Source organism: Protopterus annectens, chromosome 2.part1 (genome assembly GCF_019279795.1).
Source record: "Protopterus annectens isolate FY-2018-M chromosome 2.part1, PAN1.0, whole genome shotgun sequence".
NCBI lineage: Eukaryota > Metazoa > Chordata > Ceratodontiformes > Protopteridae > Protopterus > Protopterus annectens.
The window spans coordinates 1,359,014,375-1,359,076,820 of NC_056729.1; the positions used below are offsets into that span (position 1 = coordinate 1,359,014,375).

Here is a 62,446-nt window from a genome sequence, read left to right on the forward strand (position 1 = left end):
TTCTAATGTCTCTCAGAGACCACCTAATTAGTGTGCTATGGAGAGTGCGATTATGCTCTACCTGTTGCACAGTCAATTTAGGGAGTGGCTACTGGGCTCCTATGATGATCCATTTCAGACACACTGCTGAGTGAGGCTACTGGCATCCCCTGGATTGATGACCAGTGCAGGCGTAGGCATGATGACCTGTGATGTAATCACCCTGAAGTTTTCCAGCAGTGGAAAGTCAAGGCTAGGCAGGAAAGGCCATAATGCTATAGTAAATATTTACAATTACAACTATTTTTCAAAGTTCAATTTTAATGTTTTTTTCTGTCATTCAGAGGTGTATTCCTAATAAAGACTGCTATGACATATACCAGGTCCTGACATTAAGTCTACTGTGGGGGACTGTGTGCTGTGCCTGATGCTTGTCTAGCTGTTATGACACTGTGCATATTGTGGGGTTCTGCATAACTATTTACTTGTGAAATTTGGCTATATTTCTATGCGTCTGCTATCTTGTATGCACATGTTGGGCTGCACTTTACTTGTGAAGCTGTGGGCACATTTCCATAGTTTGGTTATTTTACACATACAGGTAGAGCTGAAGCCTGTATATCTCATCAAATATTGAACTTTCACAGGAGTGAATGTTCAAAGAGCGATCAATTTAATATGAATCTAAAGTGATTGAAAATGCAAAAAAATAAAACTCCACATACGACCTGCTAGTTATGTGTACTAACTCCAAGATGGCAGAAGAGCAGAGTAAAGGCAAATTCCCTTACTATGCTGGAACACAATACCATACAAAAGGCTGCTGACAGAAACTGTTTGAATGACTATTGCTCATACGAGAGTTTGCTTTTTTCACACCAGGAAAAAGTACTAGCTCATGACTGTCTGCTCCTTCAAATGGATTTACTATATATAAGGAGCAGGGGTGTGGGGGGCACAGCCTCCCACATGGGGCTGCAGGGGAACTTCCCCCTTGCAAAATTGTGTTTGCAGTGGTTTTTTTTTTTTTAATGTCTGGTTCGGTGTTCGCAAAAATGCACTTTCTGTTAAGTGATCTTTCGCTGAAATGGGTTCATACTTCTGTTTTTTGAAAAAAAAAAAACATGTTGACCCTGTTAAAATGCCAGGTTTTTGTGATATAAAAAATGAGACCACAATAAATAATTTCAAAACTTTTCCCACCTTTAATGTGACCTATAACCTGTACAATGCAATTGAAAAACAAAAATCTGTTAGGGGAAAAAAATATAAAAAATTAAAAACGTACAATAAGCTGGATGCATACGTCTGCACACCCTTAAACTAATACTTTGTTGAAGCACCTTTTGATTTAATTAAAGCATTCAGTCTCCTTGGGTAGGAGTCTATCAGTATGGCACATCTTGACTTGGGAATATTTGCCCACTCTTCCTTGCAAAAGCACACCAAATCTGTCATATTGTGAGGGCATCTCTTGTGCACTGCTCTCTTCAGGTCACCCCACAGATTTTCTATTGGATTTAGGTCTGGGCTCTGGCTTGACCATTCCAAAAGTTTAATTTTCTTCTGGTGAAGCCATTCTTTTGTTGATTTCGATGTATGCTTGGGGACATTGTTGTGTTGAAAGGTGAAATTCCTCTTCATCTTCAGCTTTCTAGCAGATGCCTGAAGGTTTGGGGCCAAAAGTGACTGGTATTTGGAACTGTTCCTAATTCCCTCCACCTTGACTAAAGCCCTGGTTCCAGCTGAAGAAAAGCACCCCCAAAGCATGATACTGCCACCACCATGCTTCACCATGGGGATGGTGTTCTTTTGGTGATGCAAGTTGTTGTTTTTGCGCCAAACGTACCTTTTGGAATTGTGGCCAAAAAGTTCAACCTTGGTCTCATCAGACCATAACACATTTTCCCACATGCATTTGGGAGACTTGATGTATTGTTTTGAAAATTTTAGCCAGGCCTGGATGTTTTTTTGTGTAAGAAAAGGCTTCCATCTTGCAACCCTACCCCATAGCCCAGACATATGGATAATACGGAAGATTGTTCTCACATGTAATACACAACCAGTACTTGCTAGAAATTCCTGCAGCTCCTTCCATATTGCTGTAGGTTTCTTGGAAGCCTCCCTGACCAGTTTTTATCTTGTCTTTTCATCAATTTTGGAGGGAAGTCCAGTTCTTTGCAACGTCACTGTTGTCCCATATTTTCTCCACTTTTTTGATGATTGTCTTCACTGTGTTTCATGGTATAACCAATGCTGTGGAAACTTTTTTGTACCCTTCTCCTGACTGATACCTTTCAACAATGAGATCCTTTTGATGCTTTGTAAGCTCTCTGCGAACCATGGCTTTTGCTGTAGCAGGCAACTGAGTAAATGTCAGCAAAATCCTACTTGGACAGCTGAACTTTATTTGGGGTTAATCAGAGTGTCTTTAATTGATGGTAGGTGTGTACCCAAGAAGACTGAATGTTGTAATTAAATCAAAAGGTGCTTCAACAAAGTATTAGTTTAAGGGTGTGCACACTTATGCAACCAGCTTATTTTACATTTTTTATTTTTTATCCACTGTGTGTGTGTGTCTGTGTGTGTGTGTGTGTGTGTGTGTGTGTGTGAGAAACACAAACACACACACACGCACACGCACACGCACACGCACACACACGCACACACACACACACACACACACACACACACACACACACACACACACACACACACACACACACACACACACACACACACACACACCTCTTTCTTAACCAGGCGAGAGGATTTATTCAGTTGACCCTTTCAGTCAAAATCCTAGTCCCAAAGTGGCACAGAAAAATAAAAAATATACAACTGACAGAAAATGTATAAGAAGAGAAAGTAAAGGCTCAAGGAGACTTGGACCCAGTGTTCCAACTTGGTCATCTGCTGAGGAAACAGGAAGCATAATTTTCCAGGCATGTGGCTGAATGGAGAGAAGCTTATGAGAGGGAATAGATCACTGAAGACCGAACTTAGATGTTAACATTCTTAACTGTCAGAAACTGATCTTGTTCACTCCCTGTAACCACCCTTTCTAAACACCACTACAAGTATATGTTCCTACATCCAAAGAAAATAGTCCATAAAGTAAATCCTCATCCAAGAAACATTTGCAGTGACCTCTACCAAGAAGGAGTATTTCTATATTATTAATTACTATTTATACAGCTGTATCCACAGTATTTATCATAAGGACAGCAAACTGCAACAGCAGTATCCATGAAAGATGTGCACGACTGACTTGGGACACAGTCAATACCTGGATACTCCATCCAGTTATATTAGTAAAGTAGGTAACTACTGTTTAACCTTACCAGTAAACTAATCAGACAAAGTATAGTTAAACAAAAGAAATCCTGAGGAAACAATACAATTTTCTTTCTCAGACAAATCTATGTACAACAAATTTCCAACTACTAGGGTAACTTTGTAATATAAACCTACTAAATTCCTAAGCAATAGCTAAATAGAATTATACAGCTGCCATCCAGATAATTGGGATTGATAGAAATAAACTTTCCTGCAGAAGTGTTCTGCTCCCTTTACCTACCTGTCATAGAAAATAGATTGTCTGTCATACAAATGACTTCTTAGGCAGGTGGAACAGGTTTCGTTTGCCCTTGCTGTGCTTGGGCTTACTCCTCTTCCTTACCCCTCCCCCCCATTTCCTGCCCACCTTCACTACATCCAAACTTATTCTCTCATAGCTGCACTCTAAACCACCATTTAACAACACAGTTAGACCATCTAACACTCCCCAAGCAGAATGACCTAATTACTCAATATTAATTCACCCAACAGACTTTCCCTATTCCAAGCCAAATGTCTTATGTAGCTTACCTTAAAGTCTCACCCAGACAGCCTAAATCCATCTCATTTGTGGTTTCTACAATAACAAAACATAACGACAAGCTGTACCTCACATCCTCCCAAACATAAATTATTTTCTTCTTACCCTTTAAACCATTCTATAAGAATATCCTGTAAGCTAGGATTTCTTATTTTAATCAGCATAGTAGTCCATCTAACAGCCTATCACATACAACTGCCCACACCTCTGAAATTACCCACTAAACCAACAACCTCCCCCAACCAACATAACAATAGCACACCATCTATCCCTGGAACTTTACCCAACAGCCTATATACACCAAGCAAACAAACAAGACCCCAAACCACAAGACTAAATAATACCATAAAACTCAAACTAAGAAACAAATGCCTGTACTCACTACAACTCCTACTGACAAAAGTAAAACTTAGTGGAGATATACTTCCCAGTCCAGGTCCCACAAACCCAGGACAAGATATAGTGTTAAAATTCTCCATCCCAACCATAACTGACACCCACTATTTCCAACCCCAGTCACTAGAGGGTCTAACTTGCTCTTTACAAACATAAACATGAGAAGCATTTCAAATAAAATACAGAAATTCCATACCTTTCTTACTCAATACTTTCCTGATATAGCTGTTATTACAGAAACCTGGCTCAAACCAGAAGTAAAAGATACAGATATTCTACCTCATGGATTTAACAGCCACAACATAGACAGAAAACTAAATGAGGAAGAGAAGTAACAATCTTATATACAAACAATATTAAAAATCTATCTTCCTACCCATACATTCCCAACTTTCAATAACACCAAAATAATACTTGTACTACTTAAAATCAACCCCCACAAAACATTACCTTTATTGGAATCTGTATTCCTCCTGGCAATAACACTACAACAGGAGAAGAATATTCAGCTGGTTATCCTGGACCATGCAACAAGAAACCATCATACTTGGAGACACCCTAACATAGCTTAGCATACCTGTAAATCTGACACACACACCTCAACTCCCTAAACCTATATGGCTTCACCTAGCTAATCCAACTGACCATAAGACAAGATAGAAAAACAAACAAGCACTCAGTCCAAAAATGGATTTTGGCCAACAAAACCTCAGTCATAAACCTGATGGCTGTCTTCCAGATAGCCTTGGTGAGCATCTCCCAACATACGTACATACCGAGACAATGTCTCAACATTAATAGGATAATAGCAATCACTCAAACACATACGTTTTAATAAAGATTCCTCCATTGTTTCCCTGCAGCAATGCAACTGGAATGGACTTAAAACTCTACCACTTGAAGATACTGTCATTGACTTTTATAAATCATTCCTCAATATGTTAAATGAAATAATACCAATCAGAACTAAGATAATTAAATCATCACCTACATGCTGGCTTCCAAAAGAACCTAAACACCTACTAAATTATAAGGAAAAGCATGGAAGCACTGGTACAAAAGCAGAACTCAAGATACTCTCCAAAACCTCAGGTGGCTGAGGAACCTCTCCAAAAAAAAAAGACAAACAGGTTTATTACACTAAGCTTCAACAGAAGCAGCAAAATAACCCCAAGTGATTTAGGTCCTCCAAAAAAAACAAAAAAACAAAAAAACTTCTTAACCTTGGTCAGTTCACCATCCCTAATCATAAATACCTCAAACAGTAATGACAACATAGCCATGCAGTTTAACTCTTATTTTGTCAACACAGTCCTAGCACTTCTCAACCAAAATACACTTTCTCTACAACATACCTTACCCTCCCCCCATAATAACACAAACAGGTTTACTCTCAAAACAGTATAGACTTCAATAATTAAAAAAAAATGTTATGCAAAGTAAAACCCTCTTCAGTATCTAAAACTTGCTGCAGATGCCACGGTATTACCCATCTCCATTCTCACAAACTGGTCTATAACAGAAAACCATGTCCCTGCTGTATGTCAAATGTCATATATCACTCCTCTACACAGGGATGAAAACTCACCTAAATGTCAAACTACAGACCAATAACTATTCTATCTCTGCTGTCAAAAATAGTTAAAAAATGTGTCCAAAAGCAACTCATCAACCACATTACAAACTATCTAAAACACAACATGGTTTCTGACCCAGGCACAACACAACTACCCTCCTTGGTTTCACAAACACTATTAACTAGCTCATTTATTTAGAGCTTCCCTCTACCTGGAAACAAATGGCTGATTTAACCCATCCGAGTTGGGGAATGTTGGTGGAAGACTTATTGTGTGTTTCTCTGATTGGCCTGAAGGCTTAACTGTGTAAAGGTCTTTCATCCTACTAGCATAAAAGCCTTACATTTTTTGTGAAACTGTCCTCATTTATTTAGGGTTTCCCTGTGCCAGGCTTGGACACCTGTGACTACAAGACTTGGATTACTGCTAAAACAATCTTGACCTAAAAAGCTGACATAAGTATTTTTTTGCACTTTTTTTTTTTTTTTAACATTTGTTAACCGGGAAAGTCTGACTTGGAATGAAGCCAATTTTCAGCAGAGGCCCGGGGAGAAACACTCCAGATGCATTTCTTTGCATTTGCTCTATCTCATAGCTGTTTAACACATCTGTGCTAAATTTATTGATTTTGCTGAATTTATCACTGCTTTGTAGCCTGCACTTGTTAAAGAAATGCCATCTGTTTGTTACTGTACTGCTCTTAGGTTATTTGAACAGTATTCTGATATTTCCTAACCTCCTCTGATATTGCAAAAGCTGTTTTAAGTTTGCCACCTATCTTAATTAACACTCTTCAAGAAAAATCTTGATGAGTGGATGGGAAATAGGAAATATACCCCAGGGATCATTTCTGTGTCTCTGCTCAACAGTGGCACAGGAAAATAACTTTCTTGGGTGGTATAAGCCAGGGAACCTTGTTGGCTAGGCTTACATAGGCCCTTGGGTCGATAGCCTAGTACCTACCTATGAACCTATGAACCAAAGTTCTCCTGAGTTTGCCAAAATATTTCTACATTTTGCAAAGTTTTTCAATGTTTGTCTATTTGTGAAATTTTCTCAGGATTTGTAAACTTATTTCCAAGGATTCCTGACACTGCAGGTGTTTTGCCTTTTGTTGTAAAGCATCTGTTACTGTACTTGAGCTCAAAATCAGTTTGTTTTCTATTAAGAGGTTCCTTTTCACTCGGGTGGTAGCAGAGAGTTGATTCAACTCATCCAACTTGGAAACTGCTGGTGGAAGGCTTATTCTGTGTTTATCTGATTGACCTGAGGGCTTAACAGTGTAAATGTTTTTCATCTTGCTGGTATAAAAGCCTTACATTTTTGTGAGACTGTGCTCATTTATTCAGAGCTTCCTTGTACCTGACTTGGGTACTTGTGACTACAACACTTGGATTGCTTCTAAAACCATCAGGACCTACAAAGCTGATTTAAGTATTTTTTTTGCACTTGATCTAACTGTCTCAGTGCTGTTTAACACTTCTATGCTGCATTTACACTGTTACCCAAGCCATGCATAAAAGCAAACCTCTCCAGTTAAAAATCCTCTATAGGAAACTCTGTCCATAGTCTGCCACTGTTCACAGCTGTTTCGAAGAACTGCCAGTTTGGGAAGAAGGCAGCACCACTGCAGGTCATCTAATAGTATACTTCTAAACACCCTCACTTAGACCTTACATGACTCACCCCTACTCCTTCCCATATACTAAGGATCTGATATAATGGATAGGCACTTCCCTGTCATCTCTGTTTCTTTTCTGATGGATATGGACATCCTGAGGCAGTTTAGTAACTGCCTTATGTTCACTGACAACCATTTAATTTTAGAACAGACAAACACAGTGTGTGAGAGATGTAGATATACAATGTCATCGGAAGCAAAGCTCTAACACACACACACACACACACACACACACACACACACACACACACACACACACACACACACACACACACACACACACACATACACACACATACACACACACACACAAAATGCAAACCAAGTTGTTGTTAGCATTACACCAAAAATACTCACTACCAACACTAAAGAACAAACACACAGACGAACATATGTGGAGGTACTCACTTGTAATCTACCCAAACCTCCAAGATCTCCTAAGAGTGTCTCTCAGTGGCCCTGGACACTCTCAATGAAGACAGCACCTCACACAACACATAACTCTGAAAATCATAGTAGCCCCACTTCTAAGCCCACAAGGAAACACGGCAACACACCACACAGCCAAACATTCAAATTATTGGAGACTCCACTGTAAGACTTACTGATGTCCCCTTACCAGGCTAAACAAGCAGAAGATTACAGTGAGCTGTCTGTCTGGAACCAGGGTCCTTCAAATCATGCATGCATGCATTTCGGTCTTTAAATAACAAGTACTTGATATGACATGGTCATAGTCCATATGGGCGTAAATGACCTAAGACATAATCCACTGGACTATACGAAGAGAAACATGGTGGAGCTCTCTAAATATGTGCCCCAGGTGGGTATGAATCTAGCCTTGAGTAGCATCCTACCTTCACCAATGATGATGCCACAATACCCGCAAAAAATTACTGACTTCAACAATTGGCTTAGTTTCTGGTGTGACAATAAGGGGATCCGATATCTGTCAGCCTAAGGAAACATGATTGACAAACCATGATACTTTGCCAGAGATGATTTGCACTTGTCACCAGTTGGCATCTGGATACTGGCAAAAACCTTATCTATCCCCATAGTGCCTTTTTAGGCTATGCCAAGATGTTAAACTCTCCAACATAACAAAAATCACTCACGACTACCTAAAGGTACTATTGCTTAACACTAGGAGTTTAAATAAAAAAACTGCACTCCCTAGAAGTACTCCTCACCCTGGAGAATGCAGATATATGTGCAGTCACAGAAACATGGTTCAGAGCCATGGAAAGCACCCCAGCTATCAAAGGCTACAATGCCTTTCATACATTTTGATCCCCTCAGCTCAGGATAAAACGAAGGGATGAGGTGTATCAGTGTTCATAAAGAACAAGTGCACTGCTAGACTGGTCCAACAATGTGACTCGCTTGAGCTGCTTCATGCCCGACTAACCTTAGGTGTGACCCCCGTCATATCTTTGCTAGCTACAGATCAACTAACCTAAGTATGGGAAACCACACCTCCTACCTAAACGTACTGGAATCTCTTAACATTCAGCCTAACACAATACTTATGGGTGACTTCAATTACCACTTCATAAATTGGGAGACTTATTCAACCAATAATTCACTTGTTCAGAGGTTTTTGGACTTTGTCAATGCAATCACCCTAGAGCAACTAGTTAGCTCCCCAACTAGAGGTACAAATATCCTAGACCTCATACTCACAAACTTGGGGGAATGCTGCTCCCTCCCATGCATTAACTCCTCCCTGATAAGATCTGACAACAACATGATCTCTTTAAGTATTAAAACCAATCTAGAACCCACATCAAACTCCAAACCTGTTAATAAAATTGCTAAGGGCAATTACCTCAAACTAAGTGACAGATTATTAAACTTCCAAGCTCCTCTGAACCCAGATGACACAGACCTACTTTGAGCCATACACAAAAGCATTGTACAATCACATTCATAGCTGCATAGAGGAGGAAGTATCTGTTTGAGTCAAACCTATGATTACTGGCAAATATAAATCACCCTGGTAGACCCCTAGCATAAATAGGTTATTCAAAAAAAGGAAAAGAATATCTCCAAAGCCAAGAAGGAACATATAAAACAGTGTAAAAAGACACTTGCCAGTCTAAACAAACAAATTAAGACAGCCGGTCAAATCTGCCAAAGCAAACTATGAGACTAAGATAGCCTCTCAGATGAAAAATAACCATAAGGCTTTTTTTAATTATGTTCGTAACTTCAGGGGAAATGCTCAGCAATGTGCCAAGTTCATGAATGGCAACACTTATACCCAGCCTGAAACTATAGCAAACCTGCTGGCCAACAAGTTCAGTTCAAACTTCTTTCCTCTCATCACCCACTACCACACCCAAAGAAATACCAGCAACCTCCCCCCCTACTGGTTATTACAAGGGAACAGATCCTTATTGCACTTACTAAAGCCAAAAACACTGCCTCCAATAGTCCTGACAACATTCCAGGATGCTTCTTAAATGGCTTAAAACTGAATCTATCAGGGCTACTAGAAACCCCTCTTTAACCACAGGCTTCATACGGGCTTTGACCCAGGGGAGTTGAGCACTGCAACAGTCATCCCTCTGCACAATGGGGACTCATGAACTGACCCAGGGAACTACAGACCCATAAGCATGACCATTCCTATCTGCAAGGCCATGGAGAGAATTATCATGGACCTGATCAATAAATGACATAGGAACTCTCCATAATTGGACCAGACCCAATTTTCTTTATCAATGGGAGGTCTTACCTGCTCAATCTGGTGGACATCTTCGAGAAAGTCATCAGGGCCATGGATGCGGGTAAAATGGTACACACCACTTATCTAGCCCTGGCTAAAGCTTTCAACATAATCCCCCATTCAGGGATCATAGATAAACATACTGAGTTAGCTACAACTACATCTACATCGTGAGATAGATGGCCAACTTGCTCACTGACAGGACACTTTGTCCAGATAGGTGAATCCACTTCTGTGGTGCCCCACAGGGCTCAGTGGTGGGACCCCCTCCTGTTAGGTATATACTTTTCTGACATGAAGGCCAATATTGTGGGTCTCTGGCTCACCATGTTCACTGACGACTGCAAGCTGAGAACAATCACTGAATCCCCAAACAATGTTTACATCCTACAAACAGGCCTAAAAATGCCAAATGACTGGTTCCAAAACCACGGTCTGAGAATAATGCTAAAAAATGCATAAACATACCCTTTGGTAAATCAGATATCCATGCAAATTATAGTATTGATATCATACCCCTAAAAGTAGACCTAGTGGTGAGGGGCCTAGGAACAGAGATATATAGTAACCTAAACTTTGACCACCAGGTAACTACGGTGGTGAGGAAATATTTCTTTGTGGCTGAACTTATAAGTGAAGGTATGGCACCAAGATCAAAGAAAGTCATAGTGCCACTATACTCAGCCCTCAACATCTCCATAATTGAGTACAATACTCCCTTCTGCATGTACCTAACCAGGCACTTACACCAACTGGAGTGGCCTCAGAGGTTTCTCACTAAAAAAATACAAAGTGTAAGGCACATGTCTTATGTAGACTGACTAAAGATCCTATCCCTTTACTATGTCTAATATTGTTTATTGAGAGGGGACTTATGCCTGACCTACAAGGCATTCTCTGATTCAGCCCTGATAAAAATGTTACATATTCGCAAGAAAAATTATAAAAGGGTTGCACATTCCATGAACCTGAACCTTATTTGTGACTCTAACAGAGCTTCCTGGAGAGACAGATTTGTATCCCAAAGACTACCTTGTCTATGGAATAAACTTCCCATCTTCATAAAACAAAGCCCATCCCTGACTCTCTTCAAAAATAATTTGTATTAATGGATGGGGATCCATACATTCACTCCCCTGGTACTGCCCGTGTCCCTTATGGACACAGGCAGTCTGTAAAATGACTCAGGGCTCCAACACCCAAAGACCCACTACCCTGATACTACCCCATCCAAAATCTGGGGGAATTAAGATATAATACTGTCATATCCTGGGTATTATTGGCTAGGCTTGTAAAGACTTTTGTACCTAGTAATCACACATGAAGCTATGACCTATGAACTTAGGAATTAAGTCAACCTCATTTCTTCCCTTTTTATAACCTCTCAAAAGCCTTTGTTACATTCTCCCATGAAAAACTTTTCTCCGAACTTTCCATTCTCAACTTCAGCCAGTAACTCCCAAACTGGTTCCATAGCTACCTATCTGACAGAAAACAAGCCATGAAAAGGCAGCAGTCATTTTCCTGTTCCTTACCTGTTATTGTAAGTATCCCACAAGGTTCGATCCTAGGGCCCCTACTTTTCAACATTGCACAAATAAACTAAGTTATGCTACTGACCTTGCCACCATTGTACAATATGCTGAAGATTTAACCCTCATCTGTTATGCCCCACCTTCAGTAAACTCCAAGAAATCACCCAGCTTTCATTCACTGCTATAGAATCCTGGCTATTCAACTCTCAACTACTTCTAAACCCAAATAAAACAAATTTAATACTTTTTACCACCAGAAATTAAACAGAACAAAATTCCTCCTTTCACATCCACAGTCCACTCAATCAACAAAACAAGAATAGAAACAGTGTCACAAACTAAATTAACAAGTATTTACTAAAAGTCAGTAAAAACCCACATGAAACTAGATTCCCTCTACAGAGCTAAATACTACCTTTCAGATTCCAGTAGACAATCTGTAGGTAGAACCTACCATTTGCCAGCTCTCCTGTATGCCTCACCAATATTTACAAACCGAAATAAAACAAACAAGATGAAACTCAAGACTTGCTACAATAAAATAGCCAAATTCACTGCAAACACCCAGCACAGAACCCCGCATTGCATTGCTTCACAAAAACTTAACTGGCTAGAGCTAGCTAATTAACTTATACACAATTAGCCACTGCAATAAGCTTATTTATACACCTGAACATAATCCCGTTCTTAAAAACTTACTACACCATTACTCCTATAATAGAGAACTTAGATCTAGTAACACATCCCTCTTATTCATAACTAAATACAGTAATAATTTATGTTTTCCCCCAACAATGTTAGCCTGCAGCTGTATGCAATAATAAGCTCTGCTCAAGTGTCTGTTTCTGCTATGAAAATGCAAAATATAATTTTACTGCAACTTTAATTTTTATTTCTAGATGTGTAAAACAAAATGTAACTTTTTTTTTTGGTGTTTTTCTTCCTGGGCCTCCATTGTGGGCTGTTGCCCAGTCAGACTTCCTAGGTAAACAAAAGTTAAATAAAACAAAATTAAATAAAATCAATCAGGCAGATGCATCTTACAGTAAATGCTTAAGTTCTACCAATGACAGCATTAAATACATCCAAGTGTATATTTACAAAATATGATAAGAGTCAAATTGTCTGTAGTCCATTAAACTCCAAATAGTACAACCTCTCTAAGTGAGGCAGCTGCAGGGTCCCAAAGAGCAAAGTATTCAAACAAAAAGAAAACAGGACCAGCATACAAGGTGCCTTGTTTGCTGGTCCTGTTTTCTTTTTGTCTGTAGTCCATTAACCCAGAAGTAACGAGAGGTGGCTTTTTCATGTAGGTCTTCTCTTAGTTTACTTTTGACAGCAGTATGTGTTTGCTGATTCTTTACTAAATTGGATGGGACGTTCCATGTGGCTGGTCCCAGCATAATAAATGCTCTCTCACTCATAATTGTCTAACTTTCAATTTTGATGTTAGTGGAAGAATTGTTTTAGTATGATTAGTCTGAATAACAACAGGCTAAGTAGTAGCATAGATCTACTTTGAAATGAGAGACAGATGAAACCTTCTAGTAGGTCACAATGATGAGTGTTTGAGGGTGGCACATGGCAAATCTGCTTATTTTATTTCCAGCCGTTTGGAACCTGTGTGTACTAGGAACTAGAGTGCGGAGTTATCAGTGGCAAACCACACTCAAGTTTAACGGTGAGAACATTTCTTGCTATAGTACAAGAAGCCACTGAGGAGAGGAGATGCATGATTTTGCAGCAGAGTTTTAGCTGGCCAAAGGTTTTAGTAACCACTTTATCAGTATGTTGGGCATACTGCGTCCTAATGTGCCCCTTGTGTGTGTGAACCATCCCTTATCATCATCATTGCTCAGGTTCTGTTTGTCTCTGACCAGCATGTCTCCTCATAGTGTGTGCAGATCTACCACATAATGTGGTCCACATTTGTCTGCACTGTTGTGGGTTTATTTGTGGGCTCTTGCTGGCTGCCCTTCTCCACCTTTCCTCCTGTTTCCCTAGCACCCTTCTCATCATCCCTTCTCTCTACAAGTATATAAAAAGGGATAACTATCTCCTTTTTTATATACCCTGTATTAGGACCACTTCCTGTTTTCTTTGTACATCAGTGACTTCCCTTGAGAATCTTCCTAATTTGAATTGCATCCTTTACACTGATGACATTGCAAGAGTATCATCTCCCCAAAGAGACGCTGAAATCTTTTTATTACATGAGTTCAGACTACTTTGGAATTGTCTTCTTTGCAAAAGACTTACATTAAACATATAAGCATCCATTATGATACTATTCAGAACTTCAAGGAACCTGGAACAAGGTCACCTTATCCTCATCTGTGACCCAGAAAACCAGTTTCTCCATAGTCAGACAGCAGAAATATTTTGTCCTAACTCCTGAACAAACTCTTTCCTTATTGCCATACTTTGAATTACAGATCTAGAAAGTTCTTGCTCAATGTAAGGTCTCATACAGAATATCTTAGCTGTGTAAAAAAGAAGATAGACAAGCCATATCTACTGGGGTGTTTCTAAGCCGACACAGTGAACATCACTGTCTCACTATCGACAACTATAAATGACTTCTTGTGCAAAGCAAGGACACTTTTATGCATGGGCAGAACAGAAGGGCAGCCATGTTGGCTGCTGTGGTTGGCAGCTTAGACTCATGGCACTGCATGGACAGTCTACAACTGACCTACTAATTGAGCAGGTTCCATCACTTTACAGACCCTATGTATTCTCTGATAAATATTGTCGACAGTCTATTGGTTCTTCCACCATATACCCCCGCTACTGATTAAAAAAGCATTTACTAAATTCACCCCAACATGTGGGAATAAAATCCTACAAAACTTCAGAAACATAGCAACACTGGATGATTTTTGGTAAAATCTCAAGAAACATATTGGGGAATGTGCAGAATGCAGTTGCTTTAACAATAAACAGTTACGCATTTGAACTGTGATGCTATTTCCACACAAATCAGTCACTCACTAGACTATATTACTGTAAATTTCCTAATCTCTATAATTGTACATCATGTTTACTTATTTTTCATATTGTCCCCCCTAAACTGTTGCTTCAATTTTTATCACAAATAATTTGCACTTAGGGATTTAGGAATTATATCTCTGTATAGAAACACCATTTAGATTTGCTTACAGCACCAAGTCATTCTTTTTTGAGATGAAAGGGTTATCTCTCATTATAGAATAAAGTACTTGTGTTCATTTCAGCATTCACCATGCTTGCATTCTTTGGCTCACAGGGTTATAAATATCAATGAGCTCTAAGAAATGCATACTCTATCATATTTTGTTTATTTAATGTATAGACTTGTTTGCATGCATATTTTAGCTATCATTGCTATACAGTGTGATTGTATGCATGAGTCTACTGTTGTTACTATGTGTTGTTACAATACAATACTCATTATGTATTTGCTGCCATTATGATCTGGGTCATATCTAAAAAGGGTCCATGGACCTTTGTACTTACCCAGTTACCAAATGTGAAATAAATACACATTTATAAAAATATATTAAAAAGTTCCTAACCTTCCCCATCTGCTTTTGCTTTATGATTTTTTTTCTGTGTGCATCTCTGCTTGATATATTCTCCCATTTTGTTTACTGTCTAGTACTGCCCTTTCCTCTTCTTTCATGGAACCAGTAAGTGCTAAGATGACTAGATACCTGACAGACCAAGAGTTTGCAATTTACTGCAAGTCAATACTATGCAGAAGTATAGCATAGCTAGGGTGGGGCAAAAAGGCACCTACCTCAGGTGCAAAGTTTTAGGTGGTAAGAGCAGCAGAAGCAGATCTTGTTCAATGCATTACAAGCATTTGAATGTTGGCATTTGTATTCAGAACTGAAGCATTTAGCACACTGTGTGTGGCAAGGGATTAATGTAGAACCTGTAGCAGTTGCTTGCTACAAGTTAAGCAAGCAGTTTGCTACAGTTTAAAAACACAAAATAGATTTTTTTTCAGTGCTCAATATGCGCCAGGGCATTCAGCAGAGCAGAAACTGTAGCAGCTCCTTTGAAGCAGTTTGCTACAGTTGAAAAAGACAGAAGATTTTTTATTTATTTATTTATTATTTTTCAAGTGAAAGTTTAGAGGTGGCTCCAGCATCATTTAATGCTACCTGTTGCTTTTAAGTCTCAGGAGCAGAGGTATAGCTAGCTATTCTTGTGCCCAGTGTCATTTCCCAATTGGACAGTCTCCATCAACTTTTCTCTGCTTTTAAACTGTAGAAACTATTTGTCACAATTGTAGCAATTAAATGCTACAATTTATGCCACACACTAGACACCATAGTGCTTCAGTTCTCTGACAACAAATGCAGCCCTGGCTGGTAATGCATTGAAAACTGATTAGGATCTGTGCTCTGTGCCTCCCTATAACTTTGCACCTGTGGCCGCTCTACCTATGCCTCTACTTATGGGATCTATGATATCTGGCTCCTTGCTGCTCCCTTGCACCAGAGCTTGATTCCTGCTCTGCTTTGATTAGCTTGCATCTTTTTAGCCTTGCTCTAATTTCAACATCAGATTATAGTTAGCTGCTTAGCTGTACATGTTGTCATACAGATTAAATGCTGCAGTCTTTTGCTGCTATGTGTTATAAGCCTTATGCATGCAGCATACCTCTGTGAATTCCAGTTCATGTGACCATGGTCAGGTCAGCTACTGAATTCTACATGTGTAAACATGTTTATGCAAGTATTTCACATTTAGAGTTGATGTGTTTTGATAGTGCATTTTATTGGAAATAAAACTAGATGTAAGAATGAGAGAAAGGGAATGGAAATTACTTTGTAAGGAGTAACTTGATTTAGTCAAATACAGTTTACTGAACAATAATTGCGGAAAGTACATTTAAGATGATAATCCTCCTTCTAGAGTTTACTGCAAATTAGGAGTAAAAAACTCTGCACCCACACACATGTATGTTACTGCTTTTTTTCCCTCAAAATCTGTTTTCAGTGAATTGTTTTCACCAAATTGTCATCTAGAAAATGCCATTTAATCATGCTTAGTTTACTATACTTTCTTCATTCACCAAATGGTCATAGTTTGACTGATATCTTTTGGGGCTGGCAAATTTTGCATGCTTATGATATCATAGAGATGATTTGCAAAAAAGTCATTTTACTGATCTTTGATTATTCGAGGGTCATGTATGATTTTTGAATTGAATATTTAAGACAAAATATTTACTGGGCTGCAAAGGGCTCTGTTCCCCCAAATTAAGAAAATGGAACATTTTCCCTCACATGGGTTTTGAGTGAGTTGATTCAGTCATATAAGACTCAATCAGAATAAATTCTATAAACTTAAATTATATTCATTCTGAAGATTATATTGGACTGTAGGCCTACAGAGGCGGTACTGATTTTCCTACTATCATAGTTACCTTGCAAGCATAACACAGATGTTAGAGGGTAATTATGTAATGACATAAGAAGAATCAGATGCTGTTTTGAGTCTGACCAGATGACACCAAGAAATAAATACATATTTCTAGAACTCCATTAATAGATTTTATTCTGAATGCTTATTTTTTAATTAAAAACAGTGTGTGTGCATGTGTGTGTGTGTGTGTGTGTGTGTGTGTGTGTGTGTGTGTGTGTGTGTGTGTTTGTGTGTGCGTGTGTACATTTGTGTGTGTGTGTGTGTGTGTATGTGAGTGTGTGTATGAGCGCGTGTGTGTGCGTGTGCGCGCGTGTGTGTGTGTATGAGTGTGTGTGTGTGTGTGTGTGTGTGTGTGCACATGTTTGAGTACATGTAGTTATCGATAACTAAAGTTTCAAATAAAGTAACCTTAGTCACGCAACAGAACTGACCATGAAATAATAATTGACAGTTTACACAGCTGGAGTGCAATATATTTCAAAAATATTAAGGATATATTACAGGTTGTGGGTTTATATATTTTCTACTGGAAAAGGCACATGTATGTGTAGAAAATTAAATTAAGATCATTTAACATTAGAAAATTCTACCAAAGTTGTTACACAAACAGAGCATTTCTAGACAATAATGTTCTTTTAGATAGATTTCTAAGAATTTTTTTTCTGAAATAATATGATCCATATACAGCAGAGTTTACTTATCACTGCTCTGTTCTTTTTTATAAAATAGTCTTTTTGAGAGACTAAGTTTATGCATGCTATGCAGACTTAGATATTTTCTTAAAAAATGTTAAAATAATACATATGTTTCCAGAATAATTCCTGAAAAGAACATAAATGTGCACACAATTAAATAAAGTATAATTAAACCTGAACAAAAGACATTCCATACATATAACTAGTTATAAAGCTGTACCACTGTTATTGAATAGAGCAAATTCCATGAAAATTCTGTGTTTGTCCAATACTCAGAAAGTCCAAATTTGGGATTTATAGATATTTTCCCTGGAGAGTGGAAAGTCAGGGTCCCTGATAATAATGTACTTCCAAACAGATTTTTTTGCTAAGATTTTTTGAAATAAAATGATCTATGTATTATAGATTTTATCAGTGATTTTCCTTTCTTACATGCTAGTACTCCTTTGAAAATTCATATTTGTGTATTTGTTTTAACTGTGGAATCTGTGTTGAAGTATGTGTGGCATTTTTTTTTTAAAATATTAAAATATTGCAAATAATTCCTAAAAGAATTCCAAGCAACACTACTCCTGGATGTAGACCTTACTTTACAAAGTTAAAACACTAGAGACTGTTTATGTACCCATAAACTGTCCGTGATCTCTGTAAAGGTTATGAATGCCTAGATTTTATTTCAGACTATTTGATTGCTCCTTATAAACCTGTGCTATTATAAAAGTTCAGTAAGGATTTTCAAGCTTAGAATAGTCTTCTCTCAGAAGTTGCATTTCAGATTAAAATTACTTGTGTCTGCTTTTCAGAATGATAGCTCTAGATCCAAAGGCACTTTTCTATTCTTTTTCTTGATTTTCAAAAACAAAATGTATTATTTTTAAAACTTGCTGGAAATATAACAAGACTGTAGAAACCAAGACAAACAAATGCAGAAGCCTAAAGTAAAGTAAAACTGGTTTAATATGAAGTGCTTTTCATCACTGCCCATACAGCAACTTCTTCAGATAAAAAATGAGAACTTACAAGTGCAACGCAGGCAGCTAAGACTCAATGCTTTCTCTAGCCCAGGTCTTAATGAAGCTTGTAATATCATCTGTTTATTGAAGTTAAAAAGTTTAAAAAGGTGATATTGTATAAGTTGTTTTTACATTTTTCTTAAGTACAATTTACTTTGAAGTTGATTTGTATGTGTGTTGCACTGCTTTGGTTTGATACGTTGTATCTTAACATGTGATACATTTTAACATGTGTTGTCTTTAGTACTTAAGTATAACTTGTAAGTTCTCATTTTTTATTATTTTTAAGACAAGATTCCCTGAACTGACCTGTATTTTTTTTTGCACACAAAAGAGTATGAAAACTATTAGCAATGCAATTTCTACAGGAAATGTTAACTAAATGCATTTTTTAAAATGTAATGTTTTTCTGCCATGTATATTATTCTGACTGTCAAAAACACATATAGATTAATGATTAGAGGAGTTAAGGTGCAGACATATGACAAATGGCTGGGGAATGTTACACCAGTTTTAGCATAACCCCTTAAACTGACAACCAGGCCATCTGCCTTTAAAGTTTTGTACACTGCCTGGTGCAGAATAAAATTGCTGGTCATTTTCTGGTGAACCTTAAACTAATCAAAGAATTTTGAGTTCTAAGAAATATAAATGACCTTACAGAATTTTACAGCTACATTTTTATTTTCATTTTGAAAAATAAAAAGAGGCCACATGGTTTACACTTTAGGACACATCCAGCACTGTCAGAAAAGCCTGCAGCTCAGTGGTCTTTTTCAGCTGGTTCAAAGCAGGGAGTAGCAAACTACGCATATAGAAGAGGATGGATGCATGGAGGAGCCTGCCAAACATGCTAAGTAAAATAAAACAAATCATCAAAGACAGCCTAGTCAAACAGTCAGTCAGAGTTTACTGTAAGCCATTAAGGTTCAATAAATTTTCATACTGCACAGTATCACCACCTTTAGCATAGATTTGTTAATGTTGTATTGCAGTAGCCAGGCACTAATATAGATTTATTGATGTTGTATTGCAGCGGTCAGACATTGGTGTCTTTAAACTATGAAACAGAGCAATGGCTAGCAAATGCATGCCTTCATCTGCCTTCATCTGCACAAAGGTCCTTCAAAATATTCTTTAATATGTAGCATTGACTCCGTCTCAGTAGATTGCTGTTTAAGATAAGATGACATGCTTTACAAATAAAAATGATCTATAAGTACACACTAATCCTCCTTCACAGTATGTGTGTATTCTATCTATCTATCTATCTATCTATCTATCTATCTATCTATCTATCTATCTATCTATCTATATGCATGTAGGTGTGTATGTGTGATATACAATACACACACACACACACACACACATATATATATATATATATATATGAACATATTTAGCAAATCACGTTTTCTTAAAAAAGATAATAGCAAAATCAAGTGGACTGTAGCCTACTCTTTTCAAAAAGCACTTCTAATACTGTGATGCCCTTCTGAGAATGTTATATTGTCTGTATGATGACAACATTACTGAAAACAGAAGTGCTACTATACTATGCAGCTTTAAACATGACATTCAAAAAGTTGTATGTAACATAAGAAGATATATAAGAAAATCTCTAAGTGTACCAAGCTTGAAACACTGTTAAAGTAAAACCTTTTAAACAAAACAAGTAGAAACAATTCTTAGAGCTCAGTATTGCAAAAGCTTCACCCCACCTGCAGTTAAAAAAGTAATGACCAGATGGCTTAGTTATCAAGCCGCAGTGAAAGGACACTTTGAATGCTATTGTTAAAAAGCATGGCAAACAACCAAATGTTATAGGTACAATTAAATGTGGCACTAGAGTTAAAAGTTTTAAGCCAATGCTCCACTGGTTTTGTGAAAACAAATGAACTATATACAGATTATATTTTTTCTATAAATAAGTACATTGAGGAGCAAGAATGGTCATTAAGATGTTTAGTGAGCTTTTTATCAGTGACTTTAGCATGCAGTTGTACTCCTTTACCTCCTCTCAGGTTGTAATGAGGCTGCCTGTTTCTGTTCTTAGTTATACCCCCCACCTTGATACTGTTCTTTGTGGAGTTCTTGGATTGTAAAGGACTTCTTCAATATGTGTGTACTAGAACAAAAATACACTGCATGTTTGCATTTTGTGTGTGTGTGTGTGTGTGTGTGTGTGTGTGTGTGTGTGTGTGTGTGTGTGTGTGTGTGTGTGTGTGTATGTGTGTGTGTCTCCGTTCATACAGATGTGTTCCTGAGAGAGAATCAAAACCACAGACTAGGGATATAAGTGTAAGATGGGCTGTGAGCGAGAGTATGTGATGCATGTGAGAAATGGGGCATATTTGATATATGTGAATATATATTTGTGAGTGTGTGTGTGTGTGTGTGTGTGTGTGTGTGTGTGTGTGTGTGTGTGTGTCTGTGTGTGAGTGTGTGTGTGTGTGTGTGTGTGTGTGTGTGTGTGTGTGTGTGTGTGTGTGTGAGTGTGTGTGTGTGTGTGTGTGCGTGTGAAACTGAGAGACAGAGAATGTGTATGTGAGAGAGAGAGAGAGAGAGAGAGAGAGAAAACAGAGCATGAGCTTGCTAGGTAATAGGTATATGTGTGAGTTATTGAGATACAGCCTGTGGTTTGCAGTCATTCAGAAAGCAGGAAGCTGATGACATATACCATGCACAGGAGCTGCAAAAGAGATGCTAACCACCATTTGAGACAGTACGAACATAACAGAACCATCTGTGGCTCTACGTTGAAGAGAAGGATCTTAAGTTTATCAAATCCCATTAACATTATTACCACCAAAGGGCACTGGGAATAAATAGAAACGAGTGTTTTTTGATCAAGACCCCCAGAGATAACCTGTGTTCAATACCTACAAAGGGTTCTCATCTGTGATGAACTTAAAAGGATTTTGAATCATGAACACAAATGCCGCCAGTGCAATGTTCTCATCAAATACTTTTTAACATCAATAGAGTCTATCAATAGCTTTCTAAGGAGAGAAAAAAAAGGTAAGGTAAGTTATATTCTTTTGTCTTCATAATTAACTGAAACTGAAACAAGTGTTTCTGAGTTTGAAAATTAAGTTATTTTATTTTAGTGAAGCTGAATTTTTTTGTATGCTTAAAATGATAATATGATTTTCCCATAATCACTAATCTGAGATTTTATATATTCCTTTGAACAATAAGTCTTCTTTAAAGCTGAAATGATTTTAGAAAGCTTTTAAATCAACATTTAGAGTGTTAAGGATCCTGCTGTATAAACATGGATGAATTATACAGTAACTTTTAATTGCAGCTTCCACTTTGTCTTTTCTTCTAAAATCGCTGTTATCATTATTGGAAAAAAATGGACAAAATCTGGGGAATGTGCACATATTTAGGCCATGTTTGGGATGCTTGTCACTATATAGCTCAAGCAACCTTTATTGTATACTAAAATTAAACAATGTAACTAATGAAAGCCAGGCTGTAGCAGTAATCTTGGGTGTTGTTTTATTTTTGGAATCCCTACATTTTAATGGAAGTTGAGCTATGTTTTACAGACTGAAGGCATTTCAAATGAAAATACACTGTCATGCTTCAAAAATCAGAGGTCCTTCAGATGAATATCTGAAATTGGCAGATGACTGCTATTTTGTGACATTCAGGCTGCAAAGTTTTACAGCCAGGCTTCACAGAAAATATCCCTCAGTGAATTTTCTCTTAACCCTGCACACGTTCTCATTTTAATCTCATTGATGTAATTTATTTCATGGTTCAAATCTGTAGGTGAGAGTGAGCACTATTTGCCAGACATGTGCTGCTGCACTCGACATGTTTCATAAAAGAAAGAGAAATCTGCTCTGTATCCATGACTTCTTCATTTTCTTGACCATATTAAAACTGTCGACTGTGTCTAACAGCCGAAACACACAATGTGTATTGTGTTTTAAGTCAAGAAGCATAATAAGCTAATAAAACCTTATTGAAATGGTCAGATAGGGAAAACTACAAAAGTGCATCCCTATTTCTAAGGCTATTTAATATAAAAGATGAAACAATCATGAACAGTTTCCATTAAACATAGCTAGGATATGGAGTATGCGTGATTGTGCCAGAAGGTTACAGGAGCACAAAACACCTACCAGGAGCACCTTAAACACTGAAATATTTTGGCAATAATTACCAGCTACTAATGCTATAATTTCCTAGCCTTCTGAAGAACTGCTATTAAAAACAGTTTTTTCCTACTTTGGACCTGCACTGTGGAATTCATTTCCACTGAAAATCAGATTTAAGCCCATGGTGAATCAGTTTAGTGCCTGTTTACACAGTTACCTTACTGTACTTTTAATATGCAGTAGTTGCAAATAATAACTGCACCCTGACTTATGCAGAAATGCAGCTGTTTGTAAGAGTTCTGTAACACAGAACTATGCACTCTTTTTGCATTGTAGAGGTATTATACAGTTGTATTAACCTATTCCCTTACTTTTAGAATTTTAATAAAGCATTGAAAATGGACCCTTGAGTTTAGTCGACCTGCCTTGAATAAAATAAATAGATAAAAACTTACATGAAAGCAAGGCTATGCTGAAGGTAAACTTCGGTCATGTACACAAGTTCTAACTTTGTTTAATCTCAGGCTTACAGTGGTTACTAAGTGCATAAAGGATAGTGCAGATGTTGAATGGCATGTAGAAGTGAAAGCCATGGATTTTGTTGAGGCATCTAGTTGCTACTTTGAGAGAAGAGATCAACCCTTGCATTATGTTACTGCTTTATTGGCAGAAATACAAAAGTAATATGATTTTAATTTTTTTTGTTAGCTTGGGTGGCTTTAATGACCATTTGGCACTAATGATAAGTTTCCCTGTTTAGTCTTTTAATTCTCATTATAACTATCGTACTGCAATTTTCTTATTGCAAGGCAACATGAAAAGCAGACTAGACCCTAAATCTGAGGCCTACTTATGCTTGCTAAAGAAGAGCTGATTTTTATTCTGTGACCTAGCATGCACGTACCTGACAGTGATAACGATAGCACAGTCCACTACAGGTGACCTTGACTGTGTTAAAAACTACTTTCAGTGCAGGTGTAACTACTGTATAGCTAAACAGTGGAGCTGCTTAAGCATAAGTTAATATCATTTTCATGGATTTAATGTTGCCTATCTGTATTATCTGGAGTGTATCCTTCCTGTTTAGAAACTCAACTGGTCTAGTAAACTTAGGGAAAATGTAAAATTCTGCATAAAAAAATGGTGATATGTTTCTGAGTGAAGCCAATGTTTACAATATTCTGATAAGCATTTAGTTTTAGTAGGTTGTTTTTATGCAGCTACTCAGACATAATAAACTGACCCTGACTCTTCTATTTTGAAGCTACTCCAAGCCAATGTGATTGTCATTAGACACTTTTGGCATTTTGTACTACATCATGGTGGGATCAGACAAATAAAGACCACTATCCTTTTGTGACTCTGTCCACCTCGTATTATGTCTGGTAGTTCAGATAGCGATGTGCAAAAAAAGCTTGGAAGATAGGCCTACATTAGCATGATATCTTTATTTTTTTATATTTCTTCCTTCTACCTTAATTCCTAACCATGGTAAAACTCTGAGCACAAGTGCATGGAAATGCACACATGGACATTAGCTATGAAATCATATGCATTAGTATACATTGCTCTGGAATTAAGTATCAAAACAAATATGCATTGCCTCAGCAAAAGCTAAGTCAGTATACGTCACTGCTTTATGACAGACCAAAAATAAGTAACAAGCCATGGCTCTTAGTGCTTGCTGTTCCCTATCTGACTCCTGACAACCTAAAGCTTAGATTGTGACTACAATCTACTCATGAACAGAGGGCGATTTCTGACTTATTCATCTCTACAATATTATGCAGAAAAACAAAAATTATGAATCTGTTCTTGAATCTTTGTTTGCATCCTAATGATCTTGCAAAAGAAAGCTAGATTTACATGGTCAGTAAAATCTATGGTTATCATTTAAGTCAACAGCTGATACCACTGTATAGCCATAATATAAAAAAGGCCTAAAGAAGACCAGTTAAGAGGTTTAGGGCAAGAAACCCATCTAGTGTTGCATATATCAGCTGGGTTGTAAACTGCTATTGGCAGTGGTACTGTCTGGTTTGTTGCTGGATTCTGGTGATTGAGGTGAGGTGTATTGGTTTTGTTGCATAGCAACATCTGTCACATGCTAAAACAGAGGAAGTTCTACCTACTTACTTCATCATGATGATTGAACAAGTTGTTGTGAGAGGACGCATAACTTTGCTGTGACATAAATCATGCAGTAAAGTAAATCTGTATTTGCAACAGAATACTTGGCAGCAAATGAAACTTCAAGCTATTTATGTAATTAACTGATATTTATTAAATTCCAAGAACAAAAAGATTAAGAGTTCAGAATTATAGTACTGATCATTAACATATGTAGGTGGATGGTAAAAACCAGGAAGGGCAAGTAGGTGAGCAAAATGAATACATAAAAGGGAGGGCATTCAGAAAGATATGTAATCTGGAAGTTAAGGTGGCCGAAAGTGGAGGAAGGTGTATGTAAAGGGGGAAGGATGAGGGAGTGGTGGTGTATGAGTTGCCAAATCTCCATGTAGTGACTTGGGACTATATGGCAAAAATATTTTCACAGTGTAAGTGACTTAATTCAGTGTAAGGCTGCCTTCATTCCAAATGATTTGCTCTTGGTATAAGGCCTATCTGTAAAGTAGGGTTACACCAGAGGCTAGATTCGAAAAGTCTTGTTCTCAGTAAACACAACTTACTCCAGGGTATTATGCTGGATTAAGTCACTTACACTGACAGCAAGTCCTTTGCAATCTGGTCCTTGGGGTTTAATCTCTGCTGTGGTAAAGGGTGTCTAATATGGACTACACATGAATATTATATTTTCATATTGCAAAGTCAATAAACTGTACGAAAAAGAATTCCAGTATAGAAAAATTAAGGTATTGACACTATGGAGCAGGTTGGACTTAAAAATGAAATTTAAATTAAAAAAATAATTTTATGGGTCATCTAACTCACAAAATAATGACTGCCTATTCAATTTTATTTTATTAAACATTAATACAGAAGTCCTAAATTCAAGTAAAAGTATGGCATTTGTAAAGGTAGTATAACTGATTATTTTACTGAAATACCAAGACTTAATAATGAGATAATTAGTTTGTCCTTCCTTATTTTTCATGTTAAAAAAATTTAAACTGTTGAGTAAGTCTTAACATACCGTTAATCTGGTGTTTTTAGAGATATGAAAAGTAGAAGTAATGCATTTATAGATGGAAGTACTTTCTCCAAGAATGTAGATTGAAATATCTTGCTGAAAACATTTAGGGTTGAATAAAATATACAGTTAAATTTATTGAATTACTATAATATTATAGTATTTTAACTTAATTTTATAGGACTGACATTATACACTTCAAATGTATAAAGCATAAAGGGCAATACATTGTAAATACACATTTCTCATACATTGTCTTGGCTTATTTGGAGTTCTCTAAGTCTGTATATAGAAAAACATGTTCAAGGGGTTAGTTAATTAGTTAATGACTTAATCACCATAGCTATCACTGCTGTAGCATTACTATCCTAATTTGGTCACATAGCGCTTATAACACATGGACACTGCTCTAAAAAGAAAACAAAGATTATAAGTCACTGGTCGAATGTGAACATTTCTGTACAGACATTATTTTCACAGTACATGTATGTGTTTCTGAGAACTCTTGGGATGTTATAAATACCAGGAATTTTGTGGTATGATTGATAGAGCTCTCAGCTCAATAATATGATAGAAAAACAATGAATTAAACATATGTAATTTGCAGCATTTTGTTTCAGTAAGCAGCATGTTTCAATGAAAAGCCAGGATCCAGTGGTTATCCTAGAATGTTAATATGCTACAATAATACTGCCAAGCAGAGACATTATGACTTCCCATTAGTGCATTTTAAACTCAGAATTTCATGAATGGAATTTTATATACAGAAGCAACGTTAAATGGTTTTAATGACAGTGTTTGCTCACCATCAGAAAACATAGGACATTTTGCTGCAGAGTAGGTTATCTATATTATTAATTTATATTATATTTTTATGTTATTTTTTATTTATGTTATTTATTATATTATTAATATCATCATATTACATTATTAGTAGTATGCTGATCTAATAAAAAAGGAAAAGCAGAAGACAACAACAACAACAAAAATAAGTCCAAGAACATCCCAAATATGTCTAAAATCTGCACAATGAAATAAAGATATCCAGGGTGTTTTTGTCTTGTTTCTGTTGATGTGTTGCCTGTAATGATAGATGGAATAATTCACTTGAACATCCAGTAGCATACTGTAAGCCTAATGGCTTGTTCAGTTTTGGACTAGTAAAACATCATTTGAAACAAATTTTCATACTAAGACACAAACAAAGACAAAACCAAAACCAGACACTGAATGCACCTTCCTTCCCATCATCATTATGGATTTCTATGAATGATTGCTGTAAAGAAGGGTCTACTTTAGAAAGACGAAAACACAAACCCTCAAACGTTCACGAGCGAATAATGAGAAACTTGAAAGTGGTATTTTGGGATCGCAGTACAGTAAAGATGGGAATATTTGCCCTTTCCTCACTGTAGTGTGATCTCGAAGTAGGAATATATATTTAGCGGGGGGTGTGGGGGGCACAGCCCCCCCACAATACCAATTTCGAGTTTTTGATTATTCACTCATGTTCAAGAGCGTTTGAGAGTTTGCATTTTCGGTTTTATGACATAGACCCATAAAGAATACCATGTTTTCTGTGATTTAATAAGATACCTTTAGTGCATTGCAAAACCCAGTATCTCTACTTCATGTTTACTGTAATTTAAAAAAAATGGTTGGAATATGTATGCTGCCAACAAGACTCTTAGCATTTGATTTAATCAATTGTGCAAAGAATCAGGTCTGTCTTTATCTACTTGACATGATTCAAACATTTGCTTACATATGTGGGAAAATATCTATGGCTTCATCCATGAAAACTTATTTGGTTGCCATCAGTCCCAGTATGCCTGTAACTTATTTTCCAGGGGCACGTGAGATAGATTAGGTGGATTAAGAGTAATTTTGTCAGCAATCTTCCATCTTTCCTTGGTAAGTATCAACAGATCTTTTACATCTGCATGAATTATTAAAGTCTGGCAGGTGGCTGCTCAGTTTAATGTCTCACCATTGAATCTGAAACACAAGTAGGATGTTCTGAATTCCTTAAGTGCTCATCACTCCCACCTTGAGAAGGGACGGGCACTGTACTATTACTGAACAGCAAGTCTGTCTGCTGACCACTGATGCCAAAACAGATGAATATGGAACCTAGCTAACTGTATAGTTTTAATATTAGATCTTAAAATCAGGAGTAGGTAGGCTAACATAGTGGATCGAACATTTGTAGAATTTGATCAGACCAAAAGGAGAGCTACCAGCTTGTACAGCGATTTGTGATAAGGTGTAGCTGGTTGAAACTTACATTGGCCATTGACCACTGATGGGAGGGGAATCTTATCAAGGTTAAAAAAGCACAGCTTTTATATCTGTTTCTATCATTTTTTTTCTCTACATTTTCCACTCCAATCACAACACCATCAGTCATATATCTGTCCTGCTGGTTCCCTGCTTCCCACCCAGAGAACCCTAATAACACGTTTCCATTGATCTCAGCTATAGCTTTTCTGTATGGTAGGCCACTCTCAGCTTCCCAGGAAAGGACATCTAGCACTAACCTGTATGGAAAGTAAGGACTCTCATTCAGAGAGGTAGATAGCGCTAGGAGCTATCATGCCTCAGCTTCCCAGGAGGGGACATCGAGCACTAATCTGTATGGGAAGTAAGGACTCTCACTCAGAGTAGCTATCATGCCTCAATGGCTGATTGCAGTCCCTAAGCTCTGGAGGAGTGACATGAAATGAGACTCAGCATGACTACATAAGATGTCACTTTCACCTTTCCCTCATCTGCAGAGAACCCTGGACACCAACAAAGATCAATACTGAAAGCAGAATCCACATCTTTCCTTGGGACAGGAGGGCTACCAAATGGTTCCCTCACTGCCAACCTTTCTGGTGACTCCTGCTTGTGTCAGAACATGGGTCACCAGCAGCATGGCTGGATGTCCTGCCTCTGCGTCAGTGAGACAGCTACATGGAATGCATGCTGATTATTTTAAGTAGTGAGCTACAGGTGGTACAGCTACTTGCATGGGGGTAAGGCAGGCTGTCCAGACAGGAAACACGTTCTAATGCTATTCAGAATATTATATTTTATCTGAAATAACATTAAATGACCTTTGCAATGAATCATTCTATATCAGTTTTGAAGGCTGAAGTGTCTATATTGTGCTTCAGATCACAAACAAAAATACCATTTGTTTATGCTAAGTCATATTGAAGCTGGCTATAACTACTGCGTTTTCATTTCTTAATTTTCATACCATTTCATATGTACTTTTTTATCACTTGTATATATGAGTCAGAAATGGTTCCTTTCATTCATGGAAGAATGCCGAGGTATATCAGCAGTCTTCAGGGTTACAAAAACTTCTGTTTTTAAGCCTTTTTTCTCCCACATAGCTGACCACTAGCTGAGTCCAGTGCCTCTCCTTGTCATGCCTATTCCTCCTGATTCTCCCAGACTAACTCCAAATTAGAGTTGGGGCCTGGAAGGAGAATGAGGCATCCTGGGACAGCATTATGCTGTCACTGTGGGTTGTGGGAGTATTTTCCCATTTAGTTCCTCCTCTCTGCTTGCATTCTGTAATACCCCAATGGTGGGACCTGCAAAAGGCATCAGCACTGAACTGCCCCTCACTTCTGTAAGGGGATGATGTCAATAGGATGCCCACCTACCCACAGGCAGTACTATGTGGTTCTTTCCCCTGATATCCAAAAGGGAAACCAAACTGCAATATGTGCCATGTGCCTGTGCACCTCCACCCAGGATAGGCACACCCACCTTCCCCTGCCAGCATCTACGATGTTTCAGCTGCTAATCTAAAACACCGGTCATTTGGGCCACAGTCAGGTCTTTATCGCTCTATGCCATGACACTGGCAAAACTTCCTTTTCTACTTAAACCTGTTCTTTGTTTATAATATCACCAGCACTTTAAAGAACAGAAATGGGAGTACTGTTACACTGTGTTTATGTATCCACAGTAAAGAGTACAATATGAAATACTTTGTAATCTTTGAATATTTAACATATAGCTACTGTCCAGAAGGCATAGTTTTGTGTTCAGTGTTTTACTGTCTAAAGCTTTACACATGTAACATTTTTCTCATAACTGTTTTTGTAAACATTACATTTGCTATTTTGTTTATAACATACTCAGCTATATAACACATTGTCATATGTTTTGCACATTCTGTTTCTTTTAAATATGCATACATTTTCACAAATATTTTCAAAACATTTTTCTGAGCCTTGGCTGTTACACCTCATTACAGCATGGTCTCTAAAATGTGGGCATAGCTGACACACACACACACACACACACACACACACACACACACACACACACACACACACACACAGATCTATTTTTGCCACTCTTTATCTCTAATTTTCTATTCTCACATTCTCATATTGCCACAGATGATAATTCATCACTTTTTTATATTAAATATTTTATCCTGTTTTGGCTCATCTGATTTTCTCCGTCCTGGTAGATGATTATTTTTTTCTCATATTTTATACAGACTTTCTCAGATCTTTCTTGCCAACAACTGTATGGTATGCATTAGAAAGTCCTAAAACTTTTGTTTTATATCTCGGAGTCGAAGCCATTCCTTTTTCTGCTTATTGAGTTAAGACTTTCTATACCTCATGAATGAGGAGTACTTTCAAGTGTCATAATATAGTTAGCTGAATGGTAGAGGCCAAAATTCCCAAATCAGGGACATCTCTATTAGGCTCAAAAGAATTAAGTGTAATTATGATATGGTCTTTATTCGTGCTGGAGTTAACAATCTAAGATCTTCTTCTCTTGCATGTGCAACATGATGTGGTAGGATTATCAAAAGTCATAGCCAGCGTACCTCTCAACTTTCCTCAATTTCACAGAATTTTTTTCTGATTTTGCCTTAGATTTTTGCCCTGCCACTCATACAATTTTTGATTTTATGATAAATTATTCTGCACTGTAGTCAGTCAATAATTCCAGATATTAGCCTTGCATAGTTCTTATTGTTAAGAAAATGCATGCTGATACAAGACCTGGTACTGTATTAATGTTTTAAGCGAATTAGAGTAATATTTAGAAATGTTACTGATTTTGGCCCATTATGTTTGGCTTTATCTAGAATTTTTGAGCAAAGAAGTTAAGAGGTATGCTAGCCAGTATGGTGCAAAACACACTGGCTTCACAAAATTCTCTCATCTGTTCATATATCAGAATAACATTTTGGCATAGTATCACAGACAGCAGCTTCAGTGCTTGTTAGTTTGGAGTGAGATGTGCGACCAGACAGAATGATTTTTACTTGATGGGATTCACATTCCTTATGGGTGAGTGCAAGTACTGAAAAGCTTATGGTCCATCCCCACAGTGTTTATTTTCAACTTTTTCAAATTCTAAAACAAAAAGAAATGAAAAAAAATAGCAAAATGAAAAAAAAAATCTGATGTGAAGGCTTGTTAAACAGTAAAATGGATGATTTAAGAGCTTTCTTCTGTTTGGATGATGAAGATATCTGTGCAATTACTGAAAAATGATTTATATGCAAAATCAGAAATTTTGAGTATACCTTGCTTAACTGTTGCAGGCCCTATGCAATATATGTCGGTGTCTCAATATCTGCACACACCTATAATCCAGAAGCCACAAAAAGAACTCAAGACTGCACAATACTTAATGCTAGGGATATCAAATACATTATTATGGGGATCTAATTACACCACGTACATCCACCCAGAACACGAGAATTTTCTGAGTAAACTCCAGAATATAAAAGTAAATGAAATTATAGTACACATGGGAAATTGTAACTACCTAAATGCTGACCTGACAAACTATTCAAAAGGCAAATATATGTGCATAAATATTAAGTGACTATCAAAACTAAACAGAATAGTAAAAACCCACTTTGGGATAGTAATAACATATATGTCATGCTGACAAACCTGTGATCTTTCTACAACCCACCAGTACTTGTATCCTCTGTCATTAATCTAGATCATGTATATAAACTAAGAGTAAATTCAAACTCAGCCATAACTAAATTTTCCTTCTTAGATTTTACCAGTGAAAACTACAAAGCAATAAATTACGTACTTATTAAAACAGATAAGGGTACTGTCCTCAAAGACTTAAATAGGCATGCTTAGTATACTATCACTAATTTTATCAAATTGTTAACTTTTGTATTCATGTACACATACAATTAATGTACAGATATACAGGTAAATACAACAAGATGCTTTAAAAAAAGAGCTACAACTTTGCTTTCAGAAATTATCCCAGTCATAGAAATCAAGTCCAGGTTAAATAGTGTATAGAAATGTCTTACTTTTCTAAACAAAATGTTCTATAGTTGTGAATTCAGTTCCGTCTCAAAGGCTGAAAGCATAAAGGAGGTAATCTTTACTTACACCCCAAAATGAAAAAGTGGAACATTTTTTAATGCAACATATTACCAATAAAACATTAAGTGATTTCCGAGTCACAATAAGCGTACTTTCAAAAAATGGTGTGCAGATTTCACAAAGACAACAGAGTACAAGAGACATATGTGTAAACATTTCCTAAGTAACTACAGATATAACAGCTTTCACAAATAAAATTAGAAACTCATGTTTCATGGGACAAGCAAACACGCTCAGTCGTTTCTTATAGAGAATTAAGAAAAACCTAACTAGTGCTCTACCAAAAGCGCTTAACAAAATGTTAACATGTTGACATGTTGACATGTTTCTGGCCTATGGTAAAGGCTGCAGTGCAAGCATTTCTCAAGGGGTGGGGACACATCAGACAAAAACAATTTTAGACATTTCAAACGGACTAGTAAAGTCTATAAGGTTGCTTAGTTCTGCTTGTATACTTTAAAGGGCAATCAAAATGGCAGCTTGTTAAGGTGCAGTTTCTTTCCTAACAGTTAAATTAGAAGAGTTACTTATAGTCTTTAAAATACAGTCTCACTTGCAGGCTTTCTCTAATACTGTTGAAAGAGGAATGACCACGACTAAGCCAACACAGGTTATAAGTAGAGTTATAGCTCAGTGTTTGCACAACAACCTTTGTATAGCCCTATGACATTTCCCCACTCCCCAGGTTAAATTCAGGAGCCAAACAACCTGCAGTGGTAATATATCTAGCTATGAACCCTATTACTCTGATGGCACGAGTACCTGGGGCAAGAAGTGAAACTCACCATCTTCTCTGTTGATGAATACGTTATTCAAGTGTGCAGCAGCATACTGAGTATAAGGTTTAATTCTCCGTACAATCGTCTTTGAAATGTAGCTGCTTCTTAAAGATTTTACTCCAGAAGAGTCAGCACAGCAAAAAGGAGAGCACTGAAACTACCTGAACATAATCCAAGAAGTTTATTCATCCTGTGGTGTGCAGTTATGCCACTTTTGATGCTAATACCGTCTACACCAGTAACAACATCTCTATTGTTCTTTAAGATTTTAGCCTGACACCTTTTCCTGGTTTTGGAACTATGTCATGTTTAAACCTTTATCTTTTGGTATATAAACAGAATTTTAGCTGCCTCAAGAACTTGGGTCCCTGTTACCTATGGGTGGGGGTTTAAAATATTTTTGTTGGGGTGTATTCAAGCCTCCAGAGCCCACTCTATAGTCTCCATTATTATAAGCCTAGCTACTTCTTTGTTTCCTGCCTTTTTAATGGCAGTTCACACAGACAGCTATATTTTTGAACTGTTAATGAGTTGCTTCCTGTGCCCATGGTACAGGGTTTGAGTCTTTCTATCTTCAATTGCCTATTGTGTGACTCTGAGCAAGTCATTTAACCATTTAGTGCTCCTCGGTAGCCCCTAAAAAGGGACATGTTTTCCACTGGGCTTACCTGGCCAAGAAATAGGTAAAACAAAAATAAAAAAATAATAGCCATGGAAAGGTAGTGTTTAGAGAAATTGCTTGATGCTTGGCACAGGTAATATAGAGCATTTCTGTGTCAGAATACATCTGAACCAGTAGCATTTGCATAGAACTGATCCTTTCATCTCATTTTACCCTGAATGGCTACATAATGTATGTCTTTGAGTCAGGTTCAACACTGCGTTTTGGAAGGGTTGTGATATTACCAGCTGTTTGACCACCTTATTCCCTTTCTTGTGCAATGGAAGAGCCTCACCCTGGGGAAACCACCTTGTTGATCATGGTATTTCCAATGCCAGCTAAGTTGTCTGCCTGTAAATGATTTCATGGTCTAATTTAAAACTTGGGTAAAGGAATAGGTGATCTGTATCCTGTTAATGGTGTCTGTTTTTTTCAAATTCATGTAACTAATGTTCAGATCTATTTGGCCATTGTTCTTGCTATTTTTGTTGAATCCAGTTTATATCTGGCTTGATTCACTCCTGCTAATATAAGTAGGTTGGTTTCTGCTTTATTGTTGTTCTAGCTTTCCTCTAGGTCTGTTTTCTAAAAAGGCCAGGTTTCTTCATTATTTTCCAAGCCTGCTGTAGATACTTGTTTCCAACCATCTGTGTGTAAAAAAATCAAAATGGGGAAAGTCTTCCTACAATGACCTTGTATCTAAGACTGGTTATTGCTCCAACACAATGTTGTAGTGTACATAGAGAGTAGTAAATACCACTTCACTTGTGAGGTAGTTCCATCAATCTTCATGCATGCATGCATACATACACCCCACAGCCTCCACCTTTTCATCATTTTATTATGTTATTTACTAATGATTTATTTATTAAGGTCACCATACTTCCAGAAATAAGTAATGCTTCTACTTGATTTCATTCAATTATATGTCACATTTTTGTACCTGTGATTGACTGTCATTACCAGAACCCAATTTAACATCACTTGCAACCACAGAATGCATCTCTCCCTAATAGATGGTTCAGCTTCTGCTGCAAACATGGAATGTGTCTGCCACCAGGTACATGCATCACACTGTATAAGGTAATCATTTAGTCAACATATTTTTACCTATGTGCCATTACACCAGTTCAGGAAGTTTAAAACATGTTATGTTCTCCGACGTGTTTTTAGCCCCTTCCCCTATGTTGTTCAAGATTGTCTTTTTATCTCTGAATAGGTAAATGCCTTTCTGCTTCTTCATCAACACCGCTAACAGCACCCTTACCCATTTCAACATTTTTATTAGAGTTTCTCTGGATAGCTCATTTGTCACCAAATAGTTTTCACCCAGATCTATCCAATCTAGCAATTAGTCTATAGACTGAGGACTCCCACTGACTAGTCCATGGGTTGATGGATGAGGGCTGACTTCTTAGGAAACAATCCATTACAATAATCTCCACAATTTGAGGTACTGAATTTTCCTTGGGATGTAGTCATTTCAGTGCAATGTGGACTGGGTCAAACATCTGGATTTTCCCAGTATTTACCTTAATTATTTGGACCTGGATAGATGATATGTCCCCTTATCAAGCAATTATAGCTTCTTTCAATTTATTGTAATAAATAGCCTGAGTAGGCCCCAAATTAAAATAATTTTTTAGAAAAATGGGGCTATTAGTCTAGTCTACTTGAGGGCTTGCCAACCTTCGCTTTCAGCTGTTCTTTCAAAATCTAGCAAATAGGTTGCATTAGAGAGAATAATTTTTAGCAGGAAGTATCTAGTTATTGTTACTTGAGTCCTGAGCTTGGGCCCTTTTCTTGATCTGTCTTCTACCTCCAGTTACAGCCAAGAATTTCTTCTGCAGCATCTGATTGGCCCAGTGCTATCCACATTACTTGTTAAAGACTCTGCATTTGTGTTGGGCTCCTGTAAAAGTATGGCAATGCTCTTTGTGGTGGTTCAGTGGGTCTTGTATAGCCACAATACTTTGTTGCATAACAACAGTGCTCTGAAACAGGATTTCCATGCCCTTCTCCATGTTGCCATATAAAGCTTGTTTCACAGTTCACTGGGCCTAAGATTAGCTACAGTAATGGTTATTTACAGTTCACTATGTCAGAGAGTATTTTTAAATAGTACCTAGCATCTCTACCACATGTAACAAACTGGTGCTTATCTTAACACACTTTGGACAGAAGCTCTGTCGTCAAATTAAATAGGCAGCTAAGAGGGCTAATTATCCAGTTTTGAGGTCAAGATAGCCTCCCATGCCAAAAACATAAGGCCTTCTTCAGTTATGTCAGATAGTTCAAAGGCAGCACAAAGTAGTATGCTAAATTGGTGGTTAATGGTGCCATATTTGTTGAGCTGAGCAATATAGCGAATCTACTGGCTGACAAATTCATTTCCAACTTTATTCTTCTATTTTGCTCAACTTATAAGTAATAACTTGGCATCTAGGTCCAGGGAAGTCATTGAACTACTATACTCAGCCCTCATCAGACCCATCATTGAGTATAATGCCCCCTTCAGTATGTAGCTTACCAGACACATGCAACAACTGGAATGTACACAAAGATTACTTACAAAAAGAATACAGGGTATAAACACAATGTCATGTGAGTTTTACCTCAAAGCCCTATCTCTATATTCAGTCCTCTACAGACTACTGAGAACAGACTACTGAGAGGCAATCTATGCCTGGCATACAAGACATCCTGGGACCCCTGCTATGATGAACCTTTTGTACATATACAAAACAAACAGCATGAACTACTAGATCTAAAGGCATATTGGAGAGACAGATATGTATCTCAGAGAATTTCCGTTCTCTGGAATAAGCTCCCCATTGATGTGAAGCAAGGTCTCTACCTAACTCTATTTACGCGTAACTTGACCATTGAATAGAAAATCGAAAATTTACATGTGGTCTGGCACCTATGTCTCTGATGGATAGAGACAGTCAGTGAATCATGTCATAACCAACAATCATGCCCTATATAAATGTCTGAAGCATATAAGATGAGTAGGTGTACAAGACTGAGGTATTATGAGAAAAGGTGGGTAGTTAGTAGGTAGGAGAGGTGAACCGAAGAGTAAAGGGAAAAGAGATGATAGAACTACATCCAACTGATGGTATTAAGACAGAGGTTAGAACATGGTTTAATAATATAGGATGTATGCCATTATTTTAAGTGATTTCCCAATATATATATTATTTGCATTTTTATTTCCTATTTTATTTTTTTATTTATCCATTGTGAATGTTTAAAGAGACAGTGTTTTACTTCAATCATTAATTTTGAATGAAAGTACAGATTTTATTGATGTATGCATGCATGCATGTGTGTGTGTATGTGTGCGTGTTTGTGTGTGTGTGTGTGTGTGTGTGTGTGTGTGTGTGTGTGTGAGTGTGTGTGTGGTGTATCTGTATGCATATACGTATGTATTTGTTGACTGGGGTAGAGCAGCATCTCAGATGTTGGGGGCATGAACTGGGAAGGAGTAATCAGTGCATTTCAGGTTAGTTTGTGGAGTACCTAGGTTGGGAGTAGATTCTGAAAGAGACCTTAAGCTGTAATGCGGTGCTGTTCTTATACTATCATATGTTCATAGGTGTTTACTATGCTAACGACCACTAGGGCCTTTTTAAGCCTAGCCATGCATCCCAAATCTCTGAGACGTTCCCATACTCTTGATTAAGTGTAAGCAGGGGCTTGGGACATGAAACATTTGCAGGCAGGGGTTTGGGAGATGAAACATTTACAAGCTGCCTGTGTCCATTAGAGACATAGGTGCCAAACCAGGCATGAATTTCCTGTTCTGCATACAATTGCCCAAGTTACACTTGAATTGGGTTAGGGAGGAAGTCTGCTTTACATGGATGGGGAGCCTATTCCATAGAAGGGGTAGTCTCTGGGATACCTACCTGTCTCTCCAGTGGGTCCTATTTATATCACAAGCAAGGTTTAAGTATTTAGACTGGGTAATTATGGTGGTGTTTGTTTTGCAGATCTGCAGGAGGTTCATCAAAGTGTGGTCTGACAATGCCTTGTATGCCAGGCATAGGTCTCCCCTCAACAGACAGAATACAGGGATAGGGCCTTGAGGCAGTTTGCATAGGACATGTTACTTATACCCTGTATTCTTTTAGTGAGGAACCTCTGTGGATGTTCCAATTATTGGATGCGCCTGGTTAAATAAAGGTAAGACTCAAACTCTGTACCTTGTGTCTGCAAGGTAAATACATTAACCATTATGCCAACTCCCAACCTCAAGCTCAAAATAAAACTGACAAAACTCTAAACATCATGATCAATCCATCAAATGTCAAAAAATGGTAAACAGTGCAGGCAAAGAAACAAAACAAACCCCACAGTCTTGAGGAGTTAAAAGTATCTGTGTTACAATCAAATGAAAGGATCCATTGTATGCAACCTCATGGCAAAATGGTGGGAAGACTAGTTTGGTCCATCACTGATGCACATTTCAACTGGAACAAGAGAGATGTAGAGCTTTCCAGATTCAGCAAACACAATATGACAGCCACATTTTATCAAATGGACAATGTTTAAATACTCACAATGGTTCACTCTCCCATCAGTGATGTCAGAGACTGGGCTGTGACATTGGAGGTTGAAGCAAACAGTCTTGCTTCACAGACCATCACAAGCATCGGATCCACTGGAATAGTTTGACTGGAGATCTTGCTTCGAGAATTTAGTGTCAGGTCATTTTAAAATTTGATTGGCAAACAGTTAGGTAGCCGAACCGCCTTCAGGAACCATAGCTGGAATCTATTGTATAAGGAAAAATGTCAGTCATTGGCTGAGGCCAATGATGTCAGGCAGGATGATATTCATAGGTTCATAGGTAGGTACTAGACTATCGGCCCTGGGGCCTATACAAGCCCAGCCAAAAAGGTACCCTGGCTTTTGCCACCCAAGAAAATGATTTTCCTGTGCCACTGTTGAGCAGAGCCACAGAGGTGTTCCCCGGGGTGAATTTCCTATTTCCCATCCAATCATCAAAATTTTTCTTGAAGAGTGCTAATGAGGAGCTTTGTTTGATATAGATAGGTAGTTTATACCAGAGTATGTGAAGTCTCTGGGACAGGAATCTATCCCTCCAGCATGTTCTGTTTATTGTGGTGACAAGGTTTAGGTCCCTAGAGCGTGTAGCTTGGAGGGATTGGGATTTCTTTAAGTGGAGCATGTCCAACATGTGATAAGATGTCTCAAGTCTCAAATGCAACGTCAAAAAAGTGGTATAAGTGGTAGGTCAGCAGTGAAAAATGACAAAAACTCCTAAGGGTAAGATTAAAAATAAGAGACTGTACACCTATTATTTCATTCCAAGAAAGAAAGAAAAAAAAGAAACAACTAAAAATAAGTCAAAACTAAAACAAAGAGAGAACAGGCATTGGGCTAGGCATACATTGAGACTTATGTAGGCCTCCCTGAATCATTACAAAGTCTAGCAGGTTTGCTACACTCAGCAAACACAAACCCAAAGCCTACTAGGGAAAGTATCTGCATGCTCTAGAAGCTACTAATTTAATATTGTATGGCATTTCCACTGTCACTTATCTGCTCTCAATACTCACAGGGTGTTTTCTTACATATTACAAGCGTATTTTTGCTCTTGCATATATATTCTTTATTGCTGCTGTTTCTTTGTACTGACAGCATTCTGGGTTTTTGATAGACACTGTCCCATAATGTTTCAGTACTAATACTTCATCTGTGAAGATGCTTGGTTTGTATAGGACTGAAACCGGCATCTTTCATGCTCTTTTAATCATTGTCTCATGTGATAGCTGTATGGTGCTTGTTAAATCCACATACAGTTCTGCTTACTGGGTTAGGTATACTATCCAAAAATAAATGCAGAATAACTTGTTTGATTTGGGAAATGCAAAATTCATAATTTTAGACTTTCTTTTAATCTATCCCACCTTTATCCAGCATGCTACTAATAATGCAATGCTTACAGCACCTATGTTTAACTTAACTTCAAACTAGTAAATTATACATTGTCAGCAGGATTTTGTTACAAGTCAGTGGTACACAATTCTAGTGGAGAAAACAAAAATGATAACACAATAGAACATATTCATTCATGGGAAATACTGAGTTTTAATCAAAATTTGATATTGGTCTTCTTTTGAATATCAGGTATGCAATATTTGCTCCAACTTATCATAAAAGAGAAATAAAAAGGGTTATCCGGTGATGTGGTATTAGGTCTAGTTGAACTTTATTTGAAAAGGGGTGGGATCTTTAACTAGAAAGGATCTTATTTTTGAGAATGACATCGTAGATATTGTCATACACATTGTACCTTTTCTGCATTACTGTTAAACTGCCTGCTGGAAATCACAGGTAAACTCAGCTTTGCATATTATAAATTTAAAAAAAAAAAATTGTGCAACAAAAAGTGCATTTAAAGCATATTTTTAAGAGAAACAGCGTGTTTGCTAATTAGCAAGTAAAAATAATACTCCTGTTAGCATAAAGCCATATTTATCTTTTTCTTAATAAATGCTAAATACAAATATTACTTTGAAAACTCACATTTTGCGAACTGTAGCGATAGAAACCTAATTAATTGACCTGGTGATTAAGTGTCAGGAGGAAGGATTTAATATAAAGTCATGGTGGGAAAGAGAATTTGCAGTAATAATATATCATATGATAGTTTTAAAGTACATATACAGAACAATGTGAACTGCTATAGGGATAATATATTCTTTCATAGAAAGAAAAGCTTGGCAATATGTTCAATTTACCTGCACTGGAGTGTGCTGCACTGTTTGGGGAACCCATGATTATTAGCAGATCACCTCTTGTGATGTCTTAAGACTTGAAAATTGAAACTGATGTTAAAGTTCCTGACTGCTAGATTTGTGATTTAAAATGTGCACATCAAAGAGGTAAGAAATGAATAACATTAAAAATTCTTATTCTAAATCTCTATGGTTGGTTTCTGTGCTTGTGAAAGGACACAAATTAATCATTCTGGAAAGTAAAGACCTTTACAAAGTCACAAGATGGGGTAACGTGGGAGAGGAAGTTCTGGCTTCCCCATGTAACAGCGCAGAAAGCTTACATATCCTCCTCAGGTTTAATGGCTGTCATTTTTAGCTGGCTAAGAAAGTAGTTAACTATACATGCTCTCTCAGAGTTTGGGCACGGATATGTATCTGACATTCATTGTCCTCTTAACATCATGAACAGAATGAGACTCTTTGTTTTCAAAAGGTGCTCATGGAGCTTGGAGGTTTCTGAAAGAAATGATAGGAGAGGATAACTTCTAGGTTTTGAAAAGCAATAATCTTTCCTTTTTAATTACTATAGAATGTGGATATTATTTGATTGATTTTTCACACATTACATTTCATATGAGTAGGGGTTCTCATCATGTCCATAATACAATTTTCATATACTTTTTCACATGATTTGATATTAATTCAATATATTACATGGTAGGCCAGTAAAACTCGTTCTGTTATTATCATCCTCCCTTACGAAACATTTATAATCTGTGCCTGAGAACTGCAAAGCTTAACTTGTCATATTCACAGATTGTAATAATGCTACTGATTACTGGAAAGTTCTTTTTCTGTTTACTATGGCCAAGAGTGTGTTTATTTATTTATTAATATTTGTTTACCGAGATAGTGCACTGATCGTTATTGACCAATTGCAGGCTCAGCCCTTACATGGCTACCCGTATAAACTTATTTGAAATATGGTGCCATATTTACTGTGGTCACCTTCTACTGGCACAAACAAGTACATGCATAATTTTTTGTATTACAAAGCAATGAAAAATAATTAAACTAATTACAATATGAAATGTGACAACAACAGAGTGATACAGTCTCTCTTAATCTTATGTATGATGAACTGCATTGTGGTGAACTTCCAATAACCTGAGATGTCATAAAAATAAGGAATGAGTAATAATAATGCAAGGATGAGCTCTGATTCTTTTCCCACCTGATGAAAATAACTTTATGGCAGTTATATTTTGTTCTTACTGCATCTTGGAAGTCCTTAGATAAACTTAATCTAAGCCGTATTGTTCTTTACCAGCACGGTGAACAAACCATCGTAAGAAAATTATAAGACGTCATGTATCCACCCAAAGCAAGCACATTCTTAATTATTTTAATTTTAATTAAAATAGATGACCTCATTAAACCTGAATCCTTTTTGGAATATTTTTAAGCAGTAGGATTAATCTTACAGCCACATTTTTAATTTACTAGGGAAGCAGTGGGTTCTGGGAAAAAAGTGAATGCTAATTAGTTTCTTCTAGGCAAGGTCTGAAGTCTATTTTTCATTCAGACTCTTTGCTGAGCATCGATGTACCCAAGAATAGCAGCCTCAGAAACATGTTCATTTTTATTTTATTTATTCTTTGTTGACCAGTTAGTCCCAGTAAGCTAGTAGACACTTTTCAGGGGCGACTCAAGGTGGTATTTTTACCACTAGGAGAATTTGGCCACTGCATCAGGGAACTTTCCCTACTTTTTTCTATAAGTGCATTGGTATCTTTTATATCTACCTGAGCTACCAATAACTCAGTCAGATTAGGCTTTGGTTTAACAGCTCATTAGAAGGACGACACAGTCAGGAGTGCAGCACAACCATTATGTTGCACTATGGTGTCAGCAATCCATTCTCCAGGACTGGGTATAGAACCCAAAGCCTTCTGCACCAAAGGTGAGGGTTCTACCTGTTTCACTACTAAAACTACTATAATAAAAGATGGACATATGTTCAAGTATAATTAAATGATGCAGATCACAAACAATTTATAAAGGTCATTCTTTTTGGAGCACTGGAAAACTTGTAAAAACTGGCGAGAAAGATACGTTTCACCACATGGAAATCCCACAAAATTACCATCTAAAGGCAAAATATTTCAGGGGAAATATGATGCCACTTCAGCTGAAAGTTTAATTTTAGTTAACATGACTATATGCTTGTCATGTACTTCTGGATATTTGTCATGAATTCCTACTGCCATATTAAACAGTAGTTGTTTTCTTTCTTTTTGAAAGGGAGCATGATGTACCTATGCATATATTTTACTGAAGTGAAATATTGCATGCCATGCTATTATATTCACTTTGTTAAAAGATGTTTCTTGCCTTATAATTTCCTGACATTTCCTCTTTTTTTTGTAAGTCAAAGACATTGTATTTGTCTATCCTGTTTTATTTAGTCCTAATAGTTTTTTACTTGATTCAAAAGCAAAGCTATACCATTATTTTGAATGTCTTGAATACTTTGTGTGTTTCAGCCTATCTACCTGTCTCTGTATTGACATCTCTCCTTCCCTCTCTCTATTTTATATATATATGTATATATATATATATATATATATATATATATATATATATATATATATATGCATGTATATATGTATATGTGTGTGTGTACTCTGTGTAAGAGACTGATAGTACATATGACTGTGGTTTACTTTTTGATGCAGTGCCTCCTGTTAACTCTAAAATTCTGTAATTTAAAAAGCTTCAGTATTTTACTGCAGTATGCTCATGTTAATCTTACATTTTCTATAATCTGCATAAAGGCCTCACTCAGAAGGACTTTTTACATATTATCAGAACACCCAGGATCTTAGATTCTTTAAACCTTTTATAAAATTGTGTCAGAAGTGTGAATTTGAATTTCTTGATATTATGATAGGACAGATTCTGAAAAGGAATATATATATATATATATATATATATATATATATATATGTGTGTGTGTGTGTGTGTGTGTGTGTGTGTGTGTGTGTATATATATATATATATATATATATATATATATATATATATATATATGTGTGTGTGTGTGTGTGTGTGTGTCTATGTGTATATATATATATATATATATATATATATATATATATATATATATTTATTTATTTATTTATTTCAAAATACGTAACTTTAAGATGATATAGTACACAGCCCTATCTGATGGTGGGTTGAGGTGGGGGAGAAGAGAAATGTTTTGAATATTATAGTTGAGTATACAGTGCTGATAGTATAAGAGTGTATATAATATATTCTTCCTAAAGATGTATCTGGTTATAATTATCTATGTTTAGTGGTCAGTAAAACCAAACCAGTAAACTGTATTTTTTTTTCAAGTTTTCTTTAGCTTCTAAAATTCATACTGGAATTGTAATTCAAAAACTTGCATGTCAAAAAATACTTTTCCATCTGTAAGTTTTTGTTTGAATAGACCCAGTTATGTAGAAGTGAAGACATATTAATTTTCAAGACCTTTATTTTTTTTAGAATAAATATTTGTTTATTTATTTATTTGTATTTAATAACCAGAGTGGACCACTGATCCACATGGATCTTTCTGAGATTCAGCCAAAAAGCATTGTCTTCTTAAATCATTTTCTCTCAGCCATACAGTGGCAACTGGATGCTGAGGGAATTGATCCCATGGAGTACAGGATATGGTTTGCTAACAGCTTATAACCTTCAACTTCTGTATAAATTGCCAGACATACATTGAAAAGATTTTGCAAGTGATGATGCGCTGTGCTGTATTGATTTACATTCTTTAGGAATAGGGCAGAATGGTATAGAAATTAAGTAAATGTAAAATAAGCATGTGTGAGTAGGAAAGTAGTTAGACAGTGCAGCTCTTTATAGACCTACATATGATACATACGTAGGTTTACAAAGAGGGTGCAGCTCTTTATTTTGTCTGGGCAGTTTTCTTACTGTTACCCAAATAATGTTGTTTCCTGAGAGAGACTATTTCATTCAATAAGCACAGGAATACAAGATGGGCAAAGAGCTCACAGTAAATCCTGATTGCAGTGATAATGAATTGAATCTTATCAAATGTGTCGTTGCTCTTTAAAATGAACACTTGCCTATGTTGCCCTAATACTAAAGGACAGATTCTGTTGTCTCACACTAGGAACTTTGCACTAGTAACTGTTAGAGTAACGATAAAGTCATGCATCCTGATTTCTTTCCAGCACTCTGTAATGTAGCATTTTAGATGGCATACTTAACTGAAATCCTATATCTGCCTGCTCATCTGGTCATTTTAGTTTGTGACAAAGATCACAATACAGTGTAAAAAGTTAAGGGAACTTCCAAGGTAAAGGAACCAATTTTCTTCTGATTCCGTGAAACTGTCACCTGTGAATTTTCCAGACTTAATTAATTTCCATTAATACCCCCTTCATTAAGATAATGAAGAATTAATATAACTACTTTTACATTTTTGTTACAAAGATGTACTTAAGAAGATACGAATATTTAGGTCTCCTGACAACATTCTTTTCATAGTGACAACAGCTACAAGAACTTTATTAGATAATAATAATAATTTGTATTTAGAGAACCACAGAAACATATGCATTTATCCATAATATGTATTTACATTGCAGAGTTTTCTTTTACATGATTGGGTACAAAGGCTCATCTCTTAAGTCTAATAAGGAAGGATTCGGGTCATGTGAGTTGCTGTTAGGGTACGGTCACTATCTCTGCAGAAACCAGTCTGCAAGTGTTTATGGTTTCTGATTGCCTAATATTATAGTAAATAATGTATCTGATAGAACCCCAGAAAACGCATAAAATAATGTCATTTTCAGTCAGCTTAATTATCACTCCTACTGAAGAGTTTAAATACCCAGAACTTGTTTAGCTGCCATTTTGTGGCACTTAATACAAACAGATAAGTGATTAAGCACTCTCAGCAATATAAAAATAAATCATATTGGTGTAGATCAGCTCATACTTTATAACAGTCACATAATGCATAAGGCTGCAAGTCAGCACAGCACTGTAACCATAAACTAATGAATGATGTGTGATTACTTGCAATGACCCCTATTTCTGAGTCTAGAAATTAACAGACATTAATTCAGGTCAACATGGCAAAGGTAATATCTGTAATAATGCAACAAGGTCTTGATAGATTTTATTTTAAAGCATTCCTTACAATGCATTACTATTTTTCATGTAACTGAAAGCATTTAGAATAAATATATAAAACATACATTTAAAAACATATGCCGTTACACATAAACACACATGAGCGTGCTCGCGGACACACACACACACACACACACACACACACACACACACACACACACACACACACACACACACACACACACACACACACACAGACACACACATACACACACACACACACACACACACACACACACACACACACACACACACACACACTTCACAAATGTCACTTTTTTCCCTCCCTGCAGCTAGCTATCAAATGCCACTAGCTTTTTCTGTCATTCAGCATGTCTATTCGACTCACCTTAGTCTCTCTCCTGGGTTCCATCAGTTCCATGTCTGAGACGGATGAGGAGATGGAGGATGCTGGTGCAGTGTCATTCTGCTGCCAGGGGCTGTTTTCTTACCATCATCCTGCATCAGTCTTGTGTGGTCCATAATTGCTGCCTTTGGGAAGTGCATGCATGCTTCCATGCATGTGCAACATCCTAATGAAGACATTAGTGCTTGCAAAATGGAGCTCACCAGGCTCTTAACACTGTTATTGCAGCAAACTTTGACTGCTTCTCTTCCCCCAGAATAGGCAAGCCAACATTGACAACTCAGTTCCATCCTTCCCTATGTGGTCCTCCCAGCCCATGTACCCCTAATTGAAAATGGGTCATCTGGGGCACACTAAGGGCATTATCCCTCTGTATTATGGGGTTGCTACACAAATATTACTTTTTAGCACATGGTCATGGTAACAGACCATGGTAACAGACCAAATGCATAATTTTGTTCTGCATTATTGAATAATATCAGAGAGCAAGACTTAGTCTAAAACTATGAGAGCAAGAATATCAACTCAATTTTAATAAGCCCTCAAAATCAACATGTGCATATCAAAATCACCCAGCTGCATAAAGAAAGTGAATTACAAGCTGTGAATATATACCTGTAATATATAATGTGAATATATGTGAATACATATGTGAATATATGCCTGTATGTCAGGGACTTGTTATATACCGGCACCATGCTAATCTACACATTTATTGAATTATGATCTAAATTGTATTTTTCTTATTGCCAAAAATATGCATATTTTGGGTTTAAAATAGTTTTAAGGGAGTCAGCCCTACCTTATTTTCCATAGGGGCAAGGTTTCTTTGAGAACTAATCCTTTTTTATGCCCAAAGTGATATCCAAGTTTACTTTAAGCCTAACTATCTATCTCCCCCATTTTCTTTACTGAACCTAACAATGACGGAGAAAGGATACTCCTTACCTTGGATTTTCTCAGACAACTCCGTATTATCTTCATAATAAAACTCTGTCTAATTTTACTCAAAATTCTCAGCTGCTTTTAAAGTTTCACTGTTTGCAATGTTTTGGCTTGGTGTCCATTTGATGTTTCCTGCAGGAGAAAAGTGATGTAATGCACTGAATTAAGAAGCATTGAAATCTAGTAAGGAAATGCTGGAAGCAGTTATTTGAAAGATCCTTTATCTTACCTGGAAAAACAGTTACAGCCGTACTGATCACAATAAAGGCATTTTGATGCATTTGTACTTAAAATGTACTGCAGATTTATCCCATATTTCATAACACCATCTCATAAAAAGTATCATACTATTATAGGAAGTCAGCCATTTATTTGCAATCATTAAATAAATCATGTTTTCATAACAGCAAGGAGATTATGTTTGGCTTTAGTCTCAAGTATACCTAACTTTTATTTTATGTGATAAGCAAAAAAAGTGCGGTGTGCAATATATTATTGTTTTATTCACACTTGGAAGTCTGAGATACCACATATTATCTTACTTATATAGAACATGTAGTGTTGTTTCATAGTCTTCATTATTTGTTGTAAATATTGTGCTGTTTCCATAGGTTTGCATAAAATATCATATTACTTGTGCACTAAATCAGTTGCATGTTGATTGAATGCATGCCATATTGCTTTCAATAATTTAGTATCACTGGATCTGGATTATGATTTATTATTAATAGAATTTTTAGCTCATTAGGCTGTCTTGATTCATTCCTGAACAGTATCATGTGGTTGTCAGTATTACTTAGGTTTTAAAGTAACATTAAGTAAAAAAACTTAGACCCACAATAAACAGATTACACTTATTTTTTTTCAGTAGACTAGACCTGCTTGTAGGCCTTCAACTTCTGGGCTATGCCCTTCAAATCTAGTGTCCCAGTCCTGAATTGTTGATGGGCAATATTATATTTTTATACTCTATTTATATTTTTTACTACTGAGTTTGTAGCATATACTTTTCCTAAAATGCATTATTCCTGCATTTGGCAGGAATCTCATATCATTTAAATGTAAAATCAACAAATAATTTATATTAAAGTGACTGTAAGTTACATGTCATCTAGTTATTCCTGAAAGGCTTAAGATTAATGTATCCCTTTGTCTTATACCTGTAATCTGAACTGCTGAGGGTATGCTTCTTATTCACAATTGTGCAAAGGGTATATATCATACAAATGCTTTTCTGCTTTCAGGTAACAAGGTCATATTAAGTTCGTCTTATTGAATACCTTTGTCATTGAATACCTTGTCATTGCAGCCATCACGGACCCTGGGAACTACCGCCCCATTAGTCTGACGAGCCTGGTCTGCAAGGTCATGGAACGTATCATCATGGAACTTATAAACAGACATTGGTAATCTCCAAACTCTGGACCCCACCCAGTTCGGATTTGTAAAAGGCAGATGATGTCTTCTAAACCTAATAGAATTCTTTGAAGCAGTCACCAAAGCCGTAGACAAGGGTAAGGTGCTTCACACAGCCTATCTAGATCTTGCCATGGCTTTCGACACCATCCCTCACTCTGGAATTATAGATAAACTCACTAAACTAGGAATAAATCCCTATGTCATAAGATAGGTTGCCAACTGGCTCACTGACAGAACCCACACTGTGAAAGTAGCAGACTCCAAATCCAACTTCAGACCAGTGACAAGTGGAGTACCACAGGGTTCAGTCCTGGGTCCTCTCCTGTTTGGTATCTACTTCTCTGAAGTACAGGCTAACACAGAAGGTCTTTGGCTAATGAAGTTCGCAGATGACTGCAAACTAGGAGCCGTAATCTAAACTCCTAATGATGTGGACATTCTACAAAAGGGCCTCACTGAGACAGATGCCTGGTGTCAAAGCCATGGCCTCAAGCTCAATGCCAAAAAGTACATTGTCATCCCCTTTGGTAAAAACTCTGTACCCATGAACTACAACATAGGCAGTAGTATACTTAACACCAAAAGTGTGATAAGAGACCTTGGGATACAGGTGGACAGTAGTCTCTCCTTTGATAATCACATTGCCACAGTAGTCAGGAAATCCTTCTACGTGTCACACCTCATCACAAAAGGTTTCTCATCCAGAAAAAAAGAGGTAATTGTTCCCCTCTACTCATCACTCATTAAACCCATTATAGAGTACAATGCCCCTTTTGGTATATACCTCATAAGACATCTACAACAACTGGAAAGGCTGCAGAAATACCTCACAAAGAGGATTACCGGCCTCAAACAGATGCCCTACGCAGACTGTCTCAAAAAACTCCAGCTTTACTCTGTCACATATCGCCTACTCAGTGGTGATCTCTGCCTAACATACAAAGCTATGTCAAACCCAGAACTGTTGGACATGCTCCACTTAAAGAAATCCCAATCCCTCTGAGCTACACCCTCTAGGGACCTAAACCTTGTCACCACAATAATCAGAACATGCCAGAGGGATAGATTCTTGTCTCAGAGACTTCCCATACTCTGGAATAAACTACCTATCTATATCAAACAAAGCTCCTCATTAGCACTCTTCAAGAAAAATCTTGATGATTGGATGTGAAATAGGAAATTCACTCCAGGGATCACCTCTGTGGCTCTGCTCAACAGTGGCACAGGAAAATCATTTTCTTGGGTGGCAAAAGCCAGGGTACCTTTTTGGCTGGGCTTGTATAGGCCCCAGGGCTGATAGCCTAGTACCTACCTATGAACCTATGAGCCTATTCATTCATCTCCTGATACCAACTTTATTATGTCCGGGGTCATTGGGCAACTAGAAACTATCCTCTAAACATAGATCAGCATGTAAGATGAGACAGGCGTCAAGCATGTACACATCACTCAGATACCTTCAGGCAACTGAGGGGACAGCCAGTTCTCCTCAGATTATGTCTTTGGGATGTAAAAGGAAACAGGTACACTTGGTAAAAAATTCACATGGACACAGGCAGGACATGCAGACTCTGGAGAAAAAGTATTACACCCAGGAAGGCCGTGATCTGTGAGTTAGACATTTCAGCCACTCCACTGAGTAAACTTAAATGCTGTTTTTTAATTGATTAATTATTTGAAGGAACTGTGCTTCTGGAAATGTTTTCATGTTGAAATGTCACAGTTACACAATACTTGACCATCAGTTTGATAAGGCTGGACACTTTATTCAGATTTGTGAATCTTGATTCCAAAAAATATATTCTGCCCACACAGTTTTATTCAGTCATTGTGAAAAATCACTTGGTGGGCAAATGTAATACAACAAAGATATGCTGAAGTGAGACTTCAGGAGAACAGATATGAACATCAAAAGGTGAGAGGCACTATTCCATCAAAAGATCTTTGGGATGCCACAGCTTCCATCAAACAGTGATATGTGTTGAAGATAAATCATTGTTTTTGAAACTGCAAAATATGAGCATATCCCTAACCTATCATCTGTCCTCTTACATGGAAATATTTGCACTTGTAGAAGATGGATCTTTAAATCCAAGTCTGGATTACTGAATGACCTCATTAGATCACTATGTCAGACATCATTATTTGAATCCAAGGATGGCTAAAGTCCTGCCTGAAGGAATCATCATAGATTACTCTGAATATTATCTCTGTTGTTCTTTTATCCAGTTTAGGCACTTGCAGCTAGAATACTTTTACTCGAAATTCTCAGACCTGCATTTCTTTGTCAATAAGTAATATTGTATCACCATTGAAAAGCATGTGCTTATATTGTGTATGTTTCCTTTAAGTCTTCTTCACTACTTATCTTACTAGAAAGGGGTGTGACTTTCTCAGAACATGCCACTTTCTTCATGTATCCTGCCTGATAGTCCTGTTGCAGGTTTTATTGAAGATGACACATCCTAGGACAGTTCCCTATGTAGCACACCACTCATGACATTGGTATCTTCAAGTTCACCTTTATTTATCATCTATTACACTGCATTCCTTGCATCTAGTATCCTACACATGTCACCATCTTTGCCCATCAGTATCAGAGTCCTCAGCATGGCATGACTCTGAAAGCCTTGTTATAACTATTGTTTCACTAACCCACTGTGTGCCCCGCATCACCTTTCTCTGACTCACAACTGTATAAAAAGACGGTCATGTCTTTTTTTAGAAACATTCCCATTAGCACATTAAAAACTATTGCTCACAAAATAGTTAGAAGACCTTCTTGAATTAATAACTTTGTTAGCTGAACATTGATGTAGATAAAACTGCCACGGATGTAATTTTGCTTAGCTATATATGATATAGTGGACACTCATATAGCAGACATATAAACTGACTGATCTAGAGATAACAATTTTTTTGGGAGGGGGTGGCTTTTCTTAACCAGTTCCCTAATGTAAAGTGTTTTAATATGAACTTCATCCTATACAAAATGTGGACAACTTCTTATGTGGCACTACATTCCAGCATCAGTCAAACAAGAGTGTTCACAGTTCTTACTAAGCTTATGGCTAAAAGAGACCAACAAAAAGCTCATCCAAAAGTGTATCTTCCAGGATCCAGGGTTCAAGCCTGACTGACAGCATAGTAATTTAATCATAAGATTTCGGATATGTGTCTCACATTACCAGGATCCAGGCTTCAACTCTGACTTCATGCCACCACCTGTGTGGAGTCTGCATGCTCCCCCCATATGGAAAGAAATAACATAAAATAGGGTACCACAAGGATTAGTGCCAGTCCCTGTCCTATTTGTCATTTATTTTGCAGACACCCAAATTAATATTCTTCAGATTTGTTTGACCAAATTTGCTGATGCCTGCAAGCTGGGCATTGTTATCTGCTCCTCCCTGAAATTATACTGCTCATAAAAGAGCTGGTATATGTGCATACTTGGGGTACTGAAAACAGACTCAAACTAAATGCAAAAAAAAAAAAATGCAAAACAGTAGTGCTCAGCAAAAAATCTGCTCCCACTACATATGTTATAAGTGGTACTCCTCTTCAAATTGATAAAGTCATAAGACATTGGGGTCAGTTCTCTTTCTCATTCAGTCATCGTGTTTCTTGCACAGTCAGGAAATCCTTCTGTCTGGCCCATTTAATTTCTAATGGTGTATATTCAAGATACAAAGATGTCATCTTACCACTGTACTCTTTCATTATCAGCCCCATCGCTGAATACAGTGCCTCATTTGGTATGTACATATATAAACAAATGACTTAAATGGAAAGGTCCCAATGATTTTTAGCAAAAAAAAAAAAAAATGAAAGGCCTTAATTCCATCAACTATTCTGATTGAGTAACACAACTCTACATATACTCATTAGCAGACCAGATACTCTGAGGTCACCTGTGCCTCACTTTTTGAGCCATGAAAGATCTAGCCCTATATGACCTCCTATTTCTTTGCAAAACCAGTTGCTCTACAAGCACCCATATTAGAGGTCTAAATTTACTCCAGCAAATAATCAAACTTGTTGGAAGGATAGATTCCTTATCCAATGTATTTTCGGCCTATGGAATAAGTTACCACTAGAGGTGAAGCAAAGTATTACTTTGTCTGCTTGTAAGGCTAGTCTACATAATTGTATGAGCATACACAGATGTACACCTGGATTTTCAAATACAGTCCGGCTTTATTGGGGGGGGGGTAATATTATCCACTCATAAAGAGTAGAAAGAACGTTTAAGTGTATCTACTTAGAGTTTTAATATGGCTAGATGTGTTATGGTTCCTGAGATCTCGTGCCTGTTCTTATTCTAATGTGTCTATATTGTATTTCAGACACTATATTCCTACCCATTTCCTTCATAGTCATTTACTGTGTATAACAGAATTATGTCTGCTATTGTTCATCATTTATTATTATTAATTAATAAGGATGCAGCTACTTCTGCAAAAGAAGTTTTAATCACCCAAGTGAGCAGTTTATCTAGTCATGGGACTTTAACTCCCTACTGAGTATCAAGTCTGTTGTACGGACCAGCTCCTTAAACGCATCATCATCTAACATGGGCTTTAACTGCCTACTGAGTATCATGTCTGTTGTACGGACCAGCTCCTTAAATGCATCATCATCTAACATGGGCTTTAACTCCCTACTGAGTATCAAGTCTGTTGTACGGACCAGCTCCTTAAACGCATCATCATCTAACATGGGCTTTAACTGCCTACTGAGTATCAAGTCTGTTGTACGGACCAGCTCCTTAAACGCATCATCATCTAACATGGGCTTTAACTGCCTACTGAGTATCATGTCTGTTGTACGGACCAGCTCCTTAAATGCATCATCATCTAACATGGGCTTTAACTCCCTACTGAGTATCAAGTCTGTTGTACGGACCAGCTCCTTAAATGCATCATCATCTAACATGGGCTTTAACTGCCTACTGAGTATCAAGTCTGTTGTACGGACCAGCTCCTTAAACGCATCATCATCTAACATGGGCTTTAACTGCCTACTGAGTATCAAGTCTGTTGTACGGACCAGCTCCTTAAATGCATCATCATCTAATTTCATGAATACTTACTCAAGACATACGTTGTTATTGCTCTGACACATTTACTGACATCAGCCATGGCAGTGGTACAGAAGAACATTCTTGCTTTGCATTTATCTTTTTTCTCCAATTGCCTTTCCTGGTAGTAGCCCTTTCCTTTCCTCTCCTTAATGTATTTAATGCAGTCTTTTTCCAGGATTCTTGATCCTTTTTAAATAACATAATTTCATGCCTAACTTGATTTTTGTGATATTTCTCAACATTAAAACAATTATTGGAGATAATGGTTAATATATCAGTATTTTATCAATTCGCCCTCTCCAGGATAATTCAGTTTTCGCAAACCTAATATGGATTGGAGAGTTTTTTTCATTTATTAACCATGTAAGTCCACTGTATACAAGTGCTCCTTTTTAGAAGCAACCAGGGAGCACCATCCATTTAATTGACTTGCTCAGTGACACACAGTTGACAAATGAAAGTGGAAGAAATAACACCCTGTACATTGAAATTCGTTAACAGCTCAGAGCCTTAATCAGCTGCACTAACTATTAGACAGTTGGAATAATCCTTCATTAGGCCCATTCTATATCATCTCAGTCCTCTACTGCTCACAACTAATTTCTTCAAATACCTTTGCGTAAAATGTTTGATCAGGTACATAAAGGACTGCTCCAACAATACTTAAAGAAAAAGTCTGTTTGTACAAACTAACACACCAATTGCTCAAATTTAAGCAAATGTTTTTGGAATTTTATTCTCACTACAAGAACAATGTAATTTCAAGAAAGAGTAATATTTTAAAAAATAATATTATTTTACTTACACTTTCTCAGGAATGTCATGAACTTGGAGAAAAATAACATAAAATGATTAGGATAGCACACTTCACTAAAGTATATAGCAAGTAGTCAAATATCGACAAGCAAGGCACGCAAGCAAACAAGCTCGAGTGAAATAAAAATTACCTTACTATTTTCAAAGATATGAAGGAAGGCCACAATTTTGGTGTTTCATTTTTAGAAACCTCAAGTGTTTCTTCCTTTAAATTATCTTTTTATTAGTTATTACTTTGAAACTTCCTTTAGTTTTCCATATTTTCAAAAATTAATATTTCAAGCCTGACAGAACATTGCATATATATGGATCCCTATCAGTTGAATGAGTTTTCAGAAACTCTAACTTCATATTGTTGAGACCATAAGCTTGTTAAACACATAACTGACAAAACTCAGAAAAACAAATGAACCTGGTGGTGGATCCTCTGAACTGTTTTTGAAGTTTAAGAAAATGAAGTGGCAATTAAAATATCAAGCCATGGTGTTCCCTGGTCTCAATTATATTAATTCCATCAGCAGTGCCATAAAATTGAAGGCTATGTTCATGTAATAAAAACTAAAGGAATTAACAATTGGGCTTGAAGGTATTTGGGATAGACTTGTATATTATGGTAGGGCAATTTAGGGGAACAAAGTGTCTTTTGGCTGGTACACAATGATGAGTGTCAATTATTTATGGTTTCCTTGCTAGTCATTTTAACACAGTAGTTCTTTTAACTTAACGGGCAGGCTTTTTGAAGCTCAACTGGTTACAGGTTTGAAATGGGGATGGGGTCTTGCATATATAAAGGCTGTATGTATGTATGTCATATTTGTATTCTAAAGAAGTCCTGATTACTTTTGGACAAAAGCGATTAATTTTATGAATAAAGTGAGTCTTCATTTCGGTTACTGGTGGTCCCTGTTTTTTGTTTTGATGTTTGAGACCATATGATCGAGTTTTTTAAAACTTTAAGCTTTTCAATGGAGATCACAGTGCAGCAAGGATCAGGAAATTTATGCTTTTTTTTATAGTGCAATCTTGGAGTTGGTATGTTTAATTTGAAGGGGGTGCGGGGGTGCCCCCCTTGCAAAAACATAAAAAGTAGATTTTTGTGTGTGTTTTTCTTTTTTGATGTTCAAGTTTTCGGAAACTTGATGATATGGTCTCTTTGCTTTTTTTTTTTTGAGTTTATGAAAAGTTGATCATCTGACATAGATATATATATATATATGGTTCTACCTGACATAGCCGAAACCACACAACACCGACAACCACATCACCGACACCACATATTCGACAGTCCATAAACACGAAACCACACATAACCGACAACGAAATAACCGACGGTACACAAACACGAAACCCCATACACTGCACACACCACAATAACAATTATTAAAAACAAAACACATCCCCATTCCACAAACCACACACACAACACAAGCACACCAAAATCCTTACAAGCCCACACTAAACCTTACCCTAACCCTAAGGTCCGTCACTATCGCACACTTACCTACCCGCTCCCTAACCCTAACTCACTTAACCCGCCTATCGCCCCCTAACCCTAACTCACTTAACCCACCCCTATCGCCTCCCTAACCCTAACTCACTTAACCCACCCCTATCGCCTCCTAACCCTAACTCACTTAACCCACCCCTATCGCTCCCTAACCCTAACTCACTTAACCCACCCCTATCCCCACAGACCGTCAATCTCCACACTTACCTGCCTCGCACCCTAACGTCCGTCACTACCGCATACTCACACAGCCTTTCCCCATGTCGGCATCCTCGGCGTTGGTGTTGTCATCCGTCGTGTCGGTCTTCTGCATTGTCGATGTTCTGCCACTCGCGATTCGGCCGGTCTTCTTCGTTTCGATCTTCTGGAGCTCCGAATTCCGCTGTCGGTCTTCTGCGCTGTCGACGAAGTCAGGTAGAACCATATATATATATATATATATATATATATATATATATGTGTGTGTGTGTGTGTGTGTGTGTGTGTATGTGTATGTGTGTGTGTATGCATATATGTATATTTATATATTTATATATATATATATATATATATATATATATATATATATATATATATACATACACACACACACGTACGTATAGATATATACATTTATGTGTGTGTGTATGTGTGTGTGTGTGTGTGTGTGTGTGTGTGTGTGTGTGTGTGTCTGTGTGTGTGTGTGTGTGTGTGTGTGTGTGTGTGTGTGTGTGTGTGTGTGTGTGTGTGTGTGTGTGTGTGTACGCACCAGCTGCTTTTATGTTTGTGGAATGTTTAATATTTAGTAAATACTTGTTCTGTTTGAGTCTGTCTGTGTTTTGCTGGGGGCTCTGATTTCTTCCCATATTCCAAAATCATGCTACTGGTAGAATGGGCATCCCTCCAAATTTCACTATGTTTAGATCTTGTAATGTACCTCTGGCCGATTCATAAACTGGTTCTTAGCCTTGCACCCATTTTTTGCAAGGCTAGGCTCTATGCCCCTATAACCATTAATAGAATAAAGTGGGTATTGAAAAATTAATGAATAGATATATTTTCTCTGTGGACTATGATTTTATTTTACATATACTGTCATGATACTTTCATCTAGTTTTATTTTACTTAAGACATTTCAGGGTGTATTGTATCAGTACTACTGTCAGCTTAGACAACTGAGTTATAAAGGAGAGAAATAGATTAAAGCTAAGCTAGTATCCTTGGTGACATATTAAACTTTTTTGTTTTAGTAGGGTGACCTTCTGTTTGAGAATTAAATAGTTTTCCAGCAGATTATAACATCACTGTTCATATAACTATTTACAATTCAAAAAACATTTTAATATCTTAAACATTTTACATGTCAAATTAGTAGTTAGTTAATGAAAAAAAAATGGTAAGCAGATGATTATACAAATGGTATGGTATGTCTGGAAAATAAGTCTGAAAAAAATGTTAGTTGTATAGCATATATACACACACACACACACATACACACACACACACACACACACACACACACACACACACACACACACACACACACACACACACACACACACACACACACTATGCTAATCGCTAAAAAACACTTACATTCTAAGAAGTAATATATCACATAGACTGAATTAATGGCCCTATCATACCCACATACCTGTAAATAATTAAATGATATTTTAAAGATAGTGATCAAAATAAATAATATTATTATGCAGTACAACAAATTAACTTGGCTAGGCTTAAAATGACACATTAGAGCCATTAGCCTAATGATCACCTATGAACCTATTTATAAAAATACCTTGCTATATTTAAAGGACTATTATTATTTATCTAGATAAATAAAACAGTGAGTGATTTTAAGGGGGTACTGACTGTTCTACAATACACTGTGATTTTGTCTTAGCCGTTTGATTGTTGACATTCAGATATTTTTATTATTATTATTATTTTAACCTTGTGTTAAACATAAATAACATTTGTTTGTTTATTTTTTCAGATAGTGGACGATACTGTTCTCCGAACATTTGTATTTCTGGGCAATTCTAGTTCTGCTTTGATGATTCATTCATCCTGTTTGGAAATTCTTCAAGTATAGATATGGTTTGAGAAAAAAACGTTTGAAACTTTCACTTGCTTTGCCAAATTAATCTAAGAGTTTTACGGAGGAAATGAATGCCATAAAGTGTGTTCTTGTTGGTGATTCTGCAGTGGGGAAAACAGCTTTACTGGTGAGGTTCACATCTGAAACTTTCCCAGACATGTACAAACCTACAGTCTATGAAAACACAGGGGTGGATGTCTTCATGGATGGGAACCAGATAAGTCTGGGACTATGGGACACATCAGGAAACGATTCATTCAGGGGAATTCGTCCACTTTCATATGCCCAGGCTGATGTTGTACTGTTGTGCTACTCTGTGACCAACCACAACTCTTACCTAAGTGTAAGGAACAAATGGATTGGAGAGGTTAGAAGTCATTTGCCTAAAACTCCTGTACTGGTGGTAGCCACCCAGACTGATCAACGAGAAATGGGACCACATCGTGCATCCTGCATAAGTTCAGTTGATGGGAAAAGACTAGCTCAGCATATTAAAGCAAAGGGCTACTTAGAATGTTCAGCACTTAGCAACAGAGGAGTTCAGCAGGTATTCGAATATGCTGTAAGGACTGCTGTCAATCAAGCCAAAAAACAGGCAAGGCGAAGACTTTTAGATTTCAACCAATGTAAACTTTCTTAGGCTTGTAAAACATAGTTAAACCTTCTGAAATTGGCATTCACTTGGATAATAAGTACATTGTTCCTTTTCCTGATAATTACCCACCCTACTGAATGACTGCGCACTTTGATCCATGGATTATCTTTATTTATTGAATTAACATAATTCACTCCACATCAAAACATTTAGAGAAAATTTTAAGTCTGTCAAGATGCAGTACTTAATGATAAAAAGCAGAAAAAAGTAAATGCTAGATCATGCATATCATTGTAAGTCATACCACTGTGGATATTATTACCCATTTTGACAGACCAAGTATATGTATATGCTTAAAGGGACATTGTATCTACATTTAAGCAAAGTTCCACAAATTAAAATACTTTAAGTCATCAAATTGTGGAGACTAGTGTGTCAAAACATGTATTTTATATATATATTTGTTTACCTTTGGTTTTAGATTCTGGCTCTGCCCTTTCTAACCCTTGCTTATAGTGTGGAAAAGTGATATCTTTGAATGCTACACTGCAAATTAACTCTAACAAATGTGATTCACTGCTGGTTTCATAAAAGATTAACTAATCTAAAAAAGCCTTCATGAACTGCAAAATATGCAGTCACCTGGCTTCTTAAAAAATGAGTGTGCTGTTAGTGTTAAATTAAAAAAAAACTGTTATAGTGCAGTACATTTGATCTGGCTGTTCAATAGTGTGTTAAAATACAGGAAAGCAGCAGTATCTATGAGTTACAATATGTTCACTTTTAGAAAAAGTCATTAAATGATCATCATGCATGACCAGGTTATCACTATATTATAATAGTTTGCATACAGTTTATCCTGTGAAAATGAAAATTATCATTCACTATTATAACCTAGGGAATAACGGATAAATATACATTGTAATGTTTTACTGTATCATGCGAGTCCCACAACTGCTCTACAGTTTTTCATTGTCACATTGTTTCATGGCTAAACTCCTCAATGTCACATTGTTTCATAACCACACCTAAAATGTTACATTGTTTTATAACTATTCTCAGAATGTCACATTGTTTTATCACTATACTCAGCAATGTCACACTGTGTAGCTTAGAGACAATTAATTTTATCTTGTATAGCTGTTGTGTTGTCTGTAGTATGTTATATTCCATTCTACACATAAACGTTGTTAATAAAAATTGTATATACCATACCTGGAGCTTTTTTGTAACATCTAGTCTATGATACCTCAGAGTATAAGTAAATGAATATAATATTTTGTTATATATAATTAAAACATGCTTCTGATGATCGTGTATCATGTTCACTTTTTCATAGGTATGGAAATGAAGTACGGTGCACCAAATATTTCAGTTAAAGAATGGTTAGGTTGCTCGCGTTACTTCAAATTATGTTTTACAATGACTAATAAATATTGCTGCTTTAAACTGTTAATGAATTGTTAAAAATGATGACATACAGCTTTAATAAGTTTCATAATATCCCATACTTTAGAAAATGTTGTGAGGAGACAATGTCTCCCTTCTTATATGTGTTATTTATTGATCTGTATGTCTATAAGGGTCAATTAAACAATCTCCCTTGGCGCAGCCAGAATGAAGAAATTACAGATTTTTTAAAAAAATTGTTTATGATTGAAATGTACAGGTTGTGTGTTTCTTTGCACACTTGATGTTGGTCAGTCATTAAAGTTAAATATGATGTCAAAATTGAAGTAGTTTCCATTTGTCTTTTTACATCACTGTTTCTTGCATTGTTTAGACACATTATGCAAGGCTACACTGTATAAATTTGTTCACAGCTACAGAGAGTGAAGTCTTTAGAAAAACTGATATAGCTGTTGAAGGATATTATCATTTTCCCTTGTGATCTGCTAAGTTTAAGGCTTGTTTGATGACGTACCTCATTTTGATTAGGGTTCAGATATACTGTATATAATTGGAATGATTCTGGTTGCACTATTGCTAGATAGTTATATGGTAACTTAACATTCTAATGTGGTTCAAACCATTGATTTCATAGTCCTTAAATGTGTCATATTGATCTAATGACAGTAGTGTGTCTAGTTTTACATTCATAGTACTAAAGCATGCATTGTATCACCAGTCTTAGATACATCAAACTGACTGAATTTAAAATAGTGCTTACCACTACTTTCCTGTGTAATTGGGATCAGGCATTGTTTTTTATTACATCAAACTGACTGAATTTAAATTAGTCCTTACTACTGCTTTCCTGTGTAATTGGGATCAGACATTGTTTTTTATATAATATCATACCCTTCATGTTTCTGTTCTTTTGCAGTAATGATAGTTCACTATTACACGGAGATTTTTTTTTTGTTATAAAATTATTTTTTAAATAATTTTGTATTAGACAACAGCTGATAAAAAGTTATGCCTGCATGCTGTCAAATGATTGTTTTTTTTTTTAAATTTAGGAGGTAGGCTATCCCAGTGACAGAAAACAGGGCATCTGCATTTACTTTCATTACTAGTAAGGTGGGCTGATTACTCAAGCATCTAGTAGGGAAGAATTCACAGTGGGATGAAAACATCAGGCTCCTCGGCACCATATGGAAAGGGGGTAGGGCAGAGATTAGTTGGGGGATGGCTGGACTCCAGCAATCAGTTTCCAAAACTCAAAGGAAAAAAAGATTCTCAAGTCCTGACATCATATGCTTGTATATCAAATATGAGAACACACCAACCTTAACTGACACAGGCTTTGCTGGGTGTAGGGTGGGGGTGGGGGTTAATAGGTGGAGGAAACAACTGAAAAAAAATCAAGAAATACAGCAATTTCTTTCATGTCATTGAGGGCAACTCAGTGGTGAAATGAGGATACTGGAACAGTGGGAACAAAGGTATGTTCACTTTAGTCACATCAGAAATTGGGAAAATAAGTGCTTAGTGGAGAGTCACATGCATATGCTCTTTGATGAATGGTTTTATACCAAATGTGGATGGGACAGAAGAACGGGTGCTTTAGAATCTTCTGGAATTATTTTTTGTACCACAGTAAAACTGCCTGCCATGGTGGGTTGAAACAACAGTATGTGGAAGCCCCAACAGTGTTAGAACTTTCTTCCCTGTAGACAGATTCAGTTATAAAGTGGTGGAGAGAGAGAGAGAGAGGGGGGGACAAAGACAGGGAGAAAGAGAGAGAGAGAGAGTATTAACATGATCAAAATCTACCTTTAAGCACAGAGACTTTCCTTACATTTTCATTGGTAGAAAATACTTGAAAAGTGAATGATTCTAGATTATTTAAAACAGATTTTTTTTCAAGTCTCATTTTGTCAGTGGATCCTGTGTGAAATGGGAGGTAAGCTTACAAGGCCACCACATTTAATATACAGCTAAATATAATCATACCATCTTTGATGTCATGGGCATTTCATTGTCCTGTCAATGAATCAGGACTCAAACTCACTAATGATTGCTTTCAGTGGAAGTGATATAATTATATTTGTTTAAAAAATGACCATTTAATGTATAATTGCAACAGTCTTATTTGTAAATGCCATAAATGAAATGAAACAGAAAAGTAAAATAATGTAAAGAAAAAATATGAAGTTAACACATTACTGCCTTTTTTAACTTATATG

At 36.8% G+C, this 62,446-nt stretch overlaps 1 protein-coding gene across 2 annotated transcripts; it reads left to right on the top strand.

The window, feature by feature from the left end:
- Positions 1-21,528: 21,528 nt before the first annotated feature.
- Positions 21,529-60,550, top strand: RHOH (ras homolog family member H). 2 transcript variants are annotated; one of them, XM_044062815.1, is made up of 2 exons: positions 21,529-21,937; positions 58,115-60,550. In XM_044062815.1, the coding sequence occupies exon 2, from the start codon at positions 58,287-58,289 to the stop codon at positions 58,857-58,859; it is 573 nt and encodes a 190-aa protein (XP_043918750.1). In that variant the 5' UTR covers positions 21,529-21,937; positions 58,115-58,286; the 3' UTR covers positions 58,860-60,550. The 2 variants fall into 2 exon arrangements, with proteins under 2 accessions (XP_043918750.1, XP_043918749.1); XM_044062814.1 differs by having other exon boundaries at positions 21,529-21,932.
- The last annotated feature ends 1,896 nt before the right edge of the window (positions 60,551-62,446 follow it).

Bases quoted from the DNA above. Each gene is read 5' to 3' on its own strand.
- RHOH (XM_044062815.1), top strand. From the start codon at position 58,287: ATGAATGCCATAAAGTGTGTTCTTGTTGGTGATTCTGCAGTGGGGAAA.